Genomic DNA, 72089 nt, shown 5'->3' on the forward strand with positions numbered 1-72089 from the left:
AGTTAGGACCCCAGCAGAAATCAGAAGGCAAATTCAAGGAGTTTAACTGGAAATTATTTAAAGAGGAAACTATTTCCAGAGAGTCCAATCAGGAAAACAGAAACTATGCCAATTTTGTTTGTTTGTTAATCCTCACCTGAGGATATTTTTTTCCATTGCTTTTCAGAGAGACTGAAAGGGAAAAGGGATGGGGGAGGAAAGAGAGGAAAACATCAATGTGAGAGAGACACATCAACTGGCTGCCTCCTGCACTCGCCCCAACTTGGGGTGGGGTAGCAAACCTGCAACCCAAGTATGTGCCCTTGACCGGGAATCAAACTCAAGACCCTTTGGTGTGTGGGCCAATGCTCTAACCACTGAGCGCATCAGCCAGGGCTATGCCAATTATTTTAATTAAAGGATGCAGTTCAAAAGAATTGGAGAACTTTACAGAAAGCATCTAAAGTAGTCAAATTCATAAGGAAGGGAAGTAGAATGGTAGTTGCCAAGAGCTGAGAGAGGTGAGGTAAGAGTTTCAAGAGTACAGAGTTTGAGTTTTATAAGATGAAAAAGTTCTGGAGATCTGTTTCACAACAATGTGAATACACTTAACACTATTGATCTGTGCACTTAACACTATTGATCTGTACACTTAACACTATTGATCTGTGCACTTAAAAATGGTTAAGATAGAGAGATGCAAATTAAAACTATAATTAGGTATCACCTCGCACTGGTCAGAATGGCAACTATCAATAAATCAACAAACAACAAAGTCTGGAGAGGATGTGGAGAAAAGGGAAACCTAGTGTGTTGTTGGTAGGAATGCAGACTGGTGCTGCCACTGTGGAAACCAGTATGGAGTTTCCTCAAAAAGTTAAAAATGGAATTTCCTTTGACCCAGTGATCTCACTTCTGAGAATATATCCTAAAAACCTGAAACACCAAGCAGAAAGAATACGCAACCCTATGTTCATAGCAGCGTTATTTATAATAGCTAAGATCTGGGAAGAGCCCAAGTGCCCATCAGTAGATGAGTGGATAAATAAGCTAAGTGATACATTAACACAATGGAATACTACCAGGTGGTTAAAAAAAAAAAAAAAAAAAAAGAAGGATCTCTCACCCTTTGAGACAGCATGCAGGGACCGGAGACTATTATGCTAAGTGAAATAAGACAGTTAAAGAAAAACCAATGTCACATGATCTCACTTATATGTGAAATATAAAGAACAAAGTAAACTGACAAACAATATAGGACCAGAGACATGGATAAATGGAACACACTGACAGATCTCAGAGGGGAGGAGAGGAGTGGCGAGGACAGAAGGGACAATATCAACCAAAGAATATACATGCATACTATAGCCCATGCACAGAGACAATAATGTGGTGAAGGCCTAGCAGGGGTGGGGCAGGGTGGAGGAAGGCAAAGGCTAGGGTGTTAGGGGGTGAAGGGAAGGGGAGGAATGGGGCACATCTGTAATAGATTCAACAATAAAAAAAAATTTTATGAAATAATTTTTTAAAATGGTGAAGATAGTAAGAAGAAAAAGGGTTGGAGATCTGAATATGTGAGAGGGCTCACTGAGGTTAACAGAAAAGTAACTAAGTAACTGCACAGTGTAGGCAGCAGTCCTTGAGTCAGGGGTCAGGGGACCAAGGGAAGAGCTCGGGTTGTCATAGCCCAGAAGCTCAGCAGCTGCCTGGCTGATACCAGGTTCCTGCTGCTGCTGCTGCAGAGGGATGGGCTCTTACGAGGGGACTGGAACAGGAAGAGCAAGCAAAGAGAGGACAGGTCCGCCTGCCTCCTCCAACCTTGCAGACTCCCTGCTGCACCCCGTGATGGCAGAACTGACAGGGAGCTGCCGGCAAAGAGGGATGCAATTCACAAGGAAGTCCAGCTCAGCAGCAAAAAGCAAGCACAGCCCTGGCCAGTGTGCTCAGTTGGTTGGGCGTGTCCCATGCACCGAAAGGTTGCCAGTTCAATTCCCAGTACAGAAAATACACATCCCAAGCTTAAGTTGTCTGGGTTAAGGAAGCAGGGGCTGGGGGTAGTGGAAATATTAGGGAAGAGAAAAATAAAAAATGAACAAATATTTACATCTAAAAACATTATGCTGAATAAAAGAAATGAGACACAAAAGCATACCTATGTATGATAGTGTTTGTATGAAAGTCTAGAAAATGCAAATTAATCTGTATTAACAAAAAGCAGACCAGCAGTTGCCTGGGGCCCAAAGTGGAGGGAGAGCTTGACTGAAGAAGAGTTTGAGGGAACTTTTCAGAGTGAAGGAAATATTTGGTATCTGAATTGTGATAGTGGTTACAAGGTGCATGCATTTGTCAAAACTACCTGTACTTGAACAGTACCGTTTATATTATATGCAAATTATACCTCAATAAAGTTGATATTTAAAAATATTCATGGAATGATATGAATGGAAGATATATATCATAGAATTCCAGCTGTGATATTACCATAAATCTATACAGCCTGAACGTTCACATAAGGACTAGAAGCTGATATTGGCCCCATGAGCCCATCAGTTTGGTTCACAGACGCCTGCTACTTTAGAAGCAACAAACAGAAGAGACATGAGCTGAAGAAGGCTTCTGAAGACAAGGCCCACCCAATAATGCCACGCTCATTAATGTTGTCACCTTTTATGGAAATGGTTGCAGACATACCTCAGAGATATTGAGGGTTCAGTTCCTGGCCACTGTAACAAAGCAAGTGATAACCTTTTTGCTGGTTGTCTTGCTTTCAGTTCTAAAAAATATAACATCTATGAAGCGCAGTTAAGTGAAGTGCAATAAAACGAGGTGTGCCTGTTTAAAAGTACTGAAAAGAACAAGAGGAAACAAAATAAAACAAAAAACTATAGGGTGCTGATAGGTGTCACACTTTAAAATAAAAACAGTGTTTTGCAATGGATTATTGCATTATAACGAGGCTTAGAGGAGGAAGAGTGGTCTCAAGACCAGTGTAGTCAAATACGTTTGCTAATTTTTCTAAAAATTAGTTTCTTACTTTATTTTTTATTTCAGTTTCATACTTTATGAAGTAAAAATAATACTAGCCTTCAAACGCCAAGTTTTCAAGACCCCAATTGCTACTGAGAAATCATTCCAAAGACATAAGAGGAATGATGGCTCATCGGCCTTGCGAATGGTTCCGGGAACTCACAACATAATGAACTCCCTGAATTTCTGGAACTAAGTAGGGCCCATGCTCTTCACACCAGCCCAGTGGCTCTCACCCTGCCTGTCCCAGAAGCATCTGTGGAACTTTCAAAAGCACAGCCCCTAGAATGACTCAGTGGGCCCAGGATGCAGCCCAGACAGCTATGGACATTCCACCCGGACTATTAGTGTTGAGGAATACTCTGCCAGGCACTCCTCTTGGTATTTTTCTGCAGCCTAAGCATTCCAATACAGTCCCCTCGGAGCACGCTTTGGAGCATGGAAAATGTTTCTGATGCTCTTTCAGCACCATCCCCGACTCCATGGCCTCAGGATTCTAAAGAAACACAAAGCAGCTGCCATACCCAGCTCAGACTGGGCACAGCTAAGCCAGGTAAAGGAGACAGAGATTAGACGGTAGGGTCCCCCTTCCATGTTTCCATTAAATGGGCTTCATCTGGAATCCGATCATTTTGTATCTTCTGTGCTACTCCCTAAGTATTTTTGGTTGAGTTAGTTAACAAGTAACTATTAGCGCCTTATGCAATAAAGGTACAAGGAAATGAGACAACTTCCTGACATGCTGTGACACTTCCACAAACACCCTGCCTTGAGATCGGGACTTCTCAGGAGCAAGAAAATCAGCTCCTCATTCATATCTTTAAAAAATCTTTATTGGCTGCCTACTATGTGCAAGCTCTGTTCTAGGTGCTGGGGACATGATGCAGAGTGAAACAGACAAGCTTCATCCATTCTTGGCTTATAGTCCAATGAGAAAAAACAAGTATGAAACAATAAAACAAAAGACAGTGTCAGTTATGATCACTGTAATGCAACAAATAAAAAATATGTTGTGTTAAAGAGTAAAGGACAGGAGGCAAGATGCAGGGAGTGGAGATGGTAGGTAGTCAGGGAAGGCCTCCTGGAGGGGGTGACATCTGAGCTAAAACTCAGAAAGAAGACGAAAGCAGCATGCAGAGAGCCCAGAGGGAAGCCCACAGAAGGAGGAATGTGACAGCTAAGATCTAGCAGGAAAAAGCAGAAGACACCCAAGAGGGACTCTGTCCAAAAGTACAGACACAGTTTAATGAAACTAGCAAGGCCATTGCAATAATCCAGGATACCAAAGGGGAGGGGAGTCAGGAGCACTGCTGGCTTGCAGGGCAGAGGAGGGACTACCAAAAGATAAAGGTCCCATAGGAGCAATGGCCTTTGGTAAAGAGATACAGCCAACCCCTGCGGACCTAGCCAGGGAGAAGCAAAGGGAATGAGTAACCTGAATAAATACCTTTTCCCTTCCTCGCTCTGATCCCCTGCTAGCATTTCCCACTAGTCACTTCCAACAGGAAGCCAGGAGGTGAGAGTGACCATTGATGCAATACATACAGTCAGCCTACCGGGCACAGAGCAAGTTGAGAAAAGGTGGAAGTTGGGTCTGGATGGCCAAATGAAAGGCATCATCATAAACAGTAGGTGCAAAGGCTTGAGATGGAAAAGAGCATAGCTCGTTCAAGGAACAGAGGGCCACCACGTTGAGCCTCGTGACCAGGTATAGAATGAAGGCAGAGAGGAAGACAGGCCCAGATCCTGTGGGACCTTAAATGCCATGGTGAGGTGCTAATACTTCATTCTGGGCCCAATGAGAAGCCTTTGGAAGGCCTAGACAGGAGATATGACAGATTCTCACACTGCGGAGGCCCGCTCTGCCTGCTGTGTGGAGTAGGCACTGTAGGAGCAGTGAGGGCAGGAGCAACCAGTGAAGCAGGCTTGCAACTAACTCACCTCAGAATTTCAAATGTGCAGAGAAGTCAACTTCCACTTGGTCTAGAACTGATCTGTTCTTGCCCACTAGCTCCTACCCACTATAGAGAAGCAAAAGGAGCAGGGAAGTCACCTTGGACCCACTCAATAATTTAAACTGTTCTTTTTATATAGAACTCTGCCTCTCTGGTTAGACATGCTTAATCTTTAGATTTCGGTACCATCTCTGCCCCCCACAATGGTGTATGGAGGGAGAGAAGCATGCATGACCTTGAGGATTTGGGTGAGTCTTCAAAAGCATGCAGGATCCTCTGGTTCCTTTGGCTCCCTGGTAATGTCCCTTATCACCGATGTCATTAGGGGCTGTAACTGAGGCTACAGCTGGTATATGTCTTGGTTTGTACCAGCTCTCAGCTCAGTCAGGTTCCAGTGATCCCCTGACTGGCTAGTGTCACCTCAGCTCTCACTGGCATAATAGGCCCCTTGGAGTAACTTGAAGTCCCCATCTCAATAGAGCCATGCCAACTGTGCTGGCCCTTAACTCTGAGTTCACACCTTGGCAGAACAAAGGAAGACTTGGGCATACAAATTACACCCCTACTCTCCCTGACCACATCTCTGCATTTATTTTTATGTGGTCACCCTCCAGGTTGGCCGAGAAGGCCTCTTACAGAGCCAACAGATGACTCTTCCTAGTGTCCCAGGTGAGAGCCTTTAAACTTCCAGGGTGCTAGGGAGGAGCCCCTCTGCTCTTTGCTTCCCTCCAGGTATTTAACAGACCTCTCTCTCTCTCTGGGCTGCAGGCCCAAGGGAAGATCAGAATCCCCAAATGATCATCTCCCTTCTCTGTCTTCCTTTAGTCCCCCTCCTCCAAAATCTATTTGGGCAGAAGCATAGGCTTCTTACCAGGACCCCATCTTTTGGACTCCAGCTTTATCACTAAGCATGAATGATGAATAGTACAGACATTCTGTATGTTATGGGAGAAATTTATAATCTAACTAGGGGCCCAGTGCATGAAGATTTGTGCATGGAGGTGGGGGTCCATCAGCCTGACCTGCACCCTCTCCAATCTGGGAGCCCTCAGGGGAGCCCTCTCCAATCTGGGAGTTTCTGTCTGTCTTTGCAATCATATGAACAAATTGTCTGAAGCCCCCAACCCAGTTTGGTTTGTTGCTCACAGAATAATAGAGGCATCTTTTTTTCTTTGCTTCATTGGTAGAGATTTCCTGGAAGTTTTAGGATATTTCCCCTTTAATTTTTGCTAGACACTCTGACTTTACTTATGTCTCTCATATTTGCTTTCCCTCCATCCCCCACTGCAACAGTAACTTGCTCCAGGCTCACTTTGCTCTAGTGTCTAGGAGATCCGTCTGCCACCAGAACTACGATTCCCAGCATTCCTGGTGCTCCCCACATTGGGAGCCACCGAGGGAGCCACATCCTCCCAAGAGAGCAACCGAGGGAGCAACCAAGGGAGCCATGTCCCCCCAACCTGCCGGCTCTCTCGCTTCTGCTCTCCACCTGGCGCCTGTGTATGCAAATTAACACACCATCTTTGTTGGGTTAATTTGCATAATCACCCTGATTGGCTGGTGAGAGTAGCAAAGGGATGGTCAATTTACATGTTTCTCTTTTATTATATAGGATATTGCCACCCTGATCCTTGCTATGCACATGGAAACTAAAAACATTTACAAAACCCTTTCTCTTCCCTACAGAGACTAGCTTTCAAGCCTATTGTCTTTCTGTAGAACCTGATTTTTGAATGTCAAAAGCCAAATATTAACTCTTTCATTTTGTATTCTTTTATCCCTTCTCTGAGTAGGTACATTCAGAAAAAAAAGGAAAAACATATTAAATTTTTCCAAACCATTGCCATCATTACATCTGTTCGGAAGCTAACTAAATGGTCTGAGTAAGAGATAGTTTAAGTTGTTATCTGGTGGAAGTGGAGTAAAGAGCAGAAGAGAGAAAAGTGGGCGAGTGTAAGAAATATTTTGGAAGTAAAACTAATAGAATTACTAATGGATTAGATGGTAGGGAGTGAAGAAAATGGGGAACTAAGAATGACTCCTAAGTCAGTAACAGACAGATGGTGATCCATTTTACTGGAATGGGGAATACTGAGCAAGAAACAGGGTTTAGAGTAGAAAAGGTCAAGGATTCTAATAACTTTGAAATTCCAATTAGACATCCAAGTGATAATGTAAATAGGGCCACTAAGAAGGGAAGTCGGAGATGATGTTAAAAACTGGGGAGTCGGCAGCATACAGATGGTGCCTAAGGCCCAATGAACCTTATGACGAAAGGTGAGAGTCCAAGCACAGACAGCACCAGGGCTAGAAGCGTCTGTAGGCCAAACCATGCCAGGACAAAGAGGAAAAAATCCCCACCTGACCCAAACATAGCTCCAGGCAGGCTCTCAGATTCAGGGTAACATTTAAGGTCCAGACTCGGGCACTACAAACCCATCTTGATTTTAGCAATAACCACAGAGGAGAAAGAAAATGGATATGTTAAAACTAGGGCATCATTTTTGTACAGTCTTTTATCCAGAGGAAATAAATAATTATTGGAGACCTGTTACCAAGGAGATAACTCCCAGTGCAAGCATAAGACCAACAAAACAAAACAAAAAACAAAACCAAAAATACCCAAATAAACAAAAATCACTCCCTAATAACTTTGACTTTCCAACCAACAGAGAATCTTGGAATGGATCAACTTTTCAGAAGTCCCCTGAAAGGTGGGCTCTCTAACTACTCAAAAGGACCTGTGGTTTAGTTCTTGGCCAAACACTCTAATATTCTTGGTGTTAGGTAGGAACAGGGATAAAATAATGTATAGGCCCTGTTACAGGAGGCAGGGTGGAGCAATGGGTGTGAAAGGACTAACACTATTTCTGAAGAAATAGCCCCACCTGCTGAAACAAACTTCCATCTGGCTTCCTTTATTCTTATTCTTCCCATCATAAGGGAATTGAATGAAAGGCTGAAATGAAGACAGATATGTAATGCGGGTTTAGGGAAACCTATGTAAATGTCACAAAAAGGAACCACGAAAATAGAAAAAGGACATGACTACTCAAAGTCTGCATGTTCATGCAAGTAGGGTGCAAGAGAAACAAAGAGGAGAGGGGAGGAGAGAGCGCTTTTTCAGGAATTATTACTTAACTATAACCCTCTTGCTCCCTCTGGAGGTCAAGAGAAGAATAACATGTCTGTAAGAGAGAAATCACTGCACTTTTCTTCACTTTAAAATATGTCGGTATTAAAATAAAAGAAAAATATAAAGGCAAGAAAACAAAATTCCTCTGGCTTTCTGACACTTCCCACATACTCTGAAATTTGAATCCAAAGAATTGAAGTGTGTTGTAAGCAAAGCCAGACCTACAGTAATTAAATTCCTACAATGGGCCTTATAAGATGAAGAAAATATTGCATTAGCCTTCATTAATCTATTTCTCCAAATAGATTATTGTCTATTTGAAAACAGGAGTATTCTTTAGGATGGTGTTCCTCCTCATGTCAATATAAAGTCATTCTGGCCCAGCCGGTGTGGCTCAGTGGTTGAGCATTGACCTATGAACCAGGAGGTCACAGTTCTATTCCTGGTCAGGGCACATGCCAGGGTTGTGGGCTTAATTCCCAGTAGGGGGCGTGCAGGAGACCGCAGATCAATGGTTCTCTCTCATCATTGATGTTTCTATCCTCTCTCCCTCTCCCTTCCTCTCTGAAATCAGTAAAAATATATTTTAAACATAAATAAATAAAGTCATTCTGGAAGGACAATGTCTGGACTTAGTTTTAGGTTTTCTGTTTTAACAAGAATCTGGTAGTTGCCAAGAAACTTTATACTCTAGATGTAGTTGCACACAAAAGTTAAATTACCTCATAATTCTAATGGCTCGACTCTGGCAGCAATCGCAGAATTACAATCTGTCTACCTAGGTCCAGCAGCCGAAATAAGGAAACAAGTCAAGGAGCCAAAAAGCCAGTGCTCATGAGGCTATTCTTCAAGGTTTCAATATGGTGTTTCCAAAGTAGCACTCAGGCTCATTTTAGAATTTCAGCCTAATGGTTTTACAATAAACAGAGACTGATGATGGCATTTGGACAGAAGGAGCAATGTCTCCGAGCTGTGGGGTCAATTTGGGTAACAGTGTTTTATAAACACATAGCCAGAAGGTAAATTTCTCTGACTTTCGAGATTATTGGTACAATCATTAACTATTCTTTCAGAAGAGCAAACACCAATCTGGAACGTTATTTGTGGCCATAGGCAATGAATAGATAGTATAAGACAAATCACACCATGACTTAGTACCAAAAAAGCAACAGTGAGTATTTTAAGGTGACTCCATGCAATTGAGTATTTGATCAAAGTGGAATCTCAAAGCACTAGGGCAAAATGGACTTTTTAATAAAAGGTGCCAGGACAACTGGACAGCCAACTGGGGGGAAAAAGATAAATTTAGATGTGTATTGCATGACATACAAAACAATACATTCTAAATGTATCAGATTTTTAAGTGCAGAAAATAAAAACAATATAAAAACTAGAAGAAAATAGCTGTAAATGCCTCTTCAATCTTGGTATAGCTACAAAGACTTAAAATAGAGGGGCAATAAAGGAAAAGATGGATCATCTAATCCCATAAAAATAAATATAATACACACTGCAAAGTAAACAAACAAAAAAACACCATAAACAAAGGCAAAAGACAACTGAAAAACTGAGAGAAAATATTTGCAACAGATATATCCCTAATATGTAAATAGCTCTTGAAAATCAAAGGGTGCCAGGACCAAAAACCCAGCAGAAAAAGGGAAAGGAGATAGGAAGAGACAATTCACTCACAAAAATATAAAACAGCTTTTAAAAATATGGAAAAAAAGTTATAGTTAGAGAAATGAAAACAACACAGAAATGCCATTTTTTTATCGGTCAGACGGGCAAAAAATAGAGGATAACGTTCTGCCAGCAAGGCTGTGGGGAAATACTCTTGTTTATTGCATCTGGGCATGAAAATTGATACAACTCTTCTAGAAAATTTGACAACACTTAACAAAAACTATAGGTGCCCTTAACTTTTGCCCCAGCAATCTCACTTTTAGGAATCTACTCTGAAGATAAATCTCCAACAATACAAAATGAATATGTACAATGTTATTCACTGCAGCACTGTAATTACAAAATATTACAGATGCTCAATGCCATATGCAGGAGAGGGGTTGGATAAAGTATGCTATATCCACACAATGGATATAAAAAAGAATGAAGATCTCTGTGAATTTATGTGGAATAATTTCTAGGTCATATTAAATTTAAAAAGCAAAATGCAAAAAACTATCATGGTATGCTATTTTTTTGGTTAAGAAAGAAGGGGATATGTATATGTACATATATACATATATTCACTTTTACAAAAAATATCAAAAAGATAAACCACAAATTAATTAGACTGATTGCCTATAGAATGGGAACAGGGCAGAAAAAAATGGGAATGAGAAACAGGGTGGTGATGGGGAGGGGAGGGGAATGAAACTATTCTGAGTATACTTTAAGTAACTCTGATTCTTAAAACCATGTAATGTTTCACATACCCCCAAAATAAATAAATAATTAAGGTCAATGAGGATGTGGGGAAGGACCCCAAATGGAATAAACAGTAATAAATGAACGTAACTGTATTACAGAGGAACAATACTCACATGAGGGAAGTGGGAACGCAGGAGCTATCCTAAGAAAAGGTATTTTGACTGTCCACTGTAAATAGAAGCAAAGACAAAAAGACCTGTGCATAAATATTGTACTCTACTCAGAAAATTTGTTTTGCACAGGGGTATAGTTAGCAATTCTGAAATCATCTTATGTGAGTACAGGTTCTGAACTAATAGCTTCAGAAGGATGGGAGCTCATAGGGTATGAATAATGGGAGAAAGGTTTCTCACTATCAAAGAAAGACATTGCAAATAAGGGAGGGGCAGGGTGCTGAAATGAATCCTGTGGTACAGAACTGGAATTGGAGGTGCCAATATGAATAAACCGTTTTTAATATCTGTACAGATTGATGGCAATGAAAATAGATAAAAATGTGGGGGGGGGGGGGCGCGGTTGAGATACATATATTTCCTAGCTGTATCCTCTGAGAGTGCCTAGAAGCAATGAGCACACCTAGCTCCAAGATTTTGGTTTCTAAACACCCTTCTCTAATAAATGATATCAAAGCTCCTTGGAGAAAGGGTAGATTCCAAGCCTAAGACAGAAAAAAATAGAAGATGCACCTAGAACATCTTCTGGTTCCAGAAAGTCAGGAAGTGCTCAAAAAAATGATAAGGTCATGTTGCAAGGGCATAGGAGCTAACTGGAAGGAGCCCCCAATGGCTAAGGTAGAAACACTTTGAGTAATAGTATCATAATGATAGTGATTGATTACACCCATGAGTCCAAACCGATAAAAATAAATCAGCATTCCAATGAACAAATGTGAAAGGAATGGTAGAAATTGAAAATCGCCAATAGACAGACACCCTATAGAATAACTGCTGCACAAAGAGCCATCCAAGGATGATAAAATTAGTGGGCAAAACTATTATGAGAAACAAGATATTTGTCATCTCAAAGTATCTCCCTATAAAATACTAATTATAAAGGGGAAAAGTCCCTTCAATGCAGAAATTGGACATACAACATCTTAAGTGATCAAAGTGAGCATGACCAGTATCGGCATCATGTACCCTTGATATGATCCACTGATGAGGGCATAACGTAACTTCTGTAGTATTCTTGCAAAAAAATGAATAATCTCACTCTAATGAGAACACATCGGACAAATCCAAACTGAGGGATATTCTACAAAATGACTGACCAGAAGTCTCTAATACTGTCAAGGTCATGAAAGACCAGGAAAGACTGGAGGGACTACAAACACATGGCAACTACATGCGATGTGTGATCCTGGGTTAGATCCGGGACCAGAAGAAGAATTTCTTCAACGTTAGTGGGAAATTATTGAAATTTAAATAAGATTTATAGATTAGTTAATAGCAGAGTGTCAGCGTTAATTTTCTTATTAATATAAACATGAGAGAAAGCGGGGTAAAGGGTGTACGGGAACTGTCTATTATTTTTGTAAGTCTTTTCTGTATGGCCTCACTTATTTCAAAATGAAAATATTTTTAAAAGATTTTTAACTGGTCCTGTGAAGTAAAAACATGTCCATGGCACAATTCTGACGGGTATTGCCTTTTTATAATTATTAGATTGAAGCTCTGCAGATACTTATGTGTTCATTCTGTAGAAGAATGTTGGAAACCAGGAAAAAAAAATCAGCAGAACAATATTGTGTTTGAACATCATGAACTAAAATACAGTCTGTCTGTTTAGCAGAGTTGGGGAAATGGGAATAATAATGTGCTATTTGTGCTATTTCTATTTTCAGAGATATGACAATAATTTTCAAGTCAGTAAGAAGTCACTAGATGCATACCATGTGCTCAGAATTGAGCTGAGACCTATTATGTTCACAAAATTTTGTTGGACACCTAGTATGCACCACTGTAAATCCGTTTGGTCACACTTCTTGGGGTTAATGCTTGCAAGGCCAGCCTTAACTAAAAGGAGGCAGAAGCCAATGGATAAATACTTCCCATTATGTTCCCCAGGCAAGCAGTTCTGAAACACCAGCCTGGCTCAGTGGTTGAGCATCGATCTATGAACCAGGAGGTCAAGGTTTGATTCCTGGTCAGAGCACATGCCCAGGCTGTGGGCTCAATCCCCAGTGTGGGGCATGCAGGAGGCAGCCAGTCAATGATTCTCTCTCACCATTGATGTTTCTATCTCTCTCTCCCTCTCCCTTCCTCTCTGAAATTAAAAATAAAATTTAATTTAATTTAATTTAAAAAAAGGAACAAAAGCAACACAGTTTCAGGATGCAGCTATAAATTTAAACTCAATTCTGAGTTTGCGACATCATCACCCCTATGCTTCAGTATGAAGAGAACCCCAACATAACAGTTAAAAATAATCTTCCACAATAAAATTTTATTATCTCTGATTTTCTCAAAGCACTAAACAGTAATGGTAAAGAGATTTTTAAGTATAAACCCATAATACCAAAAACAAAACAAAACACAGGAGAGTACTCCTGTTCCAGGTAATTTAGTGAAGTAAATAACTTCAGAAAAACTCCTGCAACAGATGCCTGAAAGTTCTGGATAAAATATTCTTTTAAGTCTTTAAAATCATAGTGTGGCATTGAAGGAGAAACTCTCCGTGGGCCAAAAATGAACCCAAAACTTGAATCAAGTGAGGTGCTCAAATGTAAGTGCTAACAACTATCACTGGACCTTCTGCTGACCGCCAGTATGTTAGATTTCTAGCTTTGTGGTTTTCAGAAAACAGGGACACTGGGACAATGCCTAGGACCTAGGGTGCCAGGTCTGATGAGATGAGACCCACCAGTAACTCCCTCAGAGATGTAAGATGAAGATGGGAGGAGAGAGTAAGGAAATGTGTCTGTTTTACCATAGTTCTGGGAGAAGCGAGAAGTTTCCTCTGGGAATTCCTAGCCACAGCTGGCCCGGCACACAAAGACAAAATCTGTACTACCCTTGGTTGTGAAAAACTCCAAAGTGAGAATTTAGTTTAAAACACTCGCAAGTGGTTGGCAGAAATAAATATCAGTACTAGAGGACCCCAATCTGGGGAATTCAAATCTATCTCTCTAGTGACAGGGGTACCAATTTTTCTGGGACTGTTACTTAAAGAGCTTTGAAAAGCCATACCACTTAGAAGCCCGCCATCCATTTGCCCCCGCCATGTCCAGGAAAAGTAAAACAAATGGAATTCTGAAACTCAATTTGGCAAAGCTCTCAGAGACTTTCAAAGCTCATAGTCTAAGATAGTGATTTTCAACTTTTTCATCTCACGGCACACATAAAACTAATTACTAACATTCCACAGCACACTAAAAACTGTATTCTATTTTTTGCCAATCTGACAAATAAATAGGTGTAATTTTGACTGATTTACAAAAAAATAATAATTTTTACCTACCCTTACGTAAATAATAATAATTACCTATCCTTTTTGCTCCAAAGTGACTTTTTTAAAAAATCAGATGCCTATACTTGAATATAAGCATTTTTGGTACCAAAAATTAATCAATCAGTTGTAATCTTATTATACAAAGTGACTAATGAGATGCAACTCTGTTACATGACCTATACATAGGGTTGGACAAAAGTAGATTTATACTTGTGAGTATGAGAAACACAGAGTTTATTCTTACATTATTTATTAATTATTGTATTATTTTCCATATAAACAGCTGTAAACTTATTTTGCCCACTCCGTATTTATGGCTCAAGACAGGACATTCACACTGATGGCAGTGCACCAGTCATAGTCAGGTATTGCACATTTTAAAAATTCTTACAGAACACTGGTTGAAAATAGCTGGTCTGGCGAGGTGGCCCAGTTTGGAGTATTGTTCCATACACTGAAAGGTTGCATTTCAATTCCTGGTCAGGGCACATACCTGGGTTGCAGATTCAATCCCTAGTTGGAGCACATAGGAGAGGCAACCGACCAATGTTTCTCTCTCATCTCTCTCTCTCTCTCTCTCTCTCTCTCTCTCTCTCTCTCTCTCCTTCCCCTCTCTCTAAAATAAAAATAAAAATAAAAATAAATCAATAAATGGCCTGGCTGGTGTGGCTCAGTGTTTGAGTGTCAACCTATAAACCAGGAGATCATGGTTCGATTCCTAGTCAGGGCACATGCCTGGCTTTTGGGCTTGATCCCCAGTAGGAGGCATGCAGGAGGCAGCAGATCAATGATTCATCACTGATGTTTCTCTGTCTCCCTCTCTCCCTTTTCCCCTGAAATCAATAAAAATACATTTTTTAAATAAATAAACATCCTCGGGTGAGGACTAGAAAGAAAACCACTAGTCTGATATTCTCATTGACTTTAATGATTCCTCCAAGGCCCAACAACTCTTGCCTTATGAGTAACATGCCTGTCCAGGCATCTAGGAATATTACAACTGATTCCAGACTCCACATATGTCTAGCAAGCACGTATGACCAAATACTACATGAGGCTCATGTGATACACCCAGTCTTATCAACAGGTATGAGTTAACTGCCTTTCCTAAAAGATGTACAACCTAAAAAACAAAGATTTATATTTATAAACTAACATTTTCCTTTGGGAAGAGCCGCCCGATTTCCCTTAGTCCAATTTCCTTGTAATGAAATCAGGTGATTTTCTGAGTAACAAGAGTCAATCATTTTATTAGGTGACTTTTTAGATGGCAATTAGTACAAAGCAATAGCCAGAAACCTAGGATCCTCTAACATATCACATCTAGAGAAAAAGACTCATATCTCCACCAAAACTAATACTTGGAACCTTTGTGGGCACTAGCTTTGGTACCTGAACTTTCATAGATATGTAGTTTGGAACAGAACCAGGGAACAGATGGTGCATATTTGGAAGCTATCTCACTATATCCAATTTTACGGTAAAATACGTTATTTTTTTTTCCTTTATATCTGCCTGATTGATGGTGTGGACACTTAAATTTCATCACCTAAAATAAGACTACTCTTCACAAGTGGCCCCAAATCATAAAAAAGTATTTGACAACCTCATGGGGGTACTTTGACCCAAAACAGATGACTCACTGGCCACTAATGACTAAATTTGTAACACAAAACTGGATTTGTAACACTATTAGATCTGTAACACAAAAGTCTATTGGCTACCACCTGCAAACTGGACAGAGACTTGTTACCTCAGTCAATGGATAACTGCCTTCAAGTAGTCCATTCCATTTTGACTCACTAATTTCTGTTAGAAAAAGAAATTAAGTAACTTAATAAAAGGAGAAAATTTGGGCCTTAATTTGAATTGAAACCCTAGCCACTCATAAAGAATTCTGGATTGCTTTCTTTTCTCCTCTAGACTCTTTACTTCACTTTACAAGAGGCCTCGAAGTAGGGAGATATGAGAAAAACGGGATAGCTAGAAAAGCCACAGCTACAGAACTCCTCATCTGATATAATGCTGGTGTCTTGAGAGAGAACATATGCCGTTTTAAGGGGGAAATGGTGTGTTTGTATCCCTGCAAACCTCTCTAGCACAAAGAAATCATAAATTAAGTAATTTGGCTAATGAGCCCATATCTGGTACTACAGACTCATCATATTAGAAATGAAATCTGTTCTTCTGGCTTAATTTGGGCACTCTTAACTCATGGCTTAGACCTCTAAGAACTGATTATAAACCTTCTCTTGGTATTTGTTACAGGGACCCAAGTGGGTGATCACATGTTTTAAATGTTGCTATGTAACGCTTGTCCCATTGCATCATTAAAGAAATGATCAATGAAAAGGACAGGAAAATATAACACTTATGGATGTTTTAACCATTTGGGAAACCTCACCATGATGCCTTAAATAGCAGTAGAGATTTGCAATAAAGATGATGAGATCACATCTTGTGAATCTTTCAGCTCAGGCCAAATGGCAATAAGGAGGTGATACTGAGAACTGCAACCATTTTCATCCATACAGCTGTCAACATTAACAATTTTACTGTTCCATTGTCTTCACTCACATGGCATTACAATTCTAGAAACTGCCCTGGTGGGGTAGCTCAGTTGGTTAGAGCACTGTCTCTAAATCCCAAGGTTGCAGGTTCGATCTCCAGTCAGGGCACATATAAGAAACAACCAATGAATGCATAAATAAGTGGAACAACAAATCAATGTTGTCTCTCTCTCTCTAAAATCAATTTTTAAAAAGACAGAGAAAAAAATAAACGATACAATTCTAGAAAATTTGCCCAGGAAGCTAAAGTGGCAAATAACTTTAATTATTCATTTCAAGAACCTCAGAAATCACTTTATTCATAAATTGAGGACTAGAGATATATTGAGATTTGCTCAATGTCACTTAGTTAACTGGTATAATAAATGTAAGAGAAGATATAAGGCAGAATGTGACTTAATTGCCAGAGAACGGTAACCCCACCCCCCACATTATAGTTTATGAAAAAAATTATCGTGGGCCAGAAAGTACTTACAGGACTTGAGCTAACTCTTGAACCAACAAATGGATTGTGAGGCATGTTCATGGAATAACATCTTATTTCCTAAAGTAGTTTCAGGAATATTAGTTGGGTTGGACAGAGTAGATATGGTTAGGAGCATTTAAAATATCCAACCAAGTTATTCATTTGATCCTGTAAAAGCAGAGAAATAACTAAAGTTTAGAGAAAGTTTCAGAGGATTGCCCAGGTAGCAATATGTTGTCTTCCCAAATATGTGAGTTGATATATTCCAATTCACAAGTAACCTCATTTCTCTGGCATGCCTTATTATAAACACTGAAGCTAGGAAAAGTTTTTATTTTTTAATTCTCAATTGCTTAAGTTATTCATCAAAGTGTATTTTGAATAATATTTTCACCGAATTTAAAATTACTCCCTTGATTATATTTAGATTTAAAAGAAATTTCAGATAAATCAAACCTCTATTTGATCGATTAATTGACTTCTTATACTTTTGTTTTTCGTGTTTTCATTTTTAGGACATGACCAGTCTGAGTTGTGACAGCACAATGAAAACAAGTTTAAAAGCAATGTCACACAGCCAAAAGGGTACAAAGGAGGGATACTGATATAGTCAAAATACTAACATTATCACCAGTTATAATTCATGGGTCAAATAGACAACATTATATGCATCTGAAAGTAGAGTATTCAATTTAAAATGTTACTTTTAGAATTATAGAATTACTCAGTAAGACCATTCATTTAAATTCGATCACAAATAAATTATCCTATATAATGAAGAGCTAATATGCAAAGTCATCACGCCCTCGTGCCCTTGCACCCTCGCGCCAGGGCTGGGGAACCTGAGGCTGTGCCCTCTGCCCGGCAGGGCTCAACAAGGGACCTGCAGATGTGCCCCCCGCCCGGTGGGGCTTGACAGGGGACCTGAGGCTGTGACCCCCACCCCAGCACCAGAGCCAGGGGACCTGAGGCTGCGCTCCCCACCCTGTGGGGCTTGACAGGAGTGGAGCTAGCTGGGTCTGGGTCTTGCACAATTTCAAGGCACGTGCAGGTGGACAGGAACTTGACTCTAGGTCCCATGGCGCACCCCAGACCCTGAGAGGAGGGAGATTTTCATATACATTTTACTAATATTCTTTCATCTCTGACACCTCTGTTATAGAGAAAGGGCAAATAGAATATTAAAATATTTCCTCTCTAATTAATTCCCTTTTAATATGCACAAATTTTGTGCACCAGACCACTAGTCCTATATAATAAAAGCCTCGGTGGTGTCATGCCCTTGCACAATGTCATCATAAGATGGCCGCCACAAGATGGCTGCCCTCACATCATCACAAGAGGGCCACCACAAGATGGCCAGCAAGGGAGGGCAGTTTGGGGCCATCAGGCTGGCAGGGGAGCCGTTAGATGTCAATCAGGCCAGCAGGGGAGTGGTTAGGGGGCAATCAGGCAGGCAGGCAGTCGGATATCCCCCAAGGTGTTCCAGATTGGAGAGGGTGCAGGCCGGGCTGAGGGAACGCCCCCCCCCCCCCTTGCACGAATTTCATGCATTGGGCCTCTAGTCTTATTAATAAAAGATTCACATCAGAATTAATCTGCTTTATTAATCACACCTCAGTAAAGATGGGGAAAAAATTAAATGATGAAAAGAATTCTACCTTAAACTATGAATTAGAATATCCTAAATAACCCTAAAATGAATTAAAATGTTCAAAATGTTCACTTCATTATAACATAACTAAGTCCACAAATAGGCCTTCTTTACACTGAGCTGAATAAGGAGACAACTGACTTGAAATTTGTTTTCAAAAACATCACTTGCTGTAATAACCTTGATTCTTTATGCAGAATCACATGACTTCAAATATTATTTTCTGATGTTTCTGAATAGTATTTGTTCTAATATTCTGATGACTGAAATTTTAAGTATTAAAATTTACATTCTAATTTAACATATAGATTGAGGAATGTTCAGTTTCATACTGAAAAACCCCCCATAAGATTTGAAATCAGAACTGGACTCATATGGTACCTATTTCTGCTATAGCTCTGAGCCTGTTTGCCTGAAAGATGTATAATACTTACCTATCATACATTTTAGTTGAGACTAAATGAATTATTACAGAAACTTAGAATAACTCCAATAGGTAATCAGTGAATGGTGGCTATTACAGGCAGTCCTCGGGTTACATTGGAGATCCGTTCCTACAGAGCAATGTAACTCGATTTTCACCGTTAAGTCAGAACCCACCTACATAAGCACCTACGTCACTCACATGGAGCACATACACAGCAGTAATGAAGTGAAACAGTAAAAAAAAAATTAAAAGAAAGGTAACAATTCCTGACCTTTACTTGTGGTAAATAAATAATAAAAAACATAAAGCACACATGTACATATGTCGAAATGACTGACCATTTTTTAAATAAATACTATAAATGGGAGATGACATACATCGAGTCCAACATAACCCGAGGACTGCCTGTATTATATACATGTAAATCATCACTGAAACTTTTGTGAGTCTTTCTGATTAATTATTTAGATAGTATGTGGTAGAACACTATATTGTCCATTGGTGTGATCAGATTTTATAAGATAGAGCTGAATGACTATTGGGTGATTGGAGCCAAGGGAGGAAAGAGCAGCAGAGTTCTCCAGTATGCTGGGACTGCACCTTATACTTTCCTAAGTGATCTGTAGCTAACATGCCATGATGAGCTCCCTTAAACCAATAATGCAGCCCTAGCTTGTTTGGCTCAGTGGGTAGAGCCTCAGCCTATAGATTGAGAGGTCCTGAGTTCAATTCTGGTCAAGGGTACATACCTCGATTGCAGGCTCCCAGGCCTGTGAGGGCATGGGCCCTTGTCGGGGGCACGTGGAAGGCAACCAATCAATGTGTCTCTCTCACATCGGTGTTTCTCTCTGTCTCTCCCTCTCCTTTCCACTCTAAAAGTCAATGGAAAAGCCAAACCGGTTTGGCTCAGTGGATAGAGCGTCGGCCTTCGGACTGAAGGGTCCCAGGTTCGATTCCGGTCAAGGTCACGTACCTCGGTTGTGGGCACATCCCCAGTGGGGGGTGTGCAGGAGGCGGCTGGTCGATGTTTCTCTCTCATCGATGTTTCTAACTCTCTATCCCTCTCCCTTCCTCTCTGTAAAAAATCAATAAAATATATTTAAAAAATAAATAAATAAATAAAAGTCAATGGAAAAAAATATCCTCGGGTGAGGATTAAAAAAAAAGAAAAAAAAAACAATAATGGGGAGACAAAAAAATAATTCCAAAATAAAAGACAAGAAGGAATCTTTAGAAAAATAACTAAATGAAATGGAGGCAAGCAATCTATCAGACATAGAGTTCAAAGTAATGGTTACAAAGATGCTTAAGGATCTCAGTACAAATTACAAGGGACTCAGTGGCAACTACAATAGCATGAAAAAGAAAATAGAAACCATGAACAAGAATCAGACAGAAATAAAGAGTAATATATCTGACTTCAAGAACACACTGGAAGAAAGTAAAAGTAGACTGGATGAAACAGAGGATCAAATCAGCGTTTTAGAAGACAAGGTAGAAATAAATACCCAATTAGAGAAGCAAATAGAAAAATGAATTAAAAAGAAGGAAGATAGCTTAAGGGAACTCTAGAACAACATGAAACGTAACAACATCTGCATCATAGGAATACCAGAAAGGGAAAATTGTGAGCAATGAACAGAGACCCTGTTTGAAGAAATAATGACGGAAAATTTCCCAACCTGATGAAGAGAAAAGTCACACATATTCAGGAGGCACAGAGAGTCCTGATCAAGATGAACCCAAAGAGACAGAACCTAGACACAGAATTAAAATGGTAAACATCATAGACAGGGAAAGAATCTTAAAGGCAACAAGAGAGACAGAAAATTACTTACAAAGGAATTCCCATTAGAATGTCAGATGACTTCTCAATAGAAACAGAAGAGAGCAGCATAAAGTATTCAAAGTAATGAAAAGGAAGGGCCTAAATCCAAGATTACTGTATCCAGCGAGGCTATCATTTAAAATTGAAGGTGAAATATAAAGCTTTCCAGACAAAAAAGAGGTTAAAGGAGTCCATTACCGCTAAACCAGCAATGCAAGAAATGTTAAAGGGACTGCTTTAAGGAGAAGAAGAAAAGGAGAGAGAGAGGATCACAGGCATAAAGAAAATAAAAATGGCAATAAGTAAATACCTAGAAATAATAATCTTAAATTGTAAATGGATTAAATGCTCCATTGAAAAAACAGAGGGTGATTGAATGGATAAGAAAACATGACCCATATATATGCTGTCTATAAGAGACCTACCACAGAACAAAAGATATACACAGACTGAGAGTGAAGACATGGAAAAAATATTCCATGCAAATGGAAAGAAAAAAAAAAAGCTGGTGTAGCAATATTCCTCTCTGACAAAATAGGCTTCAAAACAAAGGCCATAACAAGAGACAAAGAAGGCCACTACATAATATTAAAGGGAATGATTGAACAAGAAAATATAACCCTTGTAAACATATATGCACCCAATACAGGAACACCCAAATATATTTTAAAAACACACCTCTTGATGGACTTTAAGGGAGAGATTGACAGTAATACAGCCATAATAGGGGACTTAAACAACCAACTGATGTCACTGGATAGATCTTTCAGACAAAAAATCAACAATGAAACAGAGGCCTTAAACACACTAGATCAGATGGATATAATATTTACAGAACATTTCACACTAAAGCAACAAAATATACATTCTTCTCAAGTGTACATGGAAAATTCTCAAAGATAGACCACATGTTAGGACACAAAAAAGTCTATAAAAATTCAAAGAAGATTGATATCATACCAAGCATCTTCTTGAATCACCATGGCATGAAGTTAGAAATCAAATACAATAAAAAAACTCAAAGAACTCTTAAATACATGGAGGCTAAATAGCATGTTATGAAACAATTAATGGGTTACCAATGAGATCAAGCAAGAAATTAAAAACTTCCTGGAAACAAATAAAAATGAACACACAACCACTCAAAATCTATGGGACACAGTAAAAGCAATCCTGAGAGGGAAGTTGATAGCATTAAAGGCCTACCTCAAGAAACAAGAAAAAGCATTAATAAACTATCTAACCATACAACTAAATGAATTAGAAAGAAAACAGCAAGAAAAGCCCAGAGGAAGTAAAAGGACAGAACTAATAAAGATCAGAACAGAAATAAATGACATAGAGACTAAAAAACAGTACAAAAGATCAATAAACCCAAGAGCTGGTTCTTTGAAAAAATAAATAAGATTGATGAACCCTTAGCCAGACTCATTAAGAAATACAGAGTGAAGACCCAAATAAATAAAATCAGAAATAAAAGAGGCAATATAACAGATACCACAGAAATACAAAGGATTGTAAGCATATACTATGAACAACTATATGCCAACAAACTGAAAAACCTGGGCGAAATGGACAAATTCCTAGAAATGTACAACTTCCAAACTCAATCAGGAAGAATCAGAAAACCTGAATAGGCCAAAAACTGATGAAATTGAAGCAGTAGTTTAAAAACTCATAACAAATCAAAGTCCTGGACCGCATGATTTATAGGAGAATTTTACCAAACATTCAAAGAAGAACTAATACTTATACTCCTTAAACTATTCTAAACATTCCAACAGGAAGGAATAATTCCAAGCTCTTTCTATGAGGCCAACATTATCCTAATTCCAAAACCAGATAAAGATTCTACAAAGAAAGAGAATTAAAGGCCAATATCCCTGATGAACACAGATGCTAAAATCCTCAACAAAATATTAGCAAATCAGATCCAGAAACATACTAAAAAGATGATATACCACGACCAAGTGGTATTTATTCTGGGGATGCAAGGCTGGTACAATATTTGCAAATCAATAAATGTGATACATCACATAAACAAAAGTGAAAGATAAAAATCACATGATCATATCAATAGATACAGAAAAAGCATTCAACAAAATTCAGCACCCTTTTTTGACAAAACCTCTCAGTAAAGGGAGAATAGAGAGATCATACCTCAATATAATAAAGGCCATATATGACAAACCTAAGGCCAATATCAAACAAAATGGGCAAAAACTAAGTGTTTCCCTCAACAGGAACAAGACAAGGATGTCCACTTTCACCACTCTTGATGTCCACTTTCAACATTGTACTGGAAGTCCTAGCCCCAGCAATCAGACAAGAAGAGATAAAAAGGCATCCAAATTGAAAATGAGGAAGTAATGCTGTCATTATTTACAGATGACGTGATATTCTACAAAGAAAGGCTCTACCAAGAAACTACTAGACTTTAAAAATGAATTTGGCAAGGTAGCAGGATATAAAATCAACATCCAGAAATCAATGGCATTTTTATACACCAATAATCAACTCTCAGAAAGAGAAACTAAAAAAGCAATCTCTCACAGAACCTGGCTAGAGAACCTCCCTATGCTGATCAACTGAACGCTGCCTCTGTGTCATTCCTTCTTCACCAACTCCGTCCACACCTTTGGGAACCCCTGGACCTGCTGGGGATGAACCCCAACACATTCATCCAACATCAATAAAAATAGTTTTTAAAAAAGAGAAAAAAAAAGCAATCTCATTTACCATTTTAACAACAAAAAATAAGAAACCTAGGAATAAACTTAATCAAGGAGGTAAAAAACATGTATTTGGAAAACTATAGGACATTGAAAAAAGAAATAGAGAAAGATACAAACAAGGAAGCATATACCTTGTTCATGGATTGTAAGAATTAAGATCATTAAAATGTCCATATTACCCAAAGCAATCTTTAGATTCAACGCAATCCCTATTAAAATACTAACAGCATACTTCACAGAACTAGAACAAATTTTCCGAAAATTTATATGGAACCATAAAAGACCTAGAATAGCTGCAGCATTCTTGAGAAAGAAGAACAAAGCTGGAGGGATCACAATATTGGATATCAAACTATACTACAAAGCTATTATAATCAAAACAGCCTGGTACTGGCACAAGAACAGGCATATAGTCCAGTGGAACAGAATGGAGACCCCAGAAATTGACCCACACCATTACAGTCAATTAATATTTCACAAAGGAGGCAAGAACATACCATGAAGTAAAGACAGTCTCTTCAACAAATGGTACTGGGAAAACTGGGCAGACACATGCAAAAAGATGAAACTAGACCACCAACTTACCCTATACACAAAAATAAACTCAAAATGGATGAAAGACTTAAATGTAAGCCAGGAAACCATAAAAATTCTAGAAGAAAACATAGGCAGTAAAATCTCAGACATTTCACATAGCACAATTTTTGCCAATACACCTCCTAGGCCAAGAGCAATAAAAGAAAAAATAAATAAATGGGACTACATCAAAATAAAAAGCATCTGCACAGTAAAAGAAACCATCAAAATGAAAAGGTAACCCAATATATGGGAGAACATATTTGCCAATGATACATCTAATAAGAGGTTAATCTTCAAAATATATAAAGTACTTATACAGCTCAACAAAAGGAAGACAATCCATGCAATTAAAAAATGAGCAGAGGCCCAAATAGACACTTCTCCAAAGAGAACATACAAATGATTAAGAGACATATGAAAAAATGCTCAGTCACTAATCATCAAAGAAATGCCAATTAAAACCACAATGAGATACCACTTCACACCTGTCACAATGGCTATCATCAATGAATCAACAAACAAGTGCTGATGGGGATGAGGAGAAAAAGGAACACTAGTTCACTGCTGGTGGGAATGCAGATTAATGCAACCACTATGGGAAACAGTATGGATTTGACAACAGCCCAAGTATCCATCAGTAGACGAATGGATAAAAAGCTGTGGGACATTTACATGATGGAATACTATGCATCTGTAAAAAAGCAGGATCCTTTGGGACAGCATGGATGGACCTAAAGACTATTATGCTAAGTGAAATAAGCCAATCTGAGAAAGACAAATATCACATGATCTCACGTATTTGTGGAATCTAATGAACAAAATGAATTGACCAACAAAATAAGACCCAAAGTATGGAAACATGTAACAGACTGACTGACATACCTCAATGTGGGAGTGGGGGAATGAGGAGAGAGAAACCAAAGAACTTATATACTTACTAGAGGCCCGGTGCACCTATTTATGCATGGGGTCGGGGGAGGGTCCCCTCAGCCTGGCACGCGCCCTCTTGCAATCCAGGAACCCTCAGGGGATGTAGCAGTGCGCCAAGCAGCAGGTGGCCAGGGAGGAGCCTGAGCTGGGGCCAAGCACCACGCAACTTGTGCTCATTCTGGCCCGCTGTGCCTGCCACCGCCGCTCGGTAGTGCTGCAGCAGAGTCAGGAGAGACTCCAGGCACCGCAGCTGCGCTCACCACTCATGAGCCCGTCTTCTGGTTGAGCGGTGCTCCCCCTGTGGGAATGTACTGACCACCAGGGAGCAGTTTCTGCATTGAGTGTCTGCCCCTTGGTGGTCAGTGCATGTCATAGCGACTGGTCGACCAGTTATAACGGTCACTTAGGCTTTTATATATATAGACTAGTAGCCCAGTGCACATAATTTGTGCACATTAAAAGAGAATTGATTGCCCTAACTGGTTTGGCTCAGTGGATAGAGCATCGGCCTGTGGACTCAAGGGTCCCAGGTTCAATTCCAGTCAAGGGCATGTACCTTGGTTGCGAGCACATACCAGTAGGGGTTGTGCAGGAGGCAGCTGATCAATGTTTCTCTCTCATCAATGTTTCTAACTCTCTATCCTTCTCCCTTCCTCTCTGTAAAAAAATCAATAAAATATATTTTTTTTAAAAAGGGAATTAATTAGCAGAGATATTTTAATATTGCTATTTGCTCTTTCTCTATAATAGAAGTGTGAGAGATGAAAGGAAATTAGTAAAATGTATATGAAAATAATATATAAATTAATAAACAGTAACAAAGAATATAACAGAGGCATGATATCAAAATGACAAAAACATGATGTGAAAACAAAACATGATGTAAAAACAACAGTGATTCAAACAATGACTGATAAAGTAATTAAACTTATTCTAATATCTCCCTGTACACCACATTGAGTGAAAACACTTTCAGAGTGCTTGACTAATTTCCCTTGTGATGAAGTACTTAGAACTTTAACTATAACATCACATGCTCTTCAAACTCGAGAGAAAGCAACATATAACTGACCATGTGCAAAAAAGGGTTCAGGTAGGAATATGCCTACTTTGTCTAAAGTTTGTCCTTGTGATTTCTTAATAGTCATCACAAATGCTGGCATCGCGGGAAACCATCGTCGAATCAATTTAAATGGGAGGCCAGTGTCAGATGGGGACAAATTAATTCTTGGAATCAGAACAGCCTCTCCTTCTGCAGATCCTGTTAATACTTCAGCTTCGATGTTAGGTCGTAATCTTTTGATAATAAATCTGGTACCATTACAAAGACCCCATTTACTATTGAGATTTCTCAATAGCATGATGATTGCACCCACTTTCAATTTTAATTTATGACATGGCATTCCCAAAGGAGTAATACTATTCAGAAATTCAATGGGGAAATTTTCCTTTGTTTCTTTGTTATGGGATGGGGCCACAACGTAAGTAACAAAGAAACAGAATTAAAACTTTATTGTGGGGAGCTGCTACAGTGTTTTGGACAGGTTCAAGCCTTGGACTGATGAGAGGGCACAGTGCCATGTACAAGTCCCAGCTTGGAGGGCAGGGCCCTCCCAGCACAATTATAGCCAACAGCTATAGTTGTAAGCTTGAACCTATGGTCCAAACACGTGGCCCCACGTGCCTGAGTGATGTAGGCTTGATAGAGTTCAGGTGCATGTAGTTGAGTAGGACTGAAACCCAGGAGAATGTTGTAAACATCTTGGTCACGCCCTTACTTTGCCTCGTAGCATCTGCTATAAAATAAAGGCATGGGTGTGGGCGTGGTTGCTGTCTCTCAGAGAAGCAGTGTCCCACCAAGACCTGGCTTTCATTCTCTTGTATGTCTTTTCTAAGCCTTTCAGCCGCCCCCACTCAGGTTCACCCCTGGCCGTGCTGGCGCAGCATACTTTAAAAAGATCTGCCTCCACACTCCCAGGGTGGGTTCCTGCCTCAAACCCCGCCCTTATAGGAAATAGCTCGGGGAGGGTGCAGCTGTTGCCAAGACAACCCCTGTAGGACTGACTTCCTTCCGCTTGGTCGCAGTTTTGGTTGTGATGAACACCACCCGGGGTTTTTATATAAGTAGATATGCATGGCCTATGGACAGGGACAATAGAGTGAAGACCTTGTGAGGGGGTAAATAGGGGCTGGGTGGAAGTAAAGGGGGGGAAATGGGAGACATCTGTAAGACTGTCAACAATTTATCCTATATAATAAAACTCTAACATGCAAATCAACCAAACAGCAGAATGACCAGTTGCTATGATGCACACTGACCACCAGGAGGAAGACACTCAACACAGGAGTTGCCCCTGGTGGTCAGTGCACTCCCACAGGGGGAGTGCCATTCAGCCAGAAGCCAGACTCATGGATGGCGAGTGGAGTGGCGGTAACAGGAGCCTCTCTCACCTCTGCAGCAGCGCTAAGGACCCTTAGGAGAGGGCCTAAGTCAGCAGGCAGACATCCCCCGAGGGGTCTCACTCTGCGAGAGGGCACAGGCCAGGCTGAGGGACCTCCCCCAGTGCACGAATGTCTAGTATACATAATAAATAAACCAACAATAGAAACAAAAAGGGTCTGCTAAAGGTAAAATGATCCCACATCATTTCTGTGAGCCTCTAACAAAATTGATTATGCAGATGTCTACAGTGAGTGCTTAAGAACTGCAAGATGATTTTCTGAAATATCAAGTCTCTACCAATTCAGCCTTTTAATTTTCTGTATATATATTTTCTAATTACTTAAAAACTTGAAATTTTGTTAATTTTATGTATACTAGAAAATAGAATGCTTTATTAATGAGAACTATTTTCCTCTATCATTTGTTCAGGTAACAGAAAAAGATGTGTATGATTACATGTATGAAGTACATAGTGACACAACTATTCATTTGAACACTGTTAAATACAAATTAAGCATTTTTAAATATGCAGCTAGAAATCACACGTCTTTAGCTTTAGTGAAGTCTTAGAAAAGTTTATTTTGTGCTTAGAATATTTTTCTAAAGCATCACAAAATTACTACACATCCAAGCTCTTCAGTGGTAGAATACTTAATATTCTACAGGAGAGGCATTTAAAGATAACTGTTGTACATTATGAAACTGTAAGTCTAATGAACCAACACAGAGAAAGAAACTAGATGAGAGGGGACATTACAGAAATCATCTATTACATAATAGACAGGTGATTCATTCTCAATAGTTTTTCCCCTTCTCAAACCCAATACAGTTCTCTATTGCCACCCCACACTAACCTCATTTTTGCTGTGTTCTAACTCTTTAAAGAGTAAAAATATATTAAATGTCCCATCCTGATGATTCCCACCTATGAAACAACACACAATAGAAAGTATAGAATACAAAGTATGTCTTCTCAAACACATAAAAACATTTTAAAACGATACGACTTTGCAAAATCATTTAAGAATTTTCTGTATGTGAGGACAAATGTATATTGAAAACCAATACTATAAAAGAGCTCAGCGTGTCAGCATTTTAAAAAACCTTAACTTAACTCTGGTGCTGTGTCACATATAGAAATTTTTTGATCTTTGCAACCATAGTAAAACAAAGACTTATATTTTTGATATTTATTTTATGTATTTAAATGCCATTTAACAAAGAAAAATCAACAAAAAAAATGAGTTCGCGTGTCACCTCTGACACACGTGTCATAGGTTCACCATCACTGCCTTAGTAGAATGCTAACTTTATATCATATTAAGCTTCTATAAATTCTTAAAATGTAAAATAGCTTTTCCACATCAAATAAAAATCAGGAATGTTCACCTTCACATTAAAAAAAAAAGTCCAAGTACAAGTTCAACAAGAATGATTTAAAAATCTAATCAGTGGCCAAAATGTTTTATCAGTAAGCAGCTCTTCAATTTTTAAAAAATATATTTTTATTGATTTCAGAGAAGGGAGAGAAATATCAATGATAAGAATCATTGACCACCTACCTCCTGCATGCCCCAACTGGGGATTGAATATGCAACTCAGAAATGTGCCCTGACCGGGAATCAAACCATGACCTCCTGGTTCATAAGTCAATGCTCAATCCCTGAGCCACAGTGGCTGGGCCAACTCTTCAACTGTAAACAGCCCTCAGTAAACTTGTTTGCAACAACAAAATAAAATACTATTTATTAAAACATGAAAAATATTTCCAGGATACTATCCAATTTGGAAAATGAAAAATGTAACCCATGGCATGGAAAGAAAAAGACACTGATCACAGGAACAAAAACAGCAACCAACCTTATAGGAATCAAGACAACACCATGGACTTACGAAAACTTCCTAAATCAGTAGCATATCTATGTGTAAAAAACTATAATTAAGGTAGTTTTTATTAGTTGTGCAATCTAAAAATACAAGGAAATTTTGAACTATATCTCTAAAAGGACCAGAGTTGTCACTGAAATACTATTTTTTGAGATAGTGAACAAAGTTCCCACTTATGGGAAATATGGTGTGTGTTTTTCCACACAGTGAAACAGAAAAACTTCATAAAATGAGAAATCTTTTTCTGTAATCTCCTTAAATACCTCAATAATGCAATACTTGGGAAGTGTAAGTTTTTAACTCAGAAAAATTTTATTATGAAAGGTTGTTATTAAACAAACATACACAAATCTTATTGCTTGGCACCAGATTCTTCAAAATATTAAAAAACTGTTTAAACCACCATACTATTGTTATATCCTATTTCAAACTTTTTACACAGTGCTATCTTTTATTTTGTGAAGGCAGACCTTTCAATCTAACGACAATATAGACTGAATCCTCCAGTGTACAAAATTACAGTTCACTTCAAACCAAAAGAAATGATTCATCTGTTCATGTCCAAATCATATTGATAGTCATAAAAATTAACTAGGATTTATCTGTGGCCAATGAAGGACCCACAGAGCGTTGTCTTATGGCACTCTGCGTAAAGTCTTTGTTTGTTCCTTCTTTCCTTTCAGCTTCTTCTTCTGAAACATCTTCGTCATCAGCTTCGTGTTCCTCCTCGACTTTTCTCAAAGATTGAGAAGATTCTGGTAATAATTTTTCTTAAAGATAAAGACCAAAAAATGTTTTTTGTTGATGTATTAGATTTACATTAGTGTAAAATCAAGACACGATTCATATACCATAAACTGTTTTGGCATTTATTTATCAATCATAAGTTTGATTTCCAAAAGGAAACAGTTATTAAGAGGTAGCGTAAAAATAAAAGTTGGTTTGCAAGATCCATTTTACTTACCAAATTCACTATTATTACCTATTTATAAATTGAAATTAATGAATTAGAATTAACACTGTAAATATGGATGTTTTAAGAAAATATACTATATCAAATATAACTATCTTATATTAATCTGCTATTAAATCTTTTAAGTAATAAGTACATTGAAACAAACTTCAGCACTACCCTGTTTCAGTTCTCAAGTGAACAGCAATCAAACATTTACAGTTGAAGGGTATATTCCTACCCATTTTTTTAAAGTGTTTTCATAAATGTGATCCTTTCTCTATGCCACATGTACTTTTATAAAGGTACTAGAGGCCCAGTACATGAAATTCGTGCACAGGTAGGGTCCCCAGCGGCTGTCGGCCAGGGCCTCCCTTCATTCTGCACCACCCCCTGGTGGTCAGCGCACATCATAGCGAGTGATCGAATTCCCAGTCGGTCAAACTCCCAAGGGGACACTGCACATTAGGCATACACACACACACACACACACACACACACATATATATAATTATAAACAATAAAATGTGCTAATTTTAATTTTTAAATATATACATATATACTCTTTTTACTTTTTTTTAATAAGGCCAGTTGCTAGTTAACTTAAACTTAGAACACACCATATTAAAATGACATCAAAACACAGAATTGGGTCAATGAACTTTACTCTCTTCAGTGTTCCTAGACTGCCCCTAATCCTGAGCAATCAATCCAGAATGGAGGGGGAAAAATACAGGAACAGAGCGTAAATCAGAAAAGTATGGGGAGAAATTACCACATAGTGGACAATCTGTTTCTTTGTCTGTCTGGTATCCCTCTTCCTGTTTGGTCAATAGCCTCTTCCCTATACCACATCTCTTGTAGTTATAGTGAGCACTGCAGTTTACAGCAGTGGTTCTCTACCAGGGGTGATTTGGCCCCAAGAAAAATTTAGCAATGTCTGGAGATATTTTTGATTGTCAAATTGAGAGGTGGTGCTATTGGAGACCAACAGGATGCTAAATATCCAATAGCATACAAAAGACAGCCCGTCATACTTAAAAAATATGCAGCCTAAAAGGGCAATAGTATCAAGGTTGAAAAGCCCTGGTTTACAGTGACTGTTGCAAGTGAGCCCTTTACACAAGTAGAGTGCACCAGGAATTTTCCAAAAGATGGGGGTAGGGAAAAGGTGTATTTCCTTCTTTTTCTGCAATTGTGTGCAATAATCATTTTATGCTAAGGACTGAAAAGAGCCAAAAATGGAGCAAACAAAGACAAGGAAAACAGAGCAATTCAGAAACATAACATGCTAACATCTGAGCCCTAGGATCCAATCAACTCTGCCCTCAGATTTCCTTGCTACATAAACCAATAAATTCCTATTTTGCTTAAAGCTCGACTGAGTTGGGTATTTCCCTAGCAACTCGAAATCTAAGCCAAACACACAGACTGAAAAACAGCTCAAATCATGTAGCCTATTTGTCAACTGTAATAAAAAAATAAATTTTAAAAATGAATAAATAAGTAAGTAATAAAAGAATCCAAAAGAATAAAACAAAATAAAAATATTCTTACTGGAAGGGTATGGCTGTGGTCTGTGTCTTCTTGAAGGACAAAGGCAATCTGCCAAAAATATCATACACTGCAAAAACAAACATAAGAAATCCAAATATATAATATATGAAAAAGCTAGTACAACTATATAAAATTATCAAATTTTATGATATTTTTCTTCCTAGTACTCTAAAAATAAAGTACTTACGAGTCCTAATAATAGTCCTGAAAGCAGAGTTGCTAAAGCAAAAACTGTGTATGATCCCCATACCGGTAATCCAAGGTCCTCAATTAAATAGTTATGGCAAGTCTAAAATTAAAAGAAAAACAAAAAACAACCTAAAAACCTGGTCATTTAAAAAGCATATGTCAAAAATGTTTAATATAGAAATAAAATTTTAGCTCATACCCTGATCCACATAGATAGCTGAAAGAGTGCTGACATACTACTCATCCTAAAATAAAAGCAAGATGATTAAAAAACCCAGTAAGATATACATCTGCTCCTGCTGTAACAGATTTAAAAAAAAAAAAAAATAAAGACATACTAGGTGTACCAGTTCATGCAGATTTTTTCAATAGATGGAGTACACATGTTGATATATATGCGATTTGATATGTATGCTATTTTGTTGTATTGACAGTAAGCTTCAAAACTTCATATGTCAAATTTGCTGAAGGTGTTAACATCATAGATATTTTTACGCTTAAAAATGTCGAATTTCGTCCTAACCAGTTTGGCTCTGTGGATAGAGCGTCGGCCTGCAGACTGAAGGATCCCAGGTTCAATTCCGATCAAGGGCATGTACCTTGGTTGTGGGCACATCCCCAGTAGGGGGTGTGCAGGAGGCAGCTAATCGATGTTTCACCCTCATCCATGTTTCTAACTCTCTATCCTTCTCCCTTCCTCTCTGTAAAAAAATCAATAAAGTATATTTTAAAAAATGTCGAATTTCATGCCAGAAAAAGAGCATTTGCGGGAAGTTTTAATTCATTACTTTATTTTGAAGAAAAGTACTGCAGAAAGTTATTGTATACTTCAGGAAGCTTATGCTCCATCTCAAGATACTTGTGAAGGCTGATTTAAATGCTTTAAAAGTGATGATTTCGATGTGAAAGATAAAGAGTGTCCAGGTCAACCAAAAAAGTTTGAAGACCAACAATTACAAGCATTATTGGATGAAGATGCATGTCAAACTCAAAAACAACTTGCAAAAAGATTAAACGTTGCTCAGCAAACAATTTCTAATTGTTTACAAACAATGGGAAAGATTTTAAAGGAAGGAAAATGGGTGCCACATCAACTGAACGAAAGACAAATGAAAAAATGAAAAGTCATCAGTAAAATGTTCCTTCAACGGCACGAAAGTCTTTTTTGCATCAAATTGTGACTGGCGATGAAAAGTGGATTTATTTTGAGAATCCAAAACGCACAAAATCATGGGTTGATCCAAGTTAACCAAAACATGGACTGCAAAGCCAAATCGCTTCAGAAAGAAGACAATGTTCTGCGTTTGGTGGGATCAGGAAGGTGTGGTGTATTATGAGCTTCTAAAACCAGGTGAAACCATTTAATACTGATCACTACCGACAACAAATAATCAATTTGAACCACACTTTGATTGTGAAACTACCAGAATGTGCCAGAAGACACAGCAACGTAATTTTGCTTCATGATGACGCACCATCACACACTTCAAAACCAGTTAAAGACACGTTAAAAGATCTTGCCTGGGAAGTATTAACCCACTCCCTGTATTCACCAGACCTTGCTTCCTCAGATTACCACTTGTTTTGATCGATGGCACACGCACTTTCTGAGCAGAACTTCAAAACGTACGAAGAAGTGGAAAATTGGGTCCCTGAATGGTTTGCCTCAAAACAAGGGAAGTTCTATTGGGACGGTACCCACAGATTACCTAAAGATGGTGGAAATGTGTAACTAGCGATGGACATTACTTTGAATAAAGCTCTGTTGATGTTTCTCTTGAAATTATTGTGTTTTCTTTGATTACAAAATCCACATTATTAACCAGTACACCTAGTACATCTTTGAAGTACAATATGTGTGTATATCTTCTATTTTTACTCTAATTTCTCAGCAGGCTAGATTATTGCTGGTGTTCATAAAGATTAGTCCTGCAGTACTAATTTCAAGACTGTAATAAGAAGACTTACTAATGAAAATTAAGTTTCTGAAAATTGTTGCCACTATGTGATGTTCTCATAAATAAAACACTTAATGGCTATTTTTTCATTTTTTCCTATTGATTTGACATTAATATTTCACCTTTCATCTGATGACTTCTCCAATGTACTCTGAGTAACAGATTACAAGCTCTACGGAACCAATCAGTTAAAGTTAGGCATAGTGAAAAGCAAATGGCTCTAAATAAGCAGAGAATCCCTTCATGAACAGAGCCCGAAGGAAGAACTAGGGGCACTAACTGAGCGGAAGGATCCCCCCACTTGAAGTTTACCCCCCTTCCATATTAACATTAAATAAAACTTACAACAGCATTAATTTGAGATAGTTTAATGATATATAAAATAACTATATAGAAAAGATGTGCTAAATCATCATATAAGTAAAACTAATGATTATTTCACATAATGAAACCCACATGGACAGTTAGAAAAAAGGCATGCTCCAAAAATAAGGGCTTATGTTGTTTGCCGCCAACACATAAACCAATTCATACATAAGCCAAAGTTCCTATATGCAGGATGACCTGATTCAACTGCCAATCATTGGGTAAGTGAACCTGCTGAGCTGACACTCATTGTGAGTGCCCTTATTCAGTCTACCAATAAAAAAAAGGTATGGGCTGCTGCCCTAAGGATTCAACACAGACTTAGAAGCAACCCTCTTCTTCTACCAAAAGGGTAAGAAGACTCATTTATCAAATTTCAAAAGAACAAAATCACCCTAGCCAGTGTAGCTCAGTTGGCTGGATATCATCCCTGCACCAAAAGGTTGCTGGTTCGATTCCTGGTCAGGGCACATGCCCGAGTTGTGCGCTCAATCTCCAGTAGGCAGCCAATCAATGTTACACACTCTTACATTGATGATTCTCCCCCTCGCTCTTCCTCTCTCTCTAATAATCAATAAACTATTCTTTAAAAAAAAATAATAAAATTAGTTACATTTTCAGTTCAACATAGAAAGGTACTTTAATCTTGTTGCTTTTGTTTAAAATGCGAAATGGGAAGAGGAACGAGGGATTGAAACATAGAGCACTGTATAGCCTCACTATAGTTTGAACTAATTAGACTATCACAAATGCTAGGTCCCTTAATTGGGTTGGACATGATGGTTCAGTATGGGAATTCTGACAAATCAATTCAGAAATTTTTCACAGGAGAGGTTTAAGAGAAAGATGAAAAAGATAACTTCTATTTCAAAATAATGTTTATGGACTGATCTTTCCCCCACTCCCAGAATCCAGAATCCATTTTTTATCTCTTATACAATTGGTGCCCCAATGTTCCATATTCCAACAGCATGTGTGGTTAAGAGGACAAGGAAGAGATAGCTTAGTCACACCAGGATAAGTCAGCCCATGGTGACCTCAACAAAACTCAATATTCCTGGAAGTCTCTCAAATGACCCATAAGGCATTGCTCCCAATGACTAGAATGAAATATGCATGCTATTTCCAATGCTTACTGCTCCATAACAAACTGCTACCCTCTGGTTATATGTAAAGCTCAGTGATCAGTCATGATATTAGGGTTATTATTCATCCATCTATTCAAACAAAAAGTTATCAGACAAGCGGAATAATTCAATCACATTAAATCAAGAACTAAAATCTAAAGGTTAGCACAAGTATGGTTCTCATTCAAATATTAAGCTCAAATGATAGCTTTACCCATTACGTTGTTCACACTCTTAGCTTTTGATGATACAAATGACCACATATACAGAGTTAAAACATTCCTGAAAAGGCTTTCAACTTAATGCTATAAAATGTCTAACTTTATAAGAATCAAAGGATCTGTTTAACTTAGAAGAGTCAAATCAAAAATATCACATAAGAAGTCCAAGTATGTCTTATTTATATGAAATATAATTCTCTGTTCTAATTAAAACTCAAATAAATAAGAAAAAAAATCTCTTGTACTTACAGAATAGAGCCTGGACCAAACCATGATGAAACAGGTTCAATACTCTTCCACTCTTTTTCACTTATAAAGTTTATGAAGTCCTTTTTAGTCCTCGGGCCCTGATAGCGCCTAAATTCACCATCTTTACAACTGAAGAGGATCAGAATTAAATATTAACGAGCACCAAATAAATAAACTTTTTATTTGTTTTGCTATTTCTTTAATCTCACTATACAATTAATCCTAATATTCAAAGTCATTAGCAATGCACAAATAGCAAATTACATTATTTATCAACTCACAATATCTTAGCCCAAAATTTAATTAAATAATGAGGCTATATTTTTATACAATCATAAGCCTTAAGTCTGTTACTGTTTTTTCTTCCCAATAATAAAATTATGAAAAATAATGTCGTTACAGGATACAAAGTAGAGAAATCTCAGAAAATGACTTTTAAGCCTTATGTATAAAGCACATATTACATGAAAAGTTGTTAGAAAGTGTTTGATACTTATTGTCAGTTATTGTTAAGCTATAAGTTAAGCATTTAAGGCAATTTTCTGGTACTTTCAGTCATAATCACATCATCTCAGGCATCATACCTTAAGTCACTGGAGGCATCTGGCTAAGTGTTTCCCTTCGTCCTATTTCAGTGATTCTATTTTAGAGTCTGCTGTGCCTTCTTCCTAACATCTACCTGGTTCTTCCCAATCCCAATGTACTAGTATGTTCTGTCAAAACGTCATAAATACCTTCCCTACTCCCACCATTCTTAAACTATCTTAAATAATAGTTAGTCTAATCCTACTTATTAACACTTTTATTTTTATCACTTAAATGCAACAACTTTCAATAGTTCCCTATTACCTACAATAGGGTTAAAAGATTCTTTATCCATCCAGAGTCAAATACCACAAGTAAGCCAAAATACAGAAGTTTTGTGGGGAAAAATGGCGTATGAGCTGTTTTGGAAGGACAAGTATGATTTGAAAAGGCAGAAATTAGGGGAATGGGCACTATAAACATGACTAAAAGAAAACGGGCAAGAAATTCCAGGTATGTTTAGGGGGTGTTGAAAAGTGAAAAGGGAAAGTCTGATTTATAGCCACAGAAGGGGCCTGTAGAGAAACATACTGATTGAAAAGGAAAAGAAGCACTTACAGCAGTGATGGCGAACCTATGTCACCTCTGACACACGAACTCATTTTTTTGGTTGATTTTTCTTTGTTAAATGGCATTTAAATATATAAAATAAATATCAAAAATTAAATCTTTTTCTTACTATGGTTGCAAATATCAAAATTTTTCTATATGTGACATGGCACCAGAGTTAAGTTAGGGTTTTTCAAAATGCTGACACGCCGAGCTCAAAAGGTTCGCCATTACTGACTTACAGAGATAAGAGAATAGACATTTAAAGATATACAAAGGGAGCAGGGAAGAATAAAAAAGGCACAGGTAAACAGATATAAACATAGAAAGACAACAAAGAAAAGCAAAATATAGACACACAAAGAACTGTCAACTTATTTTCATAACTTTAAATGAGGAGAGTGGTACCTCCTGGCATTCAATCCACCAGTTAGATGAGTATTAAGGTACAGGGCAGGTACACAGATTTGAGATTTCTTATCCCCACTTAGAATATAAAGTCAAACTAAAAGACGTGATACTGAAGACTACATAATCTTATTCATTCTGACTTAACACCCAACTATTTTCCCAAGGTTGAGCTATAGCACATTCTAGCTAATTATTTACCATATCACAGTCCTACTTATGAATACTTACGAGACTACACTCAGGATAGAATGCTTACTCTGAACTTTTGAAAATTCTACCTCCAAGGTTGCATTTCAACACCATAATCTCCATGAACCACTCCAGCCCAGTGATTTTTCCCTTACCAAACTTCCTTCAGGACCTACCACAACTCTGAGCTCAAAAACACTAACTATGCTGAAGAGTACCAAACCATTTCATGTGGACATCACCTTCGAAAACAATTACAAATCTCCGAGATCAGGGACTGTTTCATATATTGTTCATCTATCTCACAGCACCTAGGATGGCACTAGCGGTTAATAAGCCTTCTAAATACTTAATGAATATAATGTTCTTTAAACATGATCTAGGCCAGAGGCCTACTATTCTGATTATACTATGATGCCTCCTTCTCCATAACTACCAAATCTTTAAATACTTACTGATAAACAGTAGGAAGAGCAGTTATGATAAATCGTCCACTCAGTCCTGCAAATATAAAGATTAGAAATAAATACAAGGAAGAACACAAAGTAGGTTTAATATGGGCCAATCACTAGCTACTTAAAAGATGATTCTGATTTAAATACTAATAAGGAAAAAAATATTAAATTATACCTAAAAGTAGTTGTTTTATAACATAAACAATAAAAAATCCTATTTACTTACAGCAACTTCAAAAAACATATTATCAATTAAAAAGTGAAACCTTTGGATCAGTGGTTGCCAACCAGTAGTCCGCAAGGTCTGAAAAGTTGGCAACCACTGGTCTATATTATAAAGGTCTAAAATCAAATCCAATTACATTTGACATTCAGAAAACACAGGCTGAATTTAAGGCATTGTTAAAAATGGAAAACATTATGAATCATAAGATGGGCAATAATAATAGCACCTAACATTATTATTAATCAAGCATTAACATTAATGTAACGGAGAATTAATCTCCCTATGCCTCAGTTCTCTTATCTACAAAGTGGAATGTTACCTATCTCACAAGATTGTGTGAGGATTACATAATAAATGCAAAACATTTGAAGTACTACCTCTAGTGGGCAAGTGCTCAATATTAGCTATTACCATACTAGAGGCCTCGTGCATGAAATTTGTGCACGGGGGAAGGGGAGGGGCGTCCCTCAGCCCAGCCTGCGCCCTCTCGTAGTCCGGGACCCCTCAGGGGATGTCTGGGACCCCTTGCTCCTTACTGCCCGCCTTCTCGCTGTTCCTTACCACTCAGCTCACTGCTACTTAGCACTACCGCGGAGGCGGGAGAGGTTCCTGCCACCACTGCTGCACTTGCCAGCTATGAGTCTGGCTTCTGGCTGAGCAGCGCTCCCCCTATGGGAGCGCACTGACCACCAGGGGGAAGCTCCTGCATTGAGTGTCTGCTCACTAGTGGTCAGTGCACATCTTGGCAACCAGTCATTCTGGTCATTCCACCATAATGGTTGCTTAGGCTTTTATTATATAGATAGATGGAATAGGAGCAGAGTCAAGAACCCAGGTATACCATGACCAAGAACAGATTAAATGAGACTGGACTAAGAAAAGAGTATCCCTAAGGGCAGGACCTGCCACTGGTCCAGAGGGCCAAGTCAGGAGTGTACTGACCCCACAACCATGCAGGCTTTAAAATTAAGAGCCCATGTCTTCACATCACAGGTATTAAATTCAGAATGCAATTACAGATTCAGACACTCGTCAAGAAATATGACCTTGACTCTACAAAGAACCTCAACCACGTGCTCCTTATCCCAAAGCTTGCTATGGATGAAAATGGTGGCTTGGCCAATGTCCACCTAGACCACAGTGCTCTAGACTTCTTAAAGGCGTCTGACATTCTAGTCTGGGGCCTAAGATACACAGCAAAAAAGGATCAGAATCAGTTATGTGGGGAAGATGTCCCCAAGGTCCCTTAGAACAACACGTAACAGGAATGAGCTGCGTATACAACCAGGGAATCTGTTTTGCAGCCACTGCACACTAAGCCCCCATGAGGGAGGTGTGTGAGTCGGCTTAACTAACTGCAGACAGTTATGTTTTGAAAACCTAATGAAAGGTAGAGTTAAGACCATGTGATGTGGAAAACAGAATAAACATATCAGCCCAACATGCAAAGAAACAAAACTACCCACAGACTTACAGTACCTGGCTGTTCTGTAACATCTACTTTTGCAACATTAATCTCAAGATCTTCTCCCCATTCAGCAAAACTTTCCCATTCTGGTTGAAGATTTTGACAAGCAGGACACCATGGAGCAAAACTGAGAAAAACATTTAAAATTAAAAATTAAAAAACATTCAAATACAACCATATTGGAAATAAAAATTATTCAATCTGTAATTTATGAAGAATATTTTATATTAAAAGCAAGATAGTAGAGTGATTAATTTTGTGGAAATGAAAAAGTTTTAAATGTAGACCTAACACTTGGGCAATCAAGAACTATGAATTGATGATGCTAATCACATAAAAGTAATTCTGAGACTAAGCTAAGACAACAGGACTTTTTCACATGCAAACATCTCTTTTAAAAAACCTTTGGCCCTAGCCGGTTTTGCCCAATAGATAGAGCTGGATAGAGCACTGGCCTCAGGACCGAAGGGTCCTGGGTTTGATTCTAATCTAGAGCATGCACCTCGGTTGCAGGCTCCATCCCCAGCCCTTGTTGGGGTGCCTGTGGGGGGCAATCTATGCCTCACACCCATCGATGTTTCTGTCTCCCCCTCCCTTCCACTCTCCCTAAAAAATTAATGGAAAAAATATCCTCGGGTGAGAAGTAACAAAAAACAAACAAAACAAAAAAAACCTTTGGATTTCTCTATTAAAATGTGGCCACCACTGCCCTAGCTGGTTTGGCTCAGTGGATAGAGCATCGGCCTGGGGACTGAAGGGTCCCAGGTTCGATTCCGGTCAAGGGCATGTACCTTGGTTTCGGGCACATCCCCAGTAGGGGGTGTGCAGGAGGCAGCTGATTGATGCTTCTCTCTCATTGATGTTTCTAACTCTCTATCCCTCTCCCTTCCTCTCTGTAAAAAATCAATAAAATATATTTTTTTAAAAATGTGGCCACCACAAAATTCAAAGCCAAATTTGAAGTTGACTAGTTTTAATAATTTTACACGGAAGGAGTGTCAAATGCAAGGTGCCAGTATGAGAGAAACAGGAAGCACCAGGACTGTGGCGAATAAGGAACTTGCATCCCACCTGAGGCAGGAAGCCACTACTCAGGATGACGGCCACAAGAACCGCTGGCCCAGGATGGCAAGCTCTTACATAAAAGCCCAAAATGCTGCATTTTATATAAATGGCACCTCAAAATGTAAGCCACAGACACAAACATTAGACAGGCCAGCCTGTTTTTAAGATCTCAAGTTTCCAAACCTATGTTAAGATTTTTCTTTTTTAACCTAACCTAACCCAAGGATATTTTTCCATCGATTTTTAGAGAGTGGAAGAGAGAGGGTAACACAGAGAGAAACATTGATGTGAGAGAAACACATAGATTGGTTGCCTCCTGCACGAGCCCTGACCAGGGCCCAGGCCGGGGAGGAGCCTGCAACCAAGGTACATGCCATTGACCAGAATCGAACCCGGGACCCTTCGGTCTGCAGGCCAACGCTCTATCCACTGAGTGAAACCAGCTAGGGCCACGTTAGGATTTAAATTACTCCTTGAGTATTCAGCATTTTCAAGGCTCTGATTTTTCCCTAACATTTGATTTTTCCACTTTATTGTATACTAGTATTCTCTTATAATTTGCCTCAGGTTTTACCTGTTAAACCCAAAAGTAGTTTCTGCACATCATTATATATAATACCTGACTTACTTTATTAAAAATAAATCCCCTAAAAGTAACAGCTTTCTGGAATAAGACTAGTACCACACATAAAAGCCAAAATTCCTAACAATATTACAATGAAAATATCTCTGTAACAAAACTCCTGATCAGGATGGATTTAATATAGATAACTGACTTGTAATAATTAGCATTAGTACTACTAACTAGATCCCTTTACCAAGTCCTTTTTATTTTGTAAGTGATTTTTAAAGACTCAGCCTCAAAACTAGTAAGCTGAGAAAAAAATTACCATCGTACACTCTTAATTTCACATAGATGCTCTAATTCAAATCACCTATACTTCATTTTTGACTGATGTATTTATGTAGCTGGATCAAACTGAGTTTCTAAAAATTTCCTTCAGTAATGCTTGAACTTATATTTTGCAATATAAGTTCATAATCACAATTGTTTAACCCATTATTTGTGGTACAGTACTTCATGAACGCAATCTAAAGCAAGTTCCTAATAAAAAACTAAACACTGTAACGAGCTGTAGTTCCTCTCCCCTGAAACATCAATGGTGCCTGAAAATAAATTTCACGGAGTTACTGGTTTTATTCATACTATACACATTTCCCCCTGTCTTACCTTCCACATAAAGGAACATTTGGTTTTTGACTGGAATTACTGACTTGGCATTATGGGTTTTCCCTTAATGATGCCCACTTGCACCTGCGTCCTAAACTGGCAACCCAACAATGCAGGAAAACACTCAGTGAGACCTGGCGAAGGGGGCAGGTGTTCTAACAGCTACTGCTGCACCCTCCCCTGTGCCAGGCTCGGAAACAGGACGCAGGACAGCAGGACCTGGACAGGTTGATCAGAGACATATCTGTCTCTCAACTGTAAAGCGTGGGAAATAATACTTATTTTATAGAATTTGCAGAGAATTAAATGCAATAATGTATGTAAAGTGCTTAGCAGTGTCTAGTACACAGTTAACACTCAATAACGGTGTTTTCGGGGAATTTTTTTTTACTAATGCAACTAGTATTATATCAGTAATAATGCCACCACTACCACCAATTTAAAAACTAAAGCAAAGGCAGATAGGTTCTTTTCTACCGATGCAAAAGGCATCTCGTTATAACGGAATCACCACAGACTTGTGATTTTCTTCGAACAGAGTTTATAATCACACTCATACATTAATTTTATCTTTAATGCAGTACCACCAGGAGAGCATTGAGAGTCACAACCCAGGACATTCAGTTCTCTGCGCCGCGCGCGCGCACACACACACTCTCACACACACACACACGCAAATAAGAAATGAGAGGTGTAGAAAGAGAAAAGGAAAGAAAAAATGATCAAGGGAACGAAGATTTGAAGATTTAAAAAAAATTAACCCAACCTGAATGTGCGTGGCATTGAAAAAAAATATACCTAATCCATAAAATAAGATGTAAAACAAAAAGTCCCCAATTCCTACACGATACATGGACTACCTTTTAAGGGCAATTAGACAAAAGGAGAAGCGAGGTTCTGCCTCAATTCCTCTTTTGTGAAATCTGGTGACAATAAATCTGGGAGTCCGTCTGTGCACCACTCCTCTAAGATAAATAACTAACGGAACTAGTCCCGCCAAGCACCCCACCCCAAAGCCATGAATTAAAGTTAAGGGAGAACCGAAACGCAATCTCGCAGGCGCACCACGGCCCCAGACACGAAACCAGCGCGCGCGTTAGGAAGAAACTTAATATTCGCCGGTAAGAAGCGAGGGGGTGGGACCAGCCGGCGTCCGCCGAGCAGTCGGGGCGCGGATTCCGCAGTCTGCAGCGGCAGCCCCCCGGAACCTGGGCCCCGCAGGAGGGGCTGGGGGTGAAGTCGGGTGCCCAGACTCGGACCTAGGACCCCAGCCCGCCCAGCCCGCCGAGGGGGCCCCGAGACAACCACCCGCGCTCACAATTCTATCATCCACTCTCCTTCCAGCAAGTCTCTCCAGTTCTCGTCCGTGATGACGCGCACGTCGCTCCGCCGCCCGTGGGTCCAGGGAGCCCCACAAAGCAACAGCATCAGGACTGCCACGGGAGCTAGAGGGCTCGCGGGGGTCGCCATGTCGGTCGCTCGCCCACCCCGCAGCAAGCGCGGCGGCCCCACCTCCGCGCACTAGCTCCTCACTTCCGCCCTCGCGGGCCGATCTGCTCATGCGCAAGACCGCGCGGCAGGACGCACGCGCGCCTAGTGGACCCTCAATGTGCGGAGGACGCCTTGTCCTAGTTGGTTGAATGGGGAAGGAAGGAAGCGCGCCCGTCCCTAGTGCGCATGACAGAAAAGCGGTCTTCGCTCGCCGCCTGTTGTGCCCCTGTGTTGCTGGGCAGGAAAAAAAAGGACAGGGGGCGTGGTGTAGAAAGTGGGCGGGGCGTCGGAGAGGAAGGCTTTTCAAAGTAATGCGTCAGGATTTGGCGCCAACTGATTGTCATTTCATACCTACGCTACCGTAGTTTCCGATTAAATGCCCTTCAGAGTTTTCATTTGTTTCTTTTGGGGAAATTTTTGTGGTAAAGCTAATGGATGTATATGTGAGTCAGAATATTGGTTTACTTCTGGAGGATTATAGACTGGAACTGTGCACACGGGAACCTTATTAAGTACCCTTTATATTCTGTGTCTTAATCTGAACATGAGTTACATGGGCATACACAAATGTAAAAAGCCAATCGAGCTGTACATGCTAAGATTAGTGCACTTTGGGATGTATGTTATCCTGCAGTTTTTTTTTAATGCAATAATCACAAAGATGCTAGATCAGAAGTCAAAAGAGAACAAATGCAAATCAAAACGTGCACTCTCTAGAAAGTATTAGTCAAATGAAAATGGTTGCCATTACACCTCTCACCTCACATTCTCTCCTAAACTCACTCCAATTGGCCACTTCCCCAGCCCTCCACTGAAAGGCCCTTTCTAGGACACTGGTGATCTGCATGTTAATAAAGCCCTTAGTTTCTTCTCAGTAGCCACTCTACTTGACTGCCAGCAGCAATTTACAATCACCACGCCCTCTATGAAACGCCTTCTTGTCTTCCCTGCTGTGGTGCCTCGCTTACTTTTTTGTTGTTGTTGTTGTTCCTTCTGAAACTTCTTGGCTGAAACTCCTCTACTTGACTGCCAGACATGAGCTTGTTGCATGATGCTGTAGTGGTCCCCTCCTTTCCTTTATATCCACACACTCCTTCAGATAACCTCAATCTTGGCTTTAAAAGCCATCAAAATGCCTGTCGTTCCAGTCCTGACCCTTCTGGGAACATTGGGCATATAAATTCAACTCTTTGCCGGACATATTTTGAGTATCTCATAGACAGCTCACACATAACATGACCCAAAAATAAAATTCTTGATTCTCCCTCTTCTAGTTTTCCATCGCTGTAAAAGGTTCTGAATTCTATCTGGTTGCTCAAGACAAAAATTTACATTTTAGTTCTTTATTGCTCTCTCACTTCTCTCCTTCCTTATGTGCTCCATCAGCAAGTTCCATGAGCTCTATCCCTAAAACATATCCTGAATCTGACCACTTATTTCCTTTCCCGCAGTTAACACCCTAATCCATGGTTCTATTGTCTCTTGCCTGGATTATAATAACAAATTCCCTGAATCCTCTCTTCAGTTTCTAAATATGATCAAACCATTTCTCCCTAAAACCCTCCAAGTGCTTCCCACTGCACGTAAAATCAAATCCATGCTCCTTAAAGCTAGGTCTTTGATCGATTTTGATTTAATGTTTATATATAGTGTCAGATTGAGGTTCCAACTTCATTCTGTTGCATGTGGACATCTAGTTGTCCCAACACAATTTGTTGCAGTCTTCTTTCATCATTGCATGGTCTTAGCACCCTTGTCACAAATCAACTGTTTACAAATGTAGAAAGTTTGGTCCCCCCACCCCTCTGAATCTTCAGTTCTGTTCTTTTGATCTATACCTGGTATGTCCTCTGATGTCAATACCACACTGTCTTCATTACTGTAGTTTAGAAATCAAACTATGTTCTTTTTCAAGATTGTTTTAGCTACTCTGAGACCCTTGAATTTCCATATAAATTTTTATTTATTTATGTTAAAATATATTTTTATTGATTTCAGAGAGGAAGGGAGAGGGAGAGAGAAATTATTGATTAGCTGCCTCCTGCACGCCCTCCTCCCCCATTGGGGATTGAGCCTGCAACCCAGGCATGTAACCTTGACCAGAATTGAATCTGGGACCCTTCAGTCTGCAGGCCAATGCTCCATCCACTGAGCCAAATTGACTAGGGCTCCATATCAATTTTTAAATCAGCTTGTCAATTTCTATAAAAAAGCAAACTGGGATTTTGCGAGGGACTACATTGAATCTATAGATCAATTTGCGGAGTATTGCCCTTTTAGCAATATTAAACCTTTCAGTCCATTACCATAGGATGTTTTTCCATTTATTTAAAATTTTCAGCAATGTTTTATAGTTTTCAGATTATAAGTTTTGCACTTCTTGTCTTTTTCCTGTTCTTAGGGGTAAAGGATTCAGTCTTTCATCACTAAGTATGAAATGAGTGTAGGTTTTTTCATTAATGCCCTTTCGAGTATTGAGAAAATTCCCTTCTATTCTGAGGTGGTTGTGTATGTTTTTCAGGAAGAAATGTTGAATTTTGTTGCATGCTTTTTCTGCATTTATTGAGATGATCATGTGGTTTCTGTCCTTTGATCTATTGATATGGTATATTATATTAATTTTTGGATGACAACCCAAAATTCCTGATATAAATCCCACTTAGTTATGGTGTTTAGTTCTTTTCATATATTGCTAGATTCAGTTTGCTAGTATTTTGCTTAGGATTTTTAACATCAATATCTATAAGAAATATGGGTCTATAGTTTTATTTTCTTATGATGTCTTTGTCTGATTTTGATATCAGGATAATGCTGGCCTCGTAGAATGAGTTGGAAAGTGTTCCCTCCTTTTCTAATTTTTGGAAGTGTTTGTGAAGAATTTCTATTAATTCTTTAAATGGTCGAATTCCGCAATGAAGTCATCTGGGCCTGAGGTTTCTTGTGTGTGTGTTTTTGTGGGTAGTTTTTAAATTACGAGTCCAATTTCTTATAAATCTATTCAGATTTTCTTTCTTTGTGAGTCAGTTTTGATAATTTGTGTCCATTTCATCTGTTATCTAATTTATTGGCCTACAGTTTTTCATAGTATTTCTTTATAATTCTTTTAATAGCTGTAAGGCCAATAGCAATATCTCTTCTTTCATTCCTAGTTTCAGTAATGTGAGTCTTCTTTCTTGGTCAGTTTAGCTAAAGATTTATCGCTTTTGTTTCTCTTTTTAAGAAACAAACTTTTAGCCTCCTTGGTTTTCTCTATTTTTTTTTTTAAATTCTCTTTCATTATTTCCTTCCTTTTGTATACTTTGGATTCAGTTTGCTTCCCATTTCCACCCAAAGGATTTTAAAATGGAAAAATAGGTTACTGATTTGACATGTTCCTTTTTGTTTTTTAATGCATTGAATCTCTAAGTTTCCTTCTAAGATTGCTTTAGCTAAGTCCCACAACTTTTGTTATTTCATTTCTGTCAAAGTTTTTACTAATTAATCTTTTATGTCCTCTTTGTCCATTGGTTATTTAGAAATGTGTTGTTCATTTCCACATATTTGTGAATTTCCAAAAAAATTTTCTGTTCGTAATTTCTAATTTCACTATATTGTTATCAAAGAGCATTCTGTCTATGATTTCAATTCTTTCTAATTTGTTGAGATTTGTCTTATGGCCTAGCATATGGTCTCTTCCACAGAATGTTCCAGCCCTTGAGAAGAATTTGCATTCTTCTGTTGTTGATCAGAGTGCTTTATAAATATCTGTGTTAGGCCTAGGTGGTGTATAGTGTGGTACAAGTGTTCTAATTCTTACTAATGTGTCTGAGTGTTCTATCCATTATTGAAAGTTGGATATGGAAGTCTCCAACTATTACTGTTGAATTGTCAAATTCTTTTTTTGATTCTGACAGTTGGTGTTTCATGTATTTTGAGGCTCTGTTGTACATATATTTAGAATTGTGATATATTTCTGGTGGATGGACTATTTTATTATAAAATGCCCCTCTTTATATTTGTAATATTTTCTTGTTCTATTTTTTTCTGATATTAGTATAGCCACGTGTTGTGACTGTTAAATTAATAAACACACACACAAGGTTACTAGAGCCCTGGGTGTCACATGGTTATTCAAAGTTCAATAGAAGACCACAAGGAAAATTGCAATAGAAAAGTTTATTACTCACAAGTCCTGGAGGAAGTGCACAACATGTCTTGAAGGTCCGTGCAGGGAGATCTAGGCAGGGTGCAGGAATAGAGAGTGGCATGACCTGGATCAAATGCCTTTATTTGAGTCAGTGAGTAGGATGCTTTGGGGTTCCCAGGCTAAAGCCAGAATTGCCAGTTTAAACCAGAAGGAGCACAGTTTGGGTAAGCTTCACAGAAGTCTTATCTAAAGGGCACACAAAGTGAAGGCCTTAGGAGGAGAGAGGGAGACTGTTTATCACAAGGGCCTTCGGTGGAGTCAGATCAGGAATTTACATTTACTTGTGACTCTGTGTCTGTTATCTAGGACATGTGCTCCTGGGGGGGGGGGGGGGGGGTGCGTAGTGTCAACTCAAGGCCCCTGTAGGTTGCTTGGACACACAAAATGGATACCAAGGCAGCAATATTATGGAGTAGCTCAGCTAAACTCCCTGACAACTATACTCTCTGTGAGACAATGTCCTCAAATGGTCTCATGGCTCTTTAAGCCAAGATTGGGAAGATTAATTAGTCTCCTTTCCCATCTGGATGCAGAAAGACCAAAGTAAAGATCATTCTACATTTGTGAGGTTGGCTTTAAATTTTAATTTTAAAGAAGCTTATTAAATGTTTTATAATGTTCTTGTTCATGCATAACAGGTTTAAATCTAGCCAAAGAAAATTCTAAGTTCAAAGTCATACCATGTGAAACTCTAAATTGAATACACAAACAGTTGGCCTTCTGAGGAGTTACTAGCTACTGATATAATTAGTTGGCACATTACAGGGGATTTGTAGCTTAATATTAGCTTGATATATGTTATTGCAGTTGTCTAAATGGCACAATGGAAGCTAAAGCTATAGACACTATGCCTAAATTCTGAAGTCTCACCTATTTCAGGAGGATAAAGAGAAGAGTGTTCACTTCGTATTAAAGTCTCTGGTACAAGTAGCAACTCTTACCACACAGATGGCTCAAGGCATAGAAGGAATAATAAATGATGCAGAATCAGGACAACAAGAAATGCTTTAATTGGACCAGGACCGCGATGGTTATCTGAGCACACCAAAGATGTCACTTAACAGCTCCATTTTAATCATAACTTTAATGGTGGCTAAGAACCTGGTTCTGGAGTTGGACAGACCAGCATTTCCAATTTTGATTGCACTACCTACTTACTCTCTAATTTTCTGTTTCCTCCTCTGTTGTATAGAAAAGATAGCTCCACCTCAAAAGTTTGATATACGCATTAAATGAGTTAATATACACAAAACAATCCTTTCTGTTAGAGCATGTCATTTCCCAGATCAAAATCCTGCAGTGGCTTCCCATGAGATTTAGAAATCCAACTGGTCTACCAGATCCTGGTCTAGCTACTAACTCAGCCACCATTTGATATAGTACTACTACTCCTGCCTCCACCACCACCACCACCTACCTAACTACCACTCTGACATTGTTTCTTCTCACGGTCTCCCTTCCTTACAGCACCTCATCCACTGGCCTCCTTTATACTCAAACATGCTAAGCCCTCTCCTACCTCAGGGCTTTTGCACTTGCTGTCGCTCTGCCTGGCACATTCTTTCCCTATGTTTTCATGGATCATTTGCCCATGAAAACCTAAGTGTTACCTCCTGAGAGACCTTTCCTGACCATTCCTTTTACTCCTTTGTCCTTCTTTATTTTTTTATTTGTAGCACTTATTACTACTTGGCATTATATTATATGTTTGTTTGAATGTGCTGATTACTATGGGTCTCCTTCATTAGAATGTTAGTTCCATGAGGATGTGGAGGAAGAAGGAACTTTCCTCTATTCTTTTAGGTTCTTTCTGCTGGTGTAGTCATTAAAGTGACACGAGACAGAGTAACAACAGAAAATAACCAAATTGAATACATGCATATGCATGGGAACCCCACATACATGAAAGAGAGACTCCAGGGACAGAAAGTTAAAATGAAATACATGTGGCATTCTGAACTAAGGGTGAAGTAAGGTGTCTTGGGGCTTCAAAGAATCATTGCAGGGCAGTAAGAAGAGCAAATGTTCAGTAATTGGAAGTTTTGCTGCTTTATAGATAGGTCATAAAAAGTTATTTCTGGTGATAACTCTTACTACAGACAAGGCCCCTTATTAAATTCTTTATACAAAGTTATTTCTGGTTATAACTCTTATTACAGACAAGGCCCCTTATTAAATTCTTTAAGGGAGAGGTGACACTTTCTCCTGAGACTGCAAGGTCTTGATTGCCTTCAGTTCAAATTAATTCCCATGCCAAGTGGCACATACGAGGAAGCCTGTTCTGAGCCTTCACAAGGACTGTGTCTCATTTACCACCTTTTTCTTAGTGCTTAGAAGAATGTCTGGCTTGTAGTACTTGCTTCATACATGTTTGTTTAAAACTTAAAAACAAATGAACATTACTCAGGACATGTCTTGACCCACAGGAGTTCTAAAAATCTTCACTGACTTCAAGTTCATCGTCATCAACTTCTTTCCCAGTATCCCCTGACCACTCCAATATCTCACATCGATGTATGTGGTACTTTACAGTTTTCAAATTCTTGTGTCATATGAGAGAGTACATAATAATACTTTAAAAGCAAAGCTGTGATGGTGTAAGTAGAGTTGGGATTGCTTTGACAGGTAATGAAACTGGGAAGTGCAAGGGGAGGATTCTTTTCCTACAAGTGACTTTTTTTCCCAGATGGCCCTGCCTTAAAATTCGTCTTTTCCCATCAACTAAGTAGGCTTTCCTCAGTGATACTTTCCAAAGAGTTGTCATATGATTTAGAACACACTCACCTCAGAGAGAGTGTAACGTAAATCAGATGCCCACAATTCACAAGGAGGAGGGTGATATAAACTATTAACAATCATAAATATGTGTGTGAGTTAAGTTAAAAGTCTAATAGACTTTAAGAAGTTCGCATTCTATAGCGAGGGCTTGGTCAAATTCATAAAATAGCTAGTGAAAGAATCCTTTAAAGATAGGTTCTGGGATAGGGCCTGCCCCAGATGAAAATTGTAGTTAGGAATCTGGTATCTACTGGGACAAGGGATGGAGTTAAGGGGGCACCAGCCCTTAGAAAACATTGCCTTAGCAAGAAACAACTCCGGACAAGTTACATGTTTCCACCTGTTTCTGCCATTCCACGATCTTCATTATTCTGTTATTTGAATTTCTGCCATTCTTTTAAAGTCAAGATCCTGACCACATATTTTACTTTCTTATTCGTTTAATATTTAATATCTATCAGATATATGCCTCTAATGCTCAGTGTTCAAGGAATATCCAATGCAGAACATTTATAACAGTGAAATAATATCAATGGCCTTAATAAATAATTATGATTTGTGCCTGGCCAGTGTGGCTCAGTGGTTGAGGGTCTAACTATGAACCAGGAGGTCACGGTTATTTGGTTATCTGATTCCCAGTCAGGGCACATGCCCAGGTTGCAGGCTTGATCCCCAGTGGTGGGGAGAGGGGGGCCGTGCAGAAGGCAGCTAATCAATGATGCTTTTTCATCATTGATGTTTCTATCTTTCTCTCCCTCTCCCTTCTTCTCTGAAATCGATAAAAATATATTTTTAATTAAATAAATAATCATAATTTGTTGTAGTTTTTTTCAAATACAGGCTTACTATTATAATTCAATGTAGGATTATTAGAAAGAATCTTCTACATTAACTCTGTGCTAGCTGTAATTATTCCTATTTCCAGACAAGTATTAATACAACCTTTCTAATTTTTTTCAATCTGACTGACAGTTATTAAATAAGCAGCCCTCAGGAAAAACCATGTCTTATAAACTGGCCATTTTAAATTCATTTAAAACACGACTCTTCGTGGGTGAGCAGTGCCCTGGATCTCTCTGGGCCAAACTCTGAGGCAGAGGATCCCATTTTATGACTCTCCAACTTTTGAAGTCCTCCTATGAGGTTAGTAATTTCTCCCACACACTCACTCTCCTATCTGTCTACCCACACTGTTCCTAGCAAGTCAGATCCCACGCAGAGCTGCTTGTCTATATAGTGCCCTTATATAAATTAGGAAAAGGCAGTTTCCTCCCTACAGGGGACCTGATTTGGTAGCCGCAATGGCCAGGGCACAGGCTTTGCCCATAGAACACAGGCAGAATTGGAGCCCCACTTAACCCTTGGCGGGAGGCCCTAGAGTACTGTGGCAGGAGCTGAAGTCTGTTCCTTCTGTGCTGCTCACAGGCTGCCCACATCTCTACTCTCATCCTGGGAGATGACTACCTGCTAAGTCATATGGAGTAGAAGAAGTCTTTATTGAGGAGCAGTCTAGCACAGTGGGGGCTGCACAGCAAAGTGTGGGAGAGTGAGCATCCTAAAGTCAGATGTCCTGGCCTTGAGTCCTGCCTCTACCAATTAATAACCTGAGACTAGGCAAGTTATGCAAGTTTTCTGTGCCCCAGTCGGGGTAAGAACATGTTTATTTTATTATTATTCTTTAAGCTAAATACACTAGTATATGTTTCACATAAGAGTGATAATTCACTGGGCAAAAGAAGCACGAAGGGTCCTCTAGACAGAGAGGACAAAGGCAGGGTCTATGTGATAGGTTCTGTAAGGCCTATATGAATGAATATATGTAAATGTTTAATATGTATGCAATACGCATTATTTATTAATATAGGTTAGACCAGAAACCCTAGGAAGGCTGTTCAAATAGTGCCTCCTCACGCAGTTATGAGCAACTGGATAAAAGTACAGTTCATGTAAGAATGCTTCACTTTCACGCCTTCTACCAACCCTTTCTGGAGTCAGAGACTGGCAGGCTGCATTAAAATCATTCAGCAAGCATTTGAACACTTTCTGTGCACAGAGGTAGACAAAAACATTTATAAAGACAACCCCACCCCCAAAGCATTCTCCCTAATTTCAAAAAGTCAATCAAAATAAGAAAAGGATATTAATTGTCAAACAAAGGTGACCGTATCAGGACACATGGCGTAGACCTTCTAGTTTACTAGAATGGACTCATGCTCTAGAGATAGATCATCTTTGAATCCAGGCTCACTTACTTATTGGCTGGGTGAGCTCAAGTTAGTTACTTAATTTCCATGAGATTTAGTAGGTAACATGAGGGAGAAAAAGTTTCAAGGCTTATTGTAAGGATTAAGATAATAACAGAACAAAAGGGGTCTGGCACAAAGGAGATAATTATTCAATGGTAGCTTTTGTCTTTATCAATATTTTCTATCATCATCATCATCATCTCAATTCCATTGTAAAAATTTGTGATGGCTCATAATATTCAGTAGGTTGAAGTTCAGATACATCAAACTCCAGGCCTTTGAGAATTCAGCCCCATCTATCTTCCTATCCACTCTTTTTTAAATATATATATATATATATATATATATATATATATATATATATATTACTGATTTTTTACAGAAAGGAAGGGAGAAGGATAGAGAGTCAGAAACATTAATGAGAGAGAAACATCGATCAGCTGCCTCCTGCACACCCCCTACTGGGGATATGCCTGCAACCAAGGTACATGCACTTGACCAGAATCGAACCTGGGACCCTTGAGTCCGCAGGCTGACTGTCTATCCACCAAGCCAAACCAGTTGCAGTGATGGCAAACCTATGACATGCGTGTCAGAGGTGACACGTGAAATCATTTTTTTGGTTGATTTTTCTTTGTTAAATGGCATTTAAATATATAAAATAAATATCAAAACTATAAGTCTTTGTTTTACTATGGTTGCAAATATCAAATAATTTCTATATGTGACACGGCACCAGAGTTAAGTTTGGGTTTTTCAAAATGCTGACACGCCGAGCTCAAAAGGTTCGCCATCACTGAAGGGCTTCCTATCCACTCTTTTCACCGTGAACCTTACAGTCCAAACACATGGAACCACTTGCAGCTTACAGAACCCGCTGTCACATAGAGCCTGCCTTTGTCCGCTCTGTCTAGAGGACCCTTCTGGCTTCTTTTGCCCAGTGAATTACCACTCTTATGTGAAACATATATATTTAGCTTAAAGAATAATAATGAAATAAACACGTTCTTACCCCCCAGGTTAAGAAACATAAACAGAAGGCCGCTGTACTCCACATTTTTTTTAAAATCAGTATCTGTGATTTGTATTTTTAAAGTATAAGAAATAAAATCCTTACGTTTATGGATCACCTTTGCCATGAAAAATCAAGGAACTTAATTGTGGCCTAAAAGCCAAAATGACTCCTTGTCACTGCAGGGATGCTACTAGAAATTAAAATATTCAAATACAATTTGATCGGTATAATATTATAGAGAAAAAATATTTAAATATTTTAAATGTAAGCAGTTTTTTTCTATGATGTTTTGCTTCTTTTGAAAACCTACAGCACGGTTCCTTTGTTTAAAATAAAGATGGTGGGTTATTATTACTATTACTATTATTACTATCATTGGGGGTGGGGGCATGTCTTTTTATGTTTCTCTTGACTGGTCAGAAGGAGCCACTAGGTGGCAGAGGATGCTTCTTGTGATTACAATGAGAAAGCCTTTTTAAAATTGTCGGTGTGAAACAGGTTTTGGAAAAACATAAAAAGCGTCACACTATAGACTTTATAGGTTAGCATATAGCACTAGTAACCCATTGCCCTGCAATCAGCAATTTTTGCCTGTTGGCTATATTGCAGTAACAACCACAGCAATAGTATCAAAACCACACTTACTGAGCTATGGCTGTGTACCAGACACCAGACTAAGGGGTGTCCGTCCACACCTTATGCTGTTTAATCCTCACAGCAGTCAGAGGAGGCAAACATTGTTCATCTCCTTTTTGCAGAAGAAAAAGCTGGATTTCGAAGAGAAGAAACAATGTGCATAGTAGCAGAGGCCAGATCCAAAGGAGGTCTGTCAGATTTCATAGCCTGAGGGATTAAGAACTTCACTCTAAAGATTCTCAGAACTGGGAGAATATTTAATTTTTTTGTAAGATTAACCACTCTGTGATATAATTAGGTTTAGACATGTATTGACTTTAGGTATTTTCAATATTGTAGATCTGTGTTAATATCTGAGCTTAATCCTTAAAGGCTTTATGAAATAAAGAGTTTGTTAAGGACTTTACATGCGTGTAGGCACAACCCCTTATCTCTTTTCATATTTAGTGGCCATTTGTACCCAATTTCTAATAATCATATTTAATCTATTCCCTCAAAATCTCCTTTCCATTATGCCTGTATGCCAGAAAAGGGCAATTTATTAATGAAAGCCAGTTTTTCCACAGTTTTTTGTAGATCCTTAAGCCAAAAATGTATAAGTTCCCTGCAAGTGTTATTGACAAGAACTATACTATAATCATCTCAATGTATATGTATATATATAGTATATATAGTATATATATATATATATGTGTATATATATATATATATAAAATGAAATGACAGTCATTTAAAAGTTAGTTTTGCAATGTAATGTGCTCATCTTCAGAAAACTACAGCCTATTCTAAAGCCTCAAGCTGACAGAAGGCATCCATTATAGCAAAGAAGAATTTTTCTTTATTTCCTAAGAAACATTTAATAAATACCTTAAAGATATAATGGGGACATTATGAAACTATGGAGACAGTATTGGTTAATGTTAAGCTTTGTGCCAATATGTGACTTTTATAAATCTGTATGGGGCAGCGATTATGTAGAAATTTCACAGGACTGCGTGACTTATAGGAAAGTTCACAGGGCTGGGCTTCCTTTAATTGGAAAAATTTTACTGTTTTTCCTCTTTGGAAAAAAAAAGTTGAGAGCCTACACAAATGTTATTTAAATAAACAAAGAGTGTCTTCAAATCTTCATATTCCTGGATACGAAGGTGGGACTGATGACTGAATGAAGGAAACTTAAATCTCATATGCTATTACTTGCTATGTTATGACGTTATCCTCAAATCAGAATGATGAGATCTTACACTGCATTCATATCATGCTTTACAGTTTAGAAGGAGCTTTCAAAAACATTAGCATTTTTAACTGTTAGAACCATTCTTTGAAATAGGGAAGGGAAAGAAGTGAGCATATCAGAATAGCCGTTGATAGTTTATTGGAGGTTGGTAGTTTGTTGGATGTTAAATGTCTTACTTATTTTATTATTATTTAAGCTAGAATTTAGTGGATTTTTTATTTTTTCATTATAAAGATCTACCAATTATAAAAGGTAATACCCTTTTATTTGGTTTCCTTTTAAGTATTCAAACTTTCATGTTTTATTGGCACTTTTAAAATGTACAATCATACTAGACATATAAGTTAGACCAATGTATATCATTAGGAACTTTTCAAAAAAATGAAAATAAATACGTAAAACTTTAAAGAATCCAATTTCTTAGGAATTTGGGAAAAAGAGTTGCTGCATACTGATTGTAAATTTTACTGGCAAGTAACTTTTTAATATTAGTTTTTAGCTAAAAAAATAAAAGTATATTGGAGATTAGCAGTTTAAAGTTATTTACTGTCACTTTATTGATTCACTGATTTTTCATATTGATTCACTGATTTTTACTGGCTCCTTTTCACTTTTTTTAATAAAGAAGTTATATTTACCTATAACAATTTTGAGAGGCTTCTTATGTCAACAGAAATTTCTTCCAGTTTTGCAATTTAAAATATTATGCATTTAGATTATAATTATCCTGTATAATATTACTTTAGCCTTCCTATTGCCTCTAGTTGTTGCTGAATATTCATTTCCACCCATTCACTGTTTAGGAAGAGATTATTGCCTGTATTTTTATGTTTTGCATGATTTGTATATGTATTATTATGCAATGAAATTACTAAAAGTCAGACATTTTACATATTTATCCCCTTCCCTGAATTTCTGTAACACCTTCTGTTTTCCTATTAAAAATAGCTATTCTTGACTTACCTAATAAACATCAAGAGCCATTGTTCCATTGCAAATAGTAGTATAGATTTAACAAAAAGAGGGCAGCATTGGCAAAGGCACTAGGGTAAAATTTTTATATTGTATAAAATTGCTTCCCCTTTGCTATTATACTAAAGTAAGTAAGGCTAGTTGCTATGACAATCAAATCTCAAAATGTCAATGGCTTAACACAATAGAAGTTTATTTTTTGCTCTCATGTAAAGTCTGATGCGGAGGAGGATCTGGGTTGGAGAATAGCCTCCAATGCGGTCAGTCATTCAGGGAACTTGTCCCCACTATCTGCTAGGACCTCAGACTTCTCTGCTGGATTGTTGGCATCCAACTGGCAAGTAGGAACTGAGGAGGTATGGAGGATCACATCAAAAGTTTGTATAATAGTCCTGGAAATGGTCAACATCCTTCTGTCCTTGTTCCATGGGCCATAACTCAGTCATGTGCAAGGGAGGCTGGCAAATGTTGTTTAGCTCTGTATCCAGGAGGTAAAGGAAAAGATTTTGTTGAACATGTAGCAGTTCTTGCCTAGCCCATAGTAGTAACCCAATGAAAGACTTCCTTTCAGTAACTCTTTCATGTCTTCCTTATGCAGAAGCAATTTAAATTCGGGACTGCAGGATTTGCAAAACTCACCCCTGCCCTGTTATCACACCTAATCTTTGAACCTGTAGAGGAGCAATTTTTAACCAGTATGCCTCAAGAATTTTTAAAACATGCAACATCTGACTATTTAGTCAGGGGCACTGACCTCTTTTCCCTTAGATTGTCAAATTTAAAAAATGACAACAGCCAACACAACAGCAATAGCTATCCAGTATGAATGAATCAAAATTATACCTATTTTTTTTGTTAGATCAGCAAAAAATATTTTTTCAGTGTGCCGTAGAATTTTAGTTTATGTGTGCTATGAGATGAAAAGGTTGAAAATCAACGCTGTAAATAGATTATCGTGAATTCTGTTACTGAGAGATCTCAAATGTTATATGGCTCTGCACAGCTTTAACGCAGACAGTAGGCTTTCGTGGATAGGCATGAAAGAGGGAAAATGGACATGCAGTGGCCAAGCAGAGGCTCAGATTGACATCACTTGGCTGATGGCACTGCTCATATGTCAGAATGAGAACTCTCCCGCCATCTCTTCAGCTCTCCTCTGAATCTCTTTGCCATTGCCTGTGGCATGACCCGGCCTCCACCTGTGGCAGCCAATGAATTCCTGGAAATGTGGCCACTGTTATTAGTAGAATGAAAAATGAAAACCTGAACAAGGAAAATAATGAGGTTCATTAAGCAAACATATTAATGAGTAGTTTAGTGAGATTTAAAATAGATGAAAATATTGTTTTTATCCTCATGCTATAAAGGACACTGGAGCCTAGCACAGAATTTGGTAATTGAGTTGTTTGGTTATTGAAAATTACGTTCAAGTGCATTGATCACCTTTTAAATCTTTGAAGCTGATTGAATATAAATTTGATTTGATGGTTTAAATTTGAATATGTCATAAAAAGGTTTTAACCCCTTTTACGGAGATTAAGAGAAACCTTTTCTGCTAACTTGTTTTACTGTTGTTGCCATGGAGACCACAGGAAGCACAATATTCATAAATTTATAACCCAAGTGAATTAGCCTCTAAGCAATGAATATTTTTATATATTTATTCACTTCAAAAATATTTGAAGTGATTTACATTTTTGTCAAAAATGAATGTGGATATTTTTACTTGCTTCAGTTTCATAAATAATGCAGCCCAGAATCATAGATTATAAACATAGATTTAATTTACTGAAATATTCATTTTATGAATCTAAAGTTATTAATTAGTTCACCACAAAATGGTATAGTAAAAAAAAGCAATTAATGGTATAAGTTGTTTTTTGTTCATTACAAATCATTAAAATGTGAAGTTATAATAAAAATATATATGTAATATCAAAGTTAATGTTAATATTCTATTCTAAATTATCTAATATTCCAATATTCTCTGTTCTAAATTTTAGAATTATTATTACTTCAAAATATATATATAAAATGAGAATCAATAAAAGTCATGACAAAGTCATATGTTGTTGTGAGTTTCGTTAGTGATGGTTATGACCTGCAATATTTACTTAACTCTCATAACAAACTTTTTGCTTGAATGATAACATATCCGCCCCCCCAAGTATTGTGGCTTTCTCATTTTCAATTATGACTTCCACAAAGGGCTCTGTAAGGATTCTGGAGAAAATATGAATTTAGCCCACATGACTATTACAATTCTATAAAATCATTCATTTTAGCTAGAAATGGCATTTTATGCTTACTCTCATGTAAGAGGAAAAGTAAGTTCACATTGCTGTTCTCCCTGAGGAATGTCAACAAGGTTCTGCATATTAGCTTGAGCTTGGACGCAGCCTTCTGCTGGGGTGCAAGGGAAAAGCAGCTGTCCTTGGGGTCTCCCTCTAACCAGCCTCCAACTATCCAGGCTAGAGAATCACCCACCTCTTCTTAAAACTACCCTCTCCATGAAAGATCTACAAAATAGTTTTTGCTGCAACTAATAATCAGAATGTAAACTGAAGTGAATTTGGGGCTACTGGGGGCAGTTTGAAGTCTGTACTTCCCTACCAGAGAGGCAAACAAGCTTTGGAGCCTGTGTGTCATCCCAACTCAGCCATTCACCAATCATATCACCTCAGACAAATTACTAAACCTCTCTCTTCCTCAGTTTCCTCTTAATGTAAAATGGGGACAATAATAGGACTTTTTTCATAAAAAGTGCTGTGAGGACTTGTATTTGTTTACAAAAGCCAATGGTTAAATTTTCAGAAATTTTCAAGTTGTTAAATAAATGTTATCCTACCTAATAAAGAGGGAATATGCTACTTGACCCTCACACCATTGCAAAGATGGTGGCACCCACAGCTAATAAGGAGGGAATATGCCAATTGACTGCCCCGCCCTCAGAGATGGCAGCACCCACAGCCACAAGATGGTGGTGCCTGCCTTTGGAGTCCCCCAGTTCCCTAAGCCCCCCTGCTGTCCAGGGCCAGCCCGAGGTGCAGGCAAACCTCAGATTGTGGCTGCCCAGCCTCCAAGGGTCATCCGAGGCTCAGGTAACCAGGGCCGGCCGAGGCTTATGCTGCCAGCAGTAGCAGCAGCAGAGGTGTGATGGGGGCATCGCCTTCCCCTGATCACCGGGTCTCCTCCCGCCCCTGATGGCTCCTAGATTGTGAGAGGGGGCAGGCTGGGGTGAGGAACACCCTCTCCAGTGCATGAATTTTCATGCACCGGGCCTCTAGTATTAAATAAAAGGTAGTAAATACTCAAAATTCATTACTTCCTAATTATTTTACTATTACTTATGTTTTTAGGTTATTTATATCTATTGTACCTGTATGGTGCAAATAGTATATAAAGGTGGGCTACTGTAAATTTCTGCCCGACTCCCATGTTCAGCGATATTGGTAGCTTGAAATTGGCCATGACTGGGGGTAATATTTACACATGGAAATTGGCAATCATTACAAATCTGACTTTTTTTCTTCCTCTTTTTTTTTTTTGAGAACTGATTTTCAAACATTTATAAGTAGCCAGATCATCACTGTTTATAGTGTGTTTAGGATTTGTTATCCTAAAAACTATGTTCAACACATGTTAATAAATACATATTACATATTAAAATGTAAATATGTTAAATATGTGCATGTATATATAAAAATAATAGTTAATTGGCACTTTAAATTCTCCAAATGTATTAGCCATTATTATTTCTGAGTTGTTTTATGCATCAGCATTCTTTCCTCCATTTCTTCTTCAGCTCTACTTTTTTTTCTTCTTCTCTATGAGGAGATATGACAATAATTGAAAATCATTCTTTTTCCCGATTCTTTCTGCCCACGCTCTATAGACTTGATTTTAAGCCCCGCCCCCACCAGGGCAGAGATTATGTGTATCCAATTTAGCACCAACCTATGAGCCTGCTGCTTAGCAGCCCTCAATAATCACTGCCCTGCAGATCCACCTGAGGACCGGCAGGGAGGGTGCTGCCGAGGCTTTGCAGGACGCACACAGAAGTCTTCCTTCTGCTCACTCTGGCTCTCTCATGACCCTTTTGGTTCTGGAGAGTCAAAGCTGCAATAGGAAGTGCTGCCTTTCAACACTGTTATCCTCCCTCTACTATCACCAAGATTCACTAGAAAGGCTTTAGAGCATGTCCTAAAGAGTATATTTGAGTAAATGAAAACAGCAGTGGCCTGTTCTGTGAAGACCTATGAAAATATAATGATTTACTAAGATTCTCGTGGGTCCCCAGTTTCAGATGCTCTTCCTCTTTGCCCTTTTTCCTCCACTGTACATGCCAAGTCAAGAGCTTTCCTATGTAGTGATGGCTGTCAAACTGGCTCTGGTTTTGAGAATCAGATATATTCATGCTGTTTGTCAATTTAATGACCTGCTTTGGTTCATTTTACAACTAGAAATCCCTCTGCCTCATGGCCTAATTTGGTTTTCATTAATTTAACATTTAATGAAGAACTTTGAGATTGAATTTTACCAGTTTTGGCTGTGTTCTATTTTAAATTATAGGTTACCCTTTTGCCCTAATTCAAACTAACAGTAACACCTGAATTTTGAGTTGCAGTTGAACATATACAAATATTGATTTGCTAAGGTATAGCTATCTAAAATTACTTTTAGTAAACTAAGTCATTTCTAGATTCTGAAATTTAGAGAGAACTATCCAAGGGATTTTTATGCACGACTTTTGCCACAAACCGCAGTGATCTTCCTAGAGCTCTTAATAGCTCAGGATCTGTAACTGGCCCTTTTATGCTACTAGGGCTAACTTATCCAAATACGTAAACTTGTATCTTCAAATTACTATAGACAAAACATAACATTCTAAGAAAATAACTTTCTTTTAATAAAAAGTCCCTTAACAGTTTTTTTAAAATCAACTAAGTACTTTATCTCAAGATTTTGCTGCCCAAATCATGTATTTTTTTTCCAAAAATCTTTTTTACTTTTAAATTACAGTTGATATACAATATTATATTAGTTTTAGGTATACAACAATAGTGGTTAGACATTTATACAACTCCCAATGTGATCATCCTGATAAGTCTAGGACCTACTTGACTGCCCAAATCATCTTAAATACACTATGGATTGGCATTAATATACCATCGGAGCAATTGGGTTGATTTTTAGGTTAAAGGTGGCCATCTGCAGGGGTGACTTAGTGGTCTAACGCGGCCCACTAATATTGTCCCAGCTGCGAAGCAGATGGTGCGGTGAGCAGAGGGTAGCTATAGGGGGCCTGCCCGATGGTTTCATCTGCCTACAGGCTATAATACGCTCTCTCCACTGGGGGCTCAAAAACATTCCCTTCCATCTCTGCCTCCCTAGCTCTCAACAGAGATCTGAAATGTGAACTATTTTTTTGTATAGCAGAAGATAATAGGATGACTTCCACACATCGTTGAAAAAAAAAAATTGATCCGAGTTTAGGGAGAGGCCTGGGTTAGGAGTCCCCTGAAGAATAAGTGTTGCAATGTTTTTGAATGGTGGGCCATCTGCTAGGCTATGGGAACCTGCTGGGTCCAGCTGGCTGCCTGACACATAAGGGTGTCACTGATTAATATATCATGTGAAATACGTTAACACCATAGTTGTAGGAGATGGTGCCCAGTGTAGTATGAAGCTAAAATTAAAAAGACAGATCTGGAACTTGTTCTACGTGATATGACCTACTATGAGATTTAAAGTGTATCATATTTGGGAGTTGGGTAAAGCTATAAAACTTGTTCCTTTTTCTTTTATACAATGAAGATCAATTATTTTTTCAAAATGTAAAATATCCTCTTCTATAAAATGTAAAGATCAGATTATCTCTTTAGTAAAAGATTCTCCCATCCTGATGCAGAATTTTGGATGGTATTACCAGGATTTAATATTCTATTTCATGAATGTAGTGTATGTCCCAAGTGCATTACATTGTCTTGACTTCCTTTGAATGACGTTTCTGTCTCACAAACGTTCTTATTCATATTTTTGAAGGGAGTAGGTGTAGCACCATTTGCAGCCATTATATAGCTTTTTGAAGTATGTTACGCATTATCTGAGTGATCTGTCTACTACTCTTACATCTTCCAGACAGGCTGGTAAATTTCTAGTAGCACTCTCCATCTTGAAATACAGTTGACAGAAACAGAAGGAACACTTTACAACTACTGGGGGAAATGTTACAACTGGATTATAATTTCCCTTTCCAAAGGAAAAATAGCATTTAGACATAGAAAATAGGTGGGAAATACACACTGAGCTTAGGCACCATTGGGTCTGTAATACATTGACAGTTCTTGGCAAGTCCCAGTGAAATTAGTAAATCTCTTCTCCATGAAGGAAGTCATATGAAAACAGACCACAGTTTTCTGTATTTTCCTTTGTTGGATCTCTCCAATGCTCATGGGCATTATACAGGTGAATTGTGATAATGTACTAATAGTTCTAGAAACCAGAAGCATCATTGATACTATTGGTTTGTGAACATTTAGCTCTAAACTAAAGTCATAGTCTGGGGCTTCCCTTCTCCTTCTAGCAAAGGGCACAGGAACTGGGGTGAGACTTCTGGAGTTCTGGCAAGTGGGGAGCGGTATTTTGCCTATCTATTCAAATGCTTTGTGGGCCCCAGTTTGGTCAGTCTGAGCCTCCAGACACAATTGGCCTGGTCTTTCAGGGAGCAGCAGTTGGGATGAAGAGAGAGGAGGGAAAAGAAGAGGGAGGTGAGCAGCTTGGGTCAAGCAGCTCCTATCTGTGGGCAGAGTCCACCCTGACTGGACAGGAGGAAAGGGGAGTCCTTGCAGTCAAGCCAGAGGGGAGGCACTACTTACACAAAGTTAAAGAATGAATGTTGGGACATGCAATTTCCTGTGGGAGTTAAAACCCAAACTCCCACACTGAAGACCTGCTCCTCTTCATACAGTGCTACAATCTACCAGCAAATCGCTGGGCTTCCCTTGTAGCATCAGCCTATGATGACAATCAACATTTGAGATAATTATCATTCATAAGAAGTAAAATACTATTTTAAGGATTTGTTAGCTTCTCCTTTGTTAGACAATGTGATTCCACAGAAATTCTGGTTCACCCTGATGAAATTCAAAGATGATTAAAATGAGATGAAATAAAAATAATTCTAAAAGAATTACGTTTAAGATGTTGCATGCATCTTACTAAAGAGAACAGAAATCAGAGCTGTGTTCAAAGGAGGTATTTTTCCCAAAAGCAGGGGGAGATACAAAAACAGGAACTTGAGCAGTGGCTCACAGCCAATTTTATATCATTTGGACTGAGAACAAATTGTGCCTCAACATGTATTGTTAGAAAAGAACATATCCTGCTCGAATGGGGGAGTGGGTAAAAGTGATTTATGAGGTGCTTTTGAAAAAACACGCTTCCTGGAAAACAAATGGGAGACAATCAATGAAACAGTTGTAAATGCTGACTATTAAAATTCAGGAACCCGACAATATAAATGGAAACATGAGCATACGATGAATAGGGGGGGCGTAACTTAAGGTCAATACTCATCTCAGGCTCTTTGTATTCAAATGACCATGCCTAAATAAGTTTCTACTCTTATTTCCTGACATATATAAATTGTAGCTGCCGGTGACCTAAATTTGAAGTTATTTTGTCTTTGATGTGTTCAATATATGTTTTTTAAAAACAATAAAATCTCAAAGTAAAATTACCCACTAAAATAGGGTCTGTTAGCCACCAAGAAACTTCAAGTTTTGACACATCGAGTCATTTATATTGATGTTTAAGGACATGGTATTTTTATTCATCTGGAAGCTGGATTATAAAATCGAGAAGGTGCTATCTAGCAGCACTAACTTCTGGGCTAACACAAAAGGTGTGTGTGATATTGCATCCGGTGCCGAACACAGAAAATGTAGAGGCCTCCCCTGTTTTCTGAGTTGGGGCCAGTGACACATTCCCTGGGCAGAGTGGACATGTGATCCTTCATCACTCCCCTCACCTTCTCTTGTCACAGCCTTCTCCCCTGCCACCACCAGCCCAGGTGCAGCACATTTTAACATTATATTAAAAGCAGCGAAGAAGGAGCTAGCACCAGCAGGGGATGGGGAACAGGCTGCTCTTCTCCACAGAACATTCCTACCCTAAACCTGCCTTTGGCATGGCCCTCCTAGAGCAGCAGGTGGCCTAGCCTTCCACCTCTCTGCTGTGTGTTACTGCTGGACTCCTGGAGGCATTCGCGCTAGGCAGAGGTGCATGTTGCTCCCGCCATGGCTTTAAGTGGTCTCAACATTTCCCCAGGCCCATTAAGAGAAGATTGCTGAGCTCATATACTACTGAAACTAGGAAACAGCTAGCTATCAGCTGACTAACAATATGCTTATCATGCCCCAAAGTACAGCATTTCTGGTTAAAAACACACACACACATACACACACACACACACACACACACACACACCAGCAAACTTGTTTAGCCAAGAAAAATGAATATTTCTTCCTCATTATGGAAAAAAAGTGCTAGACTTCAAATGTGATAAATGCATGAACTGACCCAATCCTTATTTTTTTATGAAATGATGAAGAAAATTTATACAGATTAAACTTAGTTTTCTATTGATACTTCTTTAGAATGTTCATAAATAAGTGAAGTTTGTTTTATATTTATAAATGCATTTTAATAAATTTTTATAAATGCATTTTTATGATAGCCTTCAAAAGTTCCTACTACAAATGGTACCATTTTCTATAGATATAATACGTGTAATAAAAGTAATATGTAATAGTTTATCTCTGTGCTTAAGTAGTAATATAAAATAACAACAGTGACAGAGAGCGATTAAATTAATCAAGAGAAATATACGTTCAATAATCATCCTTTAATGAGATACAATAGAAAATATTTACCTACCATTTTCAATCCAAGTATGTAAGGAGAAATGTAGACTTACTTAAAGGTTTAATTTTCAAAAACAAACATAAAGCAAACAAAAAGGGAATAAAACCAAATAAAGATTAAATAAGATTTTGTGCATATCAAAGTCAGGAATTCCACAGTCCCTGGTCACAGAAACCAAAAAATCAACCTTTCTACTACATTAACGTTTGAACCTATGTATTTTTTTACTGGAGTATATTAGGGATTACCCCACATAATATGTATTTATAGAGCCTCAAACAACAATTAATTGAAGGCAATTATCAACAGTATTAGTATACCTTAGAATTCAATGTCTTTGCAGGGAGAAGGGGATTTTTATAACAGTTTATTGTGCCATCAAATACCACTAAATTAGGGTACTTTATTAAGCTTACTAGTATATACATGAAAAAGCTGTAACATAGTTAATGCAAAGAAAGGCTCCTGGATTTTATGTTCAGCAGATTCTGTTGTATACTTTTATAAAACTTTTTCTTAAAATTTCATGTTATCAATGAAAAAAATATCTACACAGGATATGTGTTGACAGAGTCTATAGACATCTATCAGCCATTTGAAATTTAGTTTTGAAAAGCTTTATTAAGCTCACCCACACTATGCCTCACCAGCGATAATTAATGTGTGAGCTGATAAGTTCTACATTCACCCACTTGCCATTTTTACTGGGTCTTTCTTCTGATATAGCATGGTATTTTTTGTTAAGAGCAATGTTCCCTCTGGAAATAATACATGAAAAGCAATCAGAAATTATTAGCCACAGGGGAGTATTGGATCACGGATAGGAAACCCTAGTATAAAGCCTTCCCTGGAGACTAAACTCCCAGGAGACACAGCCACCTCTGCCATCTTTCTTTCTTTCCATCTCTTCCTACACATTCTGCTTTGCTTCCATCAGGAGAGTCCTGCTTTGCCTCCTCTGGTGTATGTTTGGGAGGAAAAGTCCAGCAAGTTTCAAGTTCAATGAGGAAACTTCCAAATAATTGTGAATATGAGTCTCATACATTGTCCTACAGCCATATTTTAGCAAAGCAATTCTATAAAGAAGCTGTAGAAAGAGAGATTCAATGATTATGAAAAAATTCAGGTTAGACTACAAAGAATGTCATTTGGGTTATTTCCCAACACATCATCCTATATAACAAAAGCCTAGGTGGCATCATGCCCTCACGCGACGCCCTCACACGATGTCATCACAAGATGGTCGTCACAAGATGGCTGCCACAAGATGGCCATGCGCACAGCAGAGGTGGCTGCTCTGCGCAGTGAGGCCTGGGGGTCCTGCAGCTCTGCGCGGCATGGAGGAGGCTGCGTGGAGGAGGCGGGTCCTGGCGGAGGAGGTGGGTCGTGGCAGGGGAGGGCAGTTGTGGGTGATCAGGCCGGTAGGGGAGGGCAGTTGTGGGTGATCAGGCCAGCAGGGGAGGGCAGTTGTGGGTGATCAGGCTGGCAGGGGAGGGCAGTTGTGGGTGATCAGGCTGGCAGGGGAGGGCAGTTGGGGTGATCAAGCCAGCAGGGGAGCAGTTAGGCATTAATCAGGCTGGCAGGCAGGCGAGTGGTTAGGAGACAGCGGTCCTGAATTGTGAGAGGAAGTACCCTAATGTAGTGGCATTCGATGGCACAATAAACTGGCAGTTGGACATCCCTTGAGGGGTCCCAGATTGGAAAGGGTGCATGCTGGGTTAAGGGCCAACCTCTGGCACAAATTTCATGCACTGGGCCTCTAGTATGGTATAAAATAAATGGATGAATAATGATGTGAAGATAACTAATAATTATACCATGTATTATCTCTAGTAGAAATCATGAAAGTCATGGATTTAAAATCCCCTGCAATATAAATATTCCTTCTTTCTACTCTGTGTTTTAACCTAAAGTTAACATTGTGGAGCTAAATTACTACTTGAATTATGACTGGTGGCATTTTTGAAAAGGAAATGCCAAGCTGTTTTAAGATTTCAAATGACAGAATAACCAAGGGAGAATCAGAACTCAAACTGAGGTTGAGAGAAATCTTTGTCACTAAGAGATTGACATTTTCATTCATCTCCTAATAATTTCAGTCAGAAATGTCTTCCATTATATACAGCCTTAGTCATGTCAGTCATCACTGCTCTGGGATTGAACAGTGAATTCCTCCTACTCTTTTCTGCACACACTCATCCATATATTACTAACTTTATTTTTGGAGTTCTTCCCATTACCCATAGTCAGCTCAATAAAAGAATTCAAGGTGAGCACTGTTCCCAAGGAACTATCTAGTTCTAATCCATTGCCTTCAGGTAAGTAAATAATGAAACCAGCTATCTCAATATTCACATCTTGATCTTCTACATACTAATAAACTTTATGCTGAGAGAACCATATTAAATTTGTTCAAGGATAGATCTAAAGTTTAAAATGGTCCTAACACAACATATCATCTAATCTAATAAAAGAGAAACATGGTAATTGGCATACGACCGCTACCCTTCCCATTGGCTAATCAGGGAGACATGCAAATTAACTGTCAGACAAGATGGCGGCTGGCAGCCAGGCAGCTTGAAACTAACATGAGGCTTGCTTGCTTCAGTGACGGAGGACTCCAACGTTCCCCGCATGCCGCTGCAGGCCTCTGAGCGGGCAGTTTAAAAAACATTGTAACGAATATAGAAGGTAAACAAAACCGCAGAAACCAGCTTTCAGGGAGCTGGGATCTCAGAGCTGGAGTCAGAGCTGGAGTTATACATTGTTTCGAAACGAAACAAACCAGATACCTACTTTCAGCAGCGAAGGCCTAAGAGCTGGAGCCTCAGAGCTAAAGCTGGCCAAGAATTAAAAAAGAAAAAGAAAAAAAGGAGCTGTTGGGAGCTTCCATCACCCGCCAGCCTGAAAACAGCCCTCAGCCCCTCACCCAGACTGGCCAGGCACCCCAGTGGGGACCCTCACCCTGAAGGGTGTGTGACCAGCTGCAAACAGCCATCATCCCCTCACCCAGGCTGGCCAGGCACCCCAGTGGGGACCCCCACCCTGATCCAGGACACCCTTCAGGGCAAACCAGCCAGCCCCACCCATGCACCAGGCCTCTACCCTATATAGTAAAAAGTAAAAGTACCCTATATATTGAGCTGACTATGGGTAATGGGAAGAACTCCAAAAATAAAGTTAGTAATATATGGATGAGTGTGTGCAGAAAAGAGTAGGAGGAATTCACTGTTCAATTCCAGCACCGGGATCAGCGTGACAGGGGGCAGCGCCCAAACCCTCTGATCGCCCTGTGGCTCTGTGTGTGACAGGGGATGGGGCCACAACCTCCCTATCCGCCCTGCTCTGTTAGTGACAGGGGAAAGCGCCCCAACCTCCTGATCAGCCCTGCTCTGTGCCTGATAGGGGGGAGCTCCCCAACCTCTGATTGCCCTGTGGCTCTGTGTGTGACAGGGTGTGGCGCCCCAACCCCCTGATCGGCCCTGCTCTGTGTGTGACAGGGTGCAGCACCCCGACCCCCCCGACCCCCACGGGCCCTGCTCTGTGTGTGACAGGGTAGAGCCATAACCTCCCCATTGGCCCTGCCCTGAGTGTGAGAGTGGCGGCGCCCCAACCCCCTGATCGGCCCTGCTCTGTGGGTGATAGAGGGTGGCGCCCCAACCCCCTGATCCACCCTGCTCTGTGTGTGACAGGGGACGGTGCCCCAACTCCCCTATCGGCCCTACTCTCTGAGTGACAGGGGGGAGCTCCTCAACCCCCTGATGGGCCCTGCTCTGTGCGTGACAGGGTGGTGCCGCAACCTCCCCATCGACCCTGCCTTGAGTGTGACAGGGGGCGGCGCCCCAACTCCCCAATCGGCCCTGCTCTGAGCCTGACCAGGGGCTGCACCTAGGGATTGGGCCTGCCCTCTGCCACCCGGGAGCAGGCCTAAGCCAGCAGGTCGTTATCTCCCGAGGGGTCCCAGACTGCGAGAGGGCACAGGCCAGGCTGAGGGACCCCCCTTCCCCCCGAGTGCACAAATTTTTGTGCACTGGGCCTCTAGTCTATATATATAAAAGCCTAAGCCAGTGGTTCTCAACCTTCTGGCCCTTTAATACAGTTCCTCATGTTGTGACCCAACCATAAAATTATTTTCGTTGCTACTTCATAACTGTAATGTTGCTACTGTTATGAACCGTAATGTAAATATCTGATATGCAGGATGGTCTTAGGCGACCCCTGTGAAAGGGTCGTTCGACCGCCAAAGGGGTTGCGACACACAGGTTGAGAACCGCTGGCCTAAGGAATTGTTTGACTGTTTGACCATTTGACCATTCGACCAGTAGCTTTGATGTGCACTGACCACCAGAGGGCAAACGCTCAATGAACAGGCATGGAGACATGGAACAGACTGATGAATCTCAGAGGGAAGGGGGGAAGGGGAAAGGTGGGAAGAGATTAACCAAAGATCTTATATGTATACTAGAAGCCTGGTACACAGATCTGTGCACCTGGTGGGGTCCCTCGGCCTGGCCTGCAGGGATCAGGCCAAACCAGCAGTCTGACATCCCCTGAGGGGTCTCAGATTGCAAGAGAGTGCAGGCCAGGTTGAGGGACCACACCAGTGCATGAATCCGTGCACTGGACCTCTAGTGTTCCAATATAATCAGCTTTGGGGATTTCTGTCTCATTCTTTCCTCAAGCTCAGCCATTTGGTATGTTTTTAGGTTCACAGATTTATTCACCATCTTGTCTAATCAAGACACTTTTGAGTATATCCTGTAATTCAACAGGAGATATTTAAACTAATGTTTCTCAAAGTATCTGTGATAAAGGATGAGTTTTAAAAAATGTTCTCACTGTCATAGACCAACAGTTTTGTAAAATACAATTGAATTACTAATAAACAATACTGGATATCAGCAAGATCAAATTGCTATAAAAGCTTCTAAGATCTTACTCTCGATTTCTGTACTTACTGTTGGGCAGGTCCTGGGCAATCAGCGGCTCCTCACTCTTTCCCCTGTGTTTTGGAAGGTGCACTTGCTTGCCTTCCCTGTTCCCAGAAGATGATCCAAGGATACAGCCTTGAGATAGAAATGTGGTATTGAGACTATCAGGAGAGGGTATGTGATTCAACCAGGTAGGGCCTCTACTACATAAACTCCCCCCCCCCCCCCCCCGCATTTTACTCTTTTTTTTCTTTTTTGTGCCTTTAAAAAAAATTTCCCCCACTGACTCTCTCCACCCAACTCCTCCCCTCCCCAGGCCTTCACCACACTATTGTCTGTCCATGGCTTATGCATATATGCATGTAAAGTCTTTGGTTAATCTCTTCCACTTCCTTCCCTCCTACACCTCTCTCTCCCCACTTCCCTCTAACATTTGTCAGTCTGTTGCATACTTCAACATCTTTGGATCTATTTTGTTCATTAGATTCCACATATAAGTGAGATCATATAATACTTGTCTTTCTCTGACTGGCTCATTTCACTTAGCATAATACTCTCCAGGTCCCTCCATGCTGTCTCAAAGGGTAAGAGAAACGTTTAAGATTTGGCAAGTAGGGGCAGGAATCTACTCATCTTTCCACCTCCCAAGAGGTTGAAGTAATTTCCATACTCTGCCCACTTTAACAAATTTCGTTGCTGTATCCTACATGGTCTGGAGTTTCTCCACACTCTCTTTTATCAAATAGGATAAAACTACTTTAAGAGTCTGACCAATTCAGAAGATAATGGAAGACTTTTTAATGGCTGTTCAGATATTAAATTTCTTCAAAATATCTATGTTTTTAATACTACTGTAAATAATGGCACTGTCATTGCTAGTTACTACTTGGCTATTGAGATCAGCTGTACTCAGTTATTTTTTCTTCAGTCTTTAGGCTTAACCAATACTTACAGTTGGGGAGTTTTTTTAAGTTTCCCCTAAATATATCATGGGATTATTTTCCCTTCTGAAGTCTACCCCTGGTTGAATCTGTCTTCCAGTTGGTCTGAATCAGCTTAATAATTGTTTCTGCCTCCTAGAGTCAGAAATAGCACAGTCTCAGGTTAGGTTCCTAGAAGCAGAGCCTGCAATAGGGGTTTGGGGCATGAGTTTTATTGAGGGAGTGCTTTTCAGGAAGAAAAATAAGGTGTGTGTGTGGGGGGGGGGGGTGGGGGCGGGGGAGAAACCTGTAAGAATGAGGCAGGATAGGGACGAGCAAAATACTGAAGAAGGTTGTAGTCTCATGTAGCCTGATCCATTGGGAGGTTGGGGCGGGGTGTCATATATGTGGTTAGTAGAGGGGTTGCTATGGGTAAAAATCACAATGCAGAG

The 72089-nt window shown here is 39.1% G+C and overlaps 1 protein-coding gene across 1 annotated transcript; it reads right to left on the minus strand.

Moving 5' to 3' along the window:
* Window positions 1–28166: 28166 nt before the first annotated feature.
* On the minus strand, window positions 28167–43857 carry TMX1 (thioredoxin related transmembrane protein 1). The gene is made up of 8 exons (XM_081113245.1): window positions 43616–43857; window positions 40013–40128; window positions 38308–38353; window positions 36119–36247; window positions 32397–32442; window positions 32196–32297; window positions 32009–32075; window positions 28167–30269 (listed from the first exon to the last, which is right to left on the minus strand). Exons 1-8 carry the CDS (start codon window positions 43765–43767, stop codon window positions 30091–30093), a joined length of 837 nt encoding a protein of 278 aa, XP_080969371.1. The 5' UTR covers window positions 43768–43857; the 3' UTR covers window positions 28167–30090.
* Between the last annotated feature and the right edge of the window lie 28232 nt (window positions 43858–72089).

Source organism: Myotis nattereri (assembly GCF_964212035.1).
Source record: "Myotis nattereri genome assembly, chromosome: 1".
Lineage (NCBI taxonomy): Eukaryota > Metazoa > Chordata > Mammalia > Chiroptera > Vespertilionidae > Myotis > Myotis nattereri.

Excerpts from the sequence above, each read along its gene's own strand:
- TMX1 (XM_081113245.1), bottom strand. The coding sequence starts at position 43,767 with ATGGCGACCCCCGCGAGCCCTCTAGCTCCCGTGGCAGTCCTGATGCTG. Across the intron at positions 32,443-36,118 it reads TTTGGTCCAGGCTCTATTCT|GATGAGTAGTATGTCAGCAC; the intron begins GTAAGTACAAGA and ends CTTTTATTTTAG. Across the intron at positions 32,076-32,195 it reads CAGGACTATTATTAGGACTC|TGTATGATATTTTTGGCAGA; the intron begins GTAAGTACTTTA and ends TTGTTTTTGCAG.